This window comes from Ochotona princeps, chromosome 2 (genome assembly GCF_030435755.1).
Source record: "Ochotona princeps isolate mOchPri1 chromosome 2, mOchPri1.hap1, whole genome shotgun sequence".
NCBI lineage: Eukaryota > Metazoa > Chordata > Mammalia > Lagomorpha > Ochotonidae > Ochotona > Ochotona princeps.
The window spans coordinates 114,142,892-114,200,421 of record NC_080833.1 but is presented as its reverse complement, the minus strand read 5'-3'; the positions used below and the strand labels follow the sequence as shown (position 1 = coordinate 114,200,421).

General features: G+C 42.0%; 2 protein-coding genes across 2 annotated transcripts; one reads left to right on the top strand and one right to left on the bottom strand.

The window, feature by feature from the left end:
* Positions 1-812: 812 nt before the first annotated feature.
* SLAMF6 (SLAM family member 6) lies at positions 813-24,959 on the top strand. The gene is made up of 8 exons (XM_058660505.1): positions 813-953; positions 16,466-16,792; positions 19,190-19,453; positions 19,890-20,000; positions 20,330-20,368; positions 21,551-21,630; positions 23,206-23,280; positions 23,607-24,959. Exons 1-8 carry the CDS (start codon positions 860-862, stop codon positions 23,652-23,654), a joined length of 1,038 nt encoding a protein of 345 aa, XP_058516488.1. The 5' UTR covers positions 813-859; the 3' UTR covers positions 23,655-24,959.
* Positions 24,960-36,071: 11,112 nt separating this feature from the next.
* Positions 36,072-36,534, bottom strand: LOC101518152 (small ribosomal subunit protein eS17-like). The gene is given in 2 exon segments (XM_058656190.1): positions 36,072-36,378; positions 36,380-36,534. Coding segments are annotated over 2 exon segments (462 nt in total).
* Positions 36,535-57,530: the final 20,996 nt, after the last annotated feature.

The following is a 57,530-nucleotide window of genomic DNA, read 5'->3' as shown; positions in this document are numbered from 1 at the left end:
TGATTCCTAGGCTCAGCAGCAGCCCAGCTACTGGGCAAAAGACCGTTCCAGGGCAGAGCCTTGGAATGGTGGCTATGAAAACAATGATAAATCGTCCAAGGAAAATGAACAGTGTAGCTCATTTAAAGGAAAAAATATTTTTAGAATATTAACTTACTTATTTGAAAGGCAGAGTGACATAGAGAGGAAGAGAAAGACAGATATCCACCCACTAAGTCTGTCCCCAAACAGCCACAATGCCCAGAGCTAAGCCAAATTGAAGCAAAGAGCTGAGAACTCCCTGAGATCTCCCTCATGCACGTCAACCAGGCCAACAGTTTGGGCCAGCTTCCACTGCTTTCCCAGGCACAGCAGTAAGGAGCTGCATGAAATGAGACACCTGGGACTCTAACATTAGATGCCAGCTTGCCAGCAGCTTAACTCGCTGTACCACAGAGTTGGTCAGAAAAGAACAATATAAATGACAGAAACTATCTCTGGGGAAGCCCAGAAATGTAATTTCTCCAAGACTTTACAACTACTGTCTTAAATACAGAGAAACAAACAAACAAAAAAACTCAAAGAACTAATGAAAATTAGAAAAATCAGGACTTAAACAGCTCTGTAAAAAAATGGGATCTAATGGACAGATTCAGAATATTCTTCCCGACCACAGCTAAAAGCATGTTTTCTCAAGTGTATACGTTAGGCCATAAAGTAATCCCATATATTTTAAAGGAATGAAATTCTATAATGTCTGTTTAGGGCCATGTGTAATTCAGCTGAGAATCAGCAAGAGAGGGATGTTTGATGTGAGGAAGTTCTCACTCACCGCGCGGAGAGGAAGGGGAAGTCACTTCAGCTAACCGTGGTACCAGCGATGACTGTATTGAGGTCTCCAGCACCAGTCAGCCCCGCTGAGAGCATGTTCTGGTTGTTCCAGTCTCTCCCACTCGTCTTCTGCCTCGGCCCAGGTAAATGTCAATGCAAACCTCTCTAGCCAATGAGTGCCTTCTTGCTTTTGTGTTTCTTGATGGTCTAACTCACTTGTGTACAGCTGTCTGTCTGGCCAAGGGAGCAAGTGGGGCTCATGGTGGTACCTGATGAACTGCCGTCTTCTTCCCATTTTGAATGCCAAAAGCCTGAGAGAGCTCAGAGCTAACAACTTCAGGTGTGTGTGTGCATGGAAGAGAAGTAACTGCTGGGGTGTGGGGAACAAGCTTTTCTAAGAATCAGCATGCTGTGCTAGACAAAGTGCTAAATCAGAAAAAAAGAAAAAAACGAATCTCCATACGATCGGCTACTAGGTGCCTGTGCAACTCGGGTAGTTGTCCTGGGACTCATTGAGATCATCTAAAATATTGAAAATCTACCCATCAGTGTAGCCAAAATTTTCCGTATCCAACCAGAAATACTAGAAATAGTTTCCATGCTAAGCATTGCTTTTCTTTTCTTTAAATGCAAAAACAACAGGTCTCCAGATCTCTCTTCCTTGATGCAAATCAGGGGCTAGCTAGACTCAAGACAGTTTAAAGCGTCAGAGAGGTGGATTGCCTGATCTGATTGTTCCTGCTGTCAGTCGGACAGAGAGCGTGAAGATTCATCTGATGTTTGGGATCACAAGTGCTTTGTTGGGGGCAGCATGTAGAATTGATCATGGGAGAGTTGAAAGAAAGCTAGCCAAAAGCTAGCTCCAGGGAACATTAAAAATAACTAGCATTCTTGGAGCATTATATTCTAGTTCATATTTTGGGTAGGTGCATCGTATTTATAAGTCTTATGACAATTCTATGAGCCTCTACTGTAGTCCCAATTTAAATTGAAGAAAAGGCTAAGACAATTTAAATGATTTACCTAAATTTCATAAACCAGCATGGGGCAAGCTTTTTCTTGAGAACCAATAAGAGTTAAACAGACATGACAGTGGCACTGAGGAGAGAGAATGAATAAAAACAAGAAAAACAAGAAATGCCGCAGATGTGGGTTCATTCATGTGAGTACTGAATGACTGGTACTTTTCTCATATCTGGAATGTATCATTAGAAGAGCAGGCAAAAATTTCTGTTCTGTGGAGTGAACATTTCAGAAGCTATAAACAAGATGAATAAATAAAAGAGCATGTTGGACAGCTGTAAATAATAAAAGGGAAATAAAACAAACAGAGAAAGACTTATGAAATACGGTGGAGAGGCGGTCAAATATTGGATAGGACAGTCAAAGAACATGGCAAAGTTAAGAGGCGGGGAGCAGCCACTGGGAGGAAGATGAGTTCCCTTTTATACCAACTGATTTTAAGACGGTGTGATATCCATGAGGAGATTTCCTGAAAGCAGCTAGAAATAGAATGAGGGACATGACTGCGGCTGTGGAGACTTGAAAGCCAGCAGCTTGAACTTTGTAACAGAAGCCAAAGAGGAAAATAAAACGAAAACAGAACCTTAGAAAGGAGGTTTGAGACAGAGAAAGAGGGAGAATTCTTTGTTATTCAAGAGCCACTTCTTAGGGAACCAGAAACTTGAGTCTTTGCCTTGCAAAATCAAACCAGCCTCTACGCTTCACTGTGGCTTCACTGTGACGTGTGTCCTCCTGGTGAATCCCCGCATGTCTCTATTGCCAAGGATATTTCTTGCAACAGCTCTGTGAAATGGCACATTCCACTTCACAGATGAGGGAAGAAAGCAGAGCACACATGAGTAACCCACATACAGTCACAGAGTTATGTAGGGGAGAGGTGCAGAAAGAGAAACCTAAATGTCTATGCATACATTTTAAGTTTTTGAGCTAAAATGAACTTATCTCTTAATTCTATTTTTCCACAAACTTTTTAAACTATCCTCATATAATTGAAGTCACATATCATGATGCCCTAGAGAAAATGAATGTTGTTTGTTGCTCTATCCTATTGTTTCTAGATGGGTGCTTGCGAGACACTCACGCTCATATGAATGACTTGGGAATCTCATTGAAATGATGAGACTGGGGCTTAGATGGGAACTAAGATTCTGCACTCTATCAAGCTCTTGGGTGGCAGCAGTGTCCACACTTAGAATAATAGCAAAGCTCTAAATTCCCCTGGACTTCATTCAGCCATACTGGGGTTTGCAGGAGGAAGGGATAAAAACTAATCCTTCATATGTGTTTGCTAGGAGCAGGTACAGGTATTTCAAGGCCTAGGAAAAAATGATTTTTTTTCAAGAATTCTTTTCTTATATTTGAAGAAGTTACAGAGACAAAGAAGGAGAGAAAGAGATATCTTCCATCCACAGGTTCACTCCCCAGATGGCCACAAAGGCCAGTCTGTACTAGGCTGAAGCCAGAAACCAGGAGCTTCATTCGGATCTACTGCATGCATGGCAGGGTCCAAGCACTTGGGCCATCTTCCACAGTTTTTCCCAGTATGTTAGCAGGGCACTGGATACATGGCGCTGCAGCTGGGATGCTTAATGGCAAGCCAGTGTCGCAGGAGGCAGCTTCACTTTCAACTTCATGCAAGCTCCAGATTGATTCTTGAGTCAAACATGCTGAAGTCTTTTGTGCCGAGATTCTGCTGTGATAGCTCCTCTCTCCTGAGCTGCAGTATCTACCTGCAGATGCGCACTGTGGCTCATCGCAGGCCGGGAGCGTTTTACGTTTTGTCATCATCCTCAAAAACACAAGTGTCTTTCCGTCTGATTCTGCGCTCTGCCTTTCACGCCTCATTCCTGGTGCCTTATCCCAAATCTATCTGCAGTTGATTCTCTAGCCCACATGCAGACTCTTTAAAAGTTATTATTATTAAGGTAGAATTCACATACTATAAAATGATGATTATCAAGTGTACATCTCAGTGGCATTTAGTGACTCACAGAAGTGTGCAGCTATCACCTCTGCTCTGAAACATTTTCTTCTTCATCTCCTAAGACAACCCTGCACCCACTAAGCAGTCACTTCTCATTTGCCCCTCTCCTCAGCCTCTGGGCAACATAAGACTGCTTTCAATGGATTTACCTACTCTGGATACTTCATATAAACGTGTATTGGAAACACCTTCTGTGCAAACATTGCCAACAAGGTGGAGGAGGCCTAGAGATTGAAGAAAGAGGCAAAAACCTCAAGATTTCACAAAGTATAATTTATCAAGAGGATTTGCAGGCAGAAGTGTGGTCTTGGGAAGCCACAAGACCTTGGGCTGCCTGGCTCCAGGTCAGTAGTGAGGGAATTATAGGTTAAGTTAGACTCATAAAACCCCATAGCTAAACTAAGTGCATCTGAACTTTCTCAGCAATATTAATAATCCAGGCAACAGGTAAGAGATATTTCAGGGACACATTGGCAGGAAGAGCATTGTTTGCTTCATTTGAGTTCTTTAGTTTTAGTACTAAAATGCTGATTTACACATATCCAGCTAAATGTCTGCAAAATGAAATCATACCTTGCATGGCCTTTTATCATGACTTCTTCCACTTAGGATACTATTTTTAAGATTCATCTTCATTGCACCATGAATCAATACTTCATTCCTCTTTATAGCTGAGAAGCATTCCATTATATTATGAACCACACATTGTTTAATCATTAATCTCTTATTAGATGGATGAGTAATTTTAACCTTTTGGCTCTGTGACTAATACTGCTATGAAGATATGTATGCAACTATTTAAGTATCCATTTTCAATCCTCCTTGATATCTACTAGAAAAGAGACACCTGAACAATCTGATAATTTTATGCCTAAGTTTTTCATAAAATCCAAAATTGTTTCCCTTGTGCTGTACTATTTTAAAGTTCTGCTAGGCGTCTACCAGAGTTTTAATTTCTCCACATCTTTATCAACACTCCTTACTTTCTGTTTTTTCTTTTAAAAACACACAAGCCATAAAGGTAGAAGTGAAGTAATATCTCATTGTGGTTTTAATTTGCAAATTCCTATTGAAAAAAAAGATTTTGAACATCTTTTCATGTGCTTATTGAGTACAGATGTATCTTTTATGCAGAAATCTGTTCAGGTCCTTTGCCCATGTTAATTAGGTTAAGTGTCCCTGTTGAGTTAAAACGTTTCTTTATTTGTTCTTGATATGAGACATATGATTTGGAAATGCTCCACTCCTTCTGTAAACTGAATTTCAGTTTCTATACATGTCCCTTGATGCCCAGAAGAGTTTCATTTTCATGGGACACAACTCATGTATCTTCTTTCTTTTCTTTTAAAGATTTATTTTCTTATTTGTTTGTTAGTTTGTTTGTTTGAAAGGCAGATTTTACAGATAGAGGAGAGACAGAAAGATCTTCCATCCACCGTTTCACTCCCCAAATGGCTGCAACAATCAGAGCTAAGCCAATCTGAAGCCCAGAGCCAGGAGCTTCTTCTAGGTGTCCCAGGCAGGTGTGGGATTCCAAGGCTCTGCCACTTTCTCAGGCCACAAGCAGGGAGCTGAATCTTAATCAAAGATTTTGGTCTTTGGTTTTATTTCTGTGTTATACCTTTGGTTTGGTATCGAGTAATACTGGCCTCATAGAGTTTGGCAAAGTTTCATCCTCTTCAGTATTTAGGAAAAGTTTAAAAGTATTGAAGCTAGTTGCTCTTTAAATGTTTCGTAAGATCCAGGCATAAAACCATGAAGCCCTGCACTATTATTTCATAGAAAACTTATAAACACTGCTTCAATCTTGTTGTAGCTCCATTAAATTTTCTGTATTCTCTGGAGTTAATTTTGGTAGGTTTTGTGTATCCAGTACTTTTTTCATTCCTTCATGGTTTCCCAATTCGTTGGTATATAGTTATCCATCAGAGCTTCTTAGGACTATTGTATTTCTGTGGCACTTGTCTGTTTTTCATCTCTTATGTATTCGAGTTTTCTCTTTTATGTTCATCTGGTTACATGGTTATATTTTTATTTGCTTTTCATTTTGTTGCTCTTTTGCATTTTATTACAATTTCATTTATTTTGCATTCTTTGTATTGTTTCTCATCTCCTGCTAATTTCAGATTTTTTTGGTTTTTTCGAAGTCATTGAGATGTATCATTATATTATTTATTTGATATCTGTCTATTATTAAATGCAACTGTCTGTTGCTATAAGCTTTTCTATTAATACTGGCTGTTTTTGTATCTCACAGACTTGATACATTGTATTTTCTTTTTAGATTTATTTTTTATTACAAAGTCAGATATACAGAGAGGAGGAGAGACAGAGAGGAAGATCTTCCATCCGATGATTCACCCCCCAAGTGAGCTGCAACGGGCCGGTACGCGCCGATCTGAGGCCAGGAACCAGGAACCTGGAACCTCTTCCAGGTCTCCCACGCGGGTGCAGTGTCCCAATGCATTGGGCAGCTCCACTTCCCAGGCCACAAGCAGGGAGCTGGATGGGAAGTGGAGCTGCCGGGAATAGAACCAGCGCTCATATGGGACCCCGGGGCATTCAAGGCGAGGACGTTAGCCGCTAGGCCACGCTGCAGGGCCCTGATACATTGTATTTTCATTTTCAATTATCTCAAGAACTGCTTTTAGTTTCCTCTTTACTTTCTTCAATGAGTCATTGGTCATTCAGGAGAATGTTACTCAATTTCCGTCTATTTGTAAATTTTCTGTTGTTACTGTTGTTAGTTTTATTCCCCTTTGGAATGACATGACTATTTCATTTACTGAGTTTTTATTTGTGACCTAATATATGATCCAGCCTAGGAAATATTTTATGGGCTGATGAGAATTTCGTATTCTGTAGATGTTGGATGTCATTTATATATAACAGAAATTTATAATGTTTCGTTTCTATTTGCTCCGTAACATGGTTTAGCGTTGATCAATCTTTGTTGGTTTTCATGCTTGTTAATCTGTTTATCCATTGATGACAGTGAAAGGTTGATGTCTTCTCACTATTATTTTATTGGAGACTCGCTCTGTGTATCTTTAGCTGCAAAATTAGTTTCCCACAGGTTGCATATAGTCAGTCATGATTTTTTTATCTATTTAGCCAATCTGTATCTTTTTGACTGTCAAATTTAATTCATTAATATTCAAATTTAATAATGATAGCTAAAAGGAGTTGATGTTGTGGCATAATGGATAATGACACTGCCAATGATACTGGCATCCCATATGAGAGCTGGTGCAAGTCCCAGCTGCTCTACTTCTAATCCAGCTTCCTGATAATGCCCTTGGAAAACGGCCCAAGTGGTTGGATCCTTTCCACACACATTGGAGACCCAGAAAAAGCTCCTGATCCCTGGCTTCACTCCACCCTTTCCCATTCCAGGTCATAGCAGCCCCATGGGGAGTGAACCTTTGGATGTAAGACACCTCTGCTTGCTCGCTCACGCGCTCGCTCTTTCTCTCTCTCTTCCTCTCTTTCTCCATTCTACCCCGACTCATAACTCTGATTTTTCTAATAAATAAGTAAATCTTTTCTAAAATAATAGGTAAGAATTAACTGATTATTTTTTGATTGGTTAATGATTGAATTCGCTCTGTTAGTGAGTTAGGTACTGTCATGTATTCTCACGATGTATGCTCTTCATATAATTTCCATTATACAGTTTTACAGGCATAGGAGTCCCTCCCTCCCCATTTTCCTTTCCCACATGCGTCTTCCTTTAGGACCCCTTCAGAATTTCTTGTTAGGCTGGCCTATTGATGATGGGATTCTCTCAGTTTTTGCTTGTCTAGGAAATATTTTATTTCTCCTTCACTGCTAAAGGATAGCTTCACTGAATACAACACTCTTGGTTGGAAATTTGTTTCTTTCAAAACTTGAATATGTCATCCCACTCTCTTGTAGGGTGACTGTTCGAAAGTTTTCTGCCAGTCTTCCTTTTTATGTAACTTGATATTTTAATCTCACTGTCCTAAACTTTGTCAATTTGACTCTAATAGGCCTTGGAGATGGTTTTGTATTCTAATTGAGTATGGTTAGGATTCTTTGACCTTCCTGTATGTAGATATTCATATCTCTCTCAATATTTGGAAAATTTTCAATTATTATTTCATTCAGTAGGTTCCCAATGACTTTTTCCTTCCCTTTTCCTTCTAACTAGATTTCAATACCTTAAGTATTTGCTTGCTGAATTGTATTGTGTATGTGTCATTGGCTTTCTGCATTCTTTTTTTGTTTTTGTCTGAGTTATTTCAGAAAGTCTTATCCTCAAGATCGGAAATCCTTTTTTCTATTGGTCTATTTTGTTGTTGAAGCTCTCAAATGTATCTTTTATCTCACTGATCGAAGTTTCAGCTTCAAATTTACCTATTGGTTTTTTTAGTGACTTTTATGTCTTTGTTGAATTTCGCCTTGTATCATGCATGGTTTCCCTCGTTTCTTAAAGTTTTCTATGTGCATTCTCTTGCATCTCATTTAATTTCCTTAGGATAATTCTTTCTAATTCCTGTTCAAGTTTTTCATAGGTTTCTTTCAAACAGGGATGTATTTCCAGAGAACTACTGTGTCTTTGGGAGGTGCCATGCTTCTTGTCCTCTTTATTTTCCCTGTGTCCCAACACTGACTTCTGCACATCTGGCATAATTTTGTACGTATGTGTGGAGTAGATTTCATTCTAAGAGACTTTTGTTATTTATAAGAAATGTGAGTGTTACTTGAGTTGTTGCTTTGGCTTTGGTCCAAGGTGAGCCCAGAGTGTAACTTCTGAGTTATTTCCTCATCTGTATCAAGGACAGCAGGGTTTTGGAGTCCGAGATGTCTGATCTGCAGTAGTTCATGGAGTTGGTAGTGTGACTTAGAAGAGGCCACAAGCTTCCAAAGGTGTATGTTGTCACTCCCCAGATATCTGGGTGTCAATTGCAGTATGGGTTGCAATCATTGCATTCACACTTCTGGTACTGTGGGACACAGAGTGGGTTGTTCGGTCCTTTTAGACTAGCCTGAGTGATGCTGGTACTTACAGCACTAATAGCTATGGCTCTAGGGTTATGGGATGTGGATGGGACCTTTGCCAGTCCTTCTCAGTGGGAGTGATTCATTCTGGAGGCAATAGCACCAAAAGCCCTGGCCCAGGCCTTGGGAAACATTGCAGGAACATGTACCAGTCCTACAGGGTAAATACAGGTTAGATTAGGGGATATTCACCGGTAAGTGTGGGCTTGGAGCACAAAATACAAGTAGATTCTCAGAAGTCCTACAAGTTAGGTTCCTGTGACTCTGAGGAATAGTCACAGTCCTGGAGCTTCAGGATGTGGTGAGGTCTTCACCAGATCTCACAGAGCAAATGCCAGTTAAGCAGATCCCAGAGATCAGTAGGATTGCAACACCAAGAGCAACAGTACCATAGCTGCAGTGCACAATGACTATCCCTAGTTCCAACAGGTCATGCAGGGTGGTACTGGGGCATATACCCTACCACCCAGTGTCCTGAGCTCAGAGCTGCAGAAAGCTGTGGCCTCAGCTCAGATGAGCTGGGACTTGGGTAGACCAAACACCCAGAAGCGAGAGGGAAGGCGCTTAGAGAGTGAGAACAGCTCTGAAGGTTATGCCCCCCAAATCTTACAGCTGCAGAATTCGGAGAGACCTTTGTTCTCTGCTCAGGAAAGCACCCTCATTCTGGTTTGTGGGTTTCTGGTTGTGATGGGGTTGCCAACTCCCCCTTTTCCCAGTAAGATGGCCTCCTTCAGCCACAGAGCCAGGATAGTGCTGCAGTATGCTTTGTTGCCTTTCTCTGCTGAATATCTGGAGTTCCCATTACTTCCTTAGGAACATTTCCGTCCCAATCAATCTCCTGGAACTATGATCCTTCCATTATTGCTCTGGAAGTGTTGTGTGGCTGATGGGAGAGCAGGTTCCTCTCTGACTGACCGTTTTGCTCTCTCTCCCGGCTTCACCTTCAACACCATTTCTTTTTTAAATGAGTTACTCAGAAATTTAAAACAATAAAAATGAGTTACTCATTGCCCTTATAAGCTTTCATAAAGCATCAGTGACTTCACCATATATTTATGCTTATTCTTCCTTCAAGTTTAGCATAATTTCTGTTTTTCTGATCAGAAGCTCTTTTCAAACCAGGATCTTTATTTATCCCTCAAACTAGAACCCCCTCAGACAAGCTAAAACAAGGTCATAGAGCTCATTTTTGGTCCCCCCAAAATTTTGAAATCCAAGCATAGTTTTTTAACATCCATTTTCCTAAACTTTTTAAGAGTCCTTGTATAGTTTTGCCAAACAGAATTATTTTATATATTTTAAATTATTTTATTTATATAAGGTGAGCAATTTCATGTATTCCACACAACAGATTTAGCATAGTGGTATTTCCCACCCTACCCTCCCTCCTGCCCATGGTCCCCACCTACCCTCCTCCTTCCTCATTTCTGATTGACAGGGAATATTTTTACCTTTCAGCATCTTAATTATGCCATCCCATTGCCTTCTCACATCTATGATTCTTCTGAGAACAGAGGTGATCTGAGGCCATTGAGGCCTACTTCCACTGAAATTTGCTTTCTCTTGCTGCATTTTAGAGTTTCTTTTTTGTATTTATACATTGATTATAAAGTCTTTTCTTATAAATTTCTTTATGATTATGCTTGAAGTTCACTGACTTTCTTGTATCTATAGCTTCATCTCTTGTCAAATTTATGTTTTTAGCCATGATTTCTTCAATTTCTTTCTCTTCTTTTAATATTTATTTATTTTTATTAGAAAGGCAGATATACAGAGAGGAGAGACAGAGAGGAGGAGCTTCCATCCATTGATTCACTCCCCAAGTGGCAATAAAGGCCAGAGCTGGCCGATCTGAAGCCAGGAACCCTGAGCCTCCTCTGGGTCTCCCACACAGATGCAGGTCCCAAGGCTTTGGGTCGTCCCCCATTGCTTTCCCAGGCTACAGGCAGGGAGCTGGATGGGAAGTGAGGCTGCCAGGATTACAACTAGTGCCCATATGGGATCCTGGCATGTGCAAGCCAGGACTTTAGCCACTGGGCCACCACACCAGGCCTCTGCGCAGGGCCCTTTCTTCTTTTTCATATTATGGACTCTCATTATGCATATGTTAGTATGTTTGGTAGTGTCCTTCACATCTTTTACAACCTGTACATTTTTTTCTTTCTATTTCTCAGACTGGATAATACCAATTAGCTTAGTTTCAAATAGCTGGTTATTTCTTCTGCCTGCTCAAATCTACTAAAGAAGTAGTCTAGTGAAATTTTTGTTTCAGTTGGATTTTTCAACTCCAGTACTTCCATTTGTGCCCTTGATGTGATTTCTATTTCTAATAGTTTCATTTTGTTCGTGTATTTTTCTCTAGTTCTTTATTAATGATATCTTTCAGAATTTTGAGTCTATTGGAGTTTATTATTTAAAAGTTTTATCTACAAAATCTGTTTTCTGTGCTTCCTTAGGGATAATTTCTGTTATGAATGGATCAAGCCTTCTTATTTCTTCACATGATCTCTACTCCGTGTTGTTGTTGACATCCATATGTTTTGAATTTTTAATGTGTTTAACTCTGAAAACCAAATTTTCCATTCTCCTCAATTTTAGTTTTTATTGTTTGCTCTGGTTTGCAGTTCTTGTTTGCTTGGTGACCCTTCTAGACTACTTTTTTAGCTAGTATTCATTTTGTAACTTGTGTTCTTTGAAGTTTCCTCTCCTCTAGCTTATGATTAGCTGGTGTTCTGACAGATATAGTTCCTGGAATACTGGGAGCAAAAATAAAAATTTGGGGCCCAGTGCCAGGATCCCCTATACAGGCACTAGTTCATGTCTTGGCTGATCCACTTCCCATCCAGCTCCCTGCTTGTGGCCTGGAAAAGCAGCAGAAAATGACCCAAAGCCTTGGGCACCTGCACCTACCTGGGAGGCCCAGAAGAAGCTCCTGGCTCCTGGCTTCAGATCTGTTCAGCTCCAGCTGTTGCAGCCACTTGGGGTGTGAACCAGCAGATGGAATATCTTTCTCATTGTCTATCCTTCTCTCTGTGAATTTGCCCTTTCAATAAAAATAAACTAATCTTAAAAAATAATAATAATAATTTAAAATCTTGCCCCTTCTTTACCCACTGTGTGTGTGTATTTCTGTAGAGGAATGGACACAGAACTACTTATTGTACCATTTCCACTGATAAAACCCACCCTCAGGCTTTCAGCCAAGAATTCCACAGAGCAGTCAATGTTTCGATAAAATGTCATCCATTTGATGCCATATTTAGCCCATATCACGCCTATTGTTATTGTTAAGCCTACACATCTCCTTTCTCTGTTCTTAGGTTCCATTTGCTAGCAGAATCATGGAAATATACAACTTTTTAAAAAAGATTTCAGTTGAAAGGCAGAGTTGCAGAAAAAGAGAGAAACAGAAATATTTCAAATGTTGGTTCACTCTCAAAATGACCACAATAGTCAGAGCTAAACCAGTCCAAACCTGGGACTCAGGAGTTTCTTCACATGGGTATAGGAACCCAAGCACTTGAGCCATACTCCACTGCTTTTTCAGGCCATTAGCTGGCAGCTGGTTGGGAAATGAAGCAACACAAACTGGAACTTGTGTTGATATTGGATGCCAGCACTCTAGGTGGAGGCTTAACTTGCTACACCATAGCACCAGCCCAGGAAATGCACAGCTCTCTACAAATTCTGCAAATGAACCACAGCCACAGCCAAGTCCTCCTCAATACTTTCACACCTCACAGAAACTTAATCCCAGTCTGCTTGAGTTCCCTAAGCTGGATTCTGAGTATTTCAGTAACTTGTAACCCTCAGCTTTCCTGAGTATGTTGGTTCATATCTAGCTTTTTTTTTTTCATTCTTTTTACATCAGGGAACCACTCATCCATCTCGTGCTCTTTCGCCCTTCACGCTGATCCCTCTAACAATCCTCATAAACATAAGCCAAGGCAAACTGATACAATGGATAATTCTTGAAGGATAATAAACTTCTGATTTTTAATTGCTGGAACAAATTATCTGAGTGAAACGAACTACGGAGTAGACAGTTCCACTTTGCTTAGCTTTTGGAGGCAGAGATGACACATCTCTTGCAAGAGGCCCACTTGGCGGCTTCATGGCAGATGGGCACGGGGAAACGCATGTTAGAGCAATCACACCACCAACAGGGGAATCAGAAACCGGTGGGGGCAGGCCAACTTTTTGTCTCTTTTCATGAGTGCAATCTACAAGAGTAAGGAAATGTAAGGAGTATGCTTGGCAAGAGGAGTTCTCAGTGTGGTGTGCTCTGGATGCTGAATGTCTCATATTTTAAAGTCTTAGATCCCAGGTTGGCACTATTGACAGGTAGTGGAACTTTTAGGAAATGAGGCCTACAAGAGAGTTCCTTGGACCACTGGGGACACGGCCCTTGGAAGGTAGTTGTCACGTGTCTTCATCAGTTCTTGCAACAGGGTTGCTATAAAAACTTGAGTTTGGGCCCACTCACTCTGCTTCCTGGCTCATGCCCTTTTCTTGCTTCTGTTCCATCATCTGTTATGGGGACTTCACTAGATCCCGTGTCATGCTGTTCAGAACTTCAGTCTCCAAAGCTGTGAACTAAATCAACCCTTCTTTTCTCCTTACGTAGCTCCTCTCTGGTATTTCACTGTCATAATGGAAAGCTGAATGAGACACTTAGGAGTCCTTGGACCCCAGGGTATACTTAATTTCTTAAGAGGAATTGAGTCATAATACCCTGGACAGAAAACCTCCAAAAGAAAGGATGAAGATGTATCCGTTTACTCTATGCATCTTCATTGGATGCTTATCATGTCTGTACTGTTCAAAAGCATTCCTAACAGTGGGAAAAACAAACACAAAAACCCTTGCCTTTATAGAGTTAATGCTCCAGTGGAGAGGAGAGGGAATCAAAAACCCCAAGCATGGTAATTATGAAGTATGCTAAATGATTAGTCCTACAGTGCAAAATAAAGAGCAACTGATGTGCAAGTCTGAATGGGGTTGGCAGTGAGGAAGAGGGGTTCACAGAAGAAGGCCTGCCTAAGAGGGAACATTTGCATAAAAGGGCTGACAAGGCAGAAAAACTGAGCTACATGTACTCTGGGAAGAGGCACATTCTAGACCATTGGAACTGCAAGTGCAAACGCCCTGACTGTACAAGGAACAACCAGACAGCTCAGAACAAAGAGAACTAGAACAGCACTAAAGTCAAGATGAGAAAAGGAACCGGGTCATTATTAAAATAGGTCATTGCAAAGACTTCATTAGGTTTGGTTCTGTTGGTAGGTGCTTTGTTTTTGTTTTTTGGTTTTGGGGGTTTGGTTTGGTTTTGTTTTGTTTTGCTGGAATGCAAAGAGAAAGCTACATAGGTCGTAAGAGTCAGCTAATTGCATGATCATAAAATGAATAAATATGCATAGCCAGACATGGATCAAGGAACAAAATACTGTCTGCACCCCCAAAATTTCCCATTATGTGGCCCCAATTAGCTGCCCCTCCCTCCTTCTCAAAGGTAAACATGCTCTTGACTTCGAAAAAGTGTAGTTTATGTTACCTGGGTTTTAACTTTAAATAAATGAAAGCTTAACAATGTATTCCTATGTATCCAAATTTTTTGACTCAAGATTTTGCTCGTGGTATTCATGCATGTGATTCTGAGAAAGAGGAGTGGTCATAATGACAAACTGCCATGTGTTAAAATGCTGACAGGAAGATGAAGTCCAGAAGGGGAACTGGTGGGAGCAATGGACATGTGCCTGAAATTCCCGTGACAGTTCAGGAAAGAAAGAATAAGTGCACATTCCCCTAAGAGGTGTCAGGAACCCAGGAGACAACCCACTCCATGGCCCTTTCTATGCCCATCCACCTACTGAGTTCCTCTTCTGAGAAATAAGAGAGAAATAAGTTGAGGTTGTTATTTAAATATTGTTTTAAATGTGTTTGAAAGGCAGAGAGGGAGAAATAGAAAGAAATATTTTACTTTTTGGTTCACTCCCCAATCGCTGCAACAAAGCCAGGAACCAAGAGCTTCTTCCAGGTCTCCCACATGAATGACAGGGGTCCAAGGACTTGGTCCATCTTCCCTGTTTTTCCAGGTCATTAGCAAGGCTGTATCTAAAGTAGAACATCTGGGACTTGAACCATAGGATGCTGGTGTCATAGGCGATAGCTTTAACCAATTTATGTTACAATGCCATTCTGGTTAGTTATTCATATACTAATTCAAACATCTATGCAGATCCTACAATGTAGCAGACATGGTACTTAGCACTGAAATTTGACAAACGGTGGTCAACTGGACAAACAAATAGTGGGCTATAAAATGATGTGCTAAATATCAAGAACTTAACTAAGGACACTTAAATAAATCTTTTGTTTTAAAAAACACTGTGGTGGGGGTTAGTGTTATGGCAGCAGGTTAAGCTATCGCTTGGACACCAACATCATATTTGAGAATGCCAACTCTAGTTCTGGTTCCTCCAGTTCCCATCCAGCTCCCTGCTGATGTGCCTGGAAAGGCAGCAGATGATGGCCCAAGTGTTTGGGTCTGTGTCACCAATGTGAGAGACTCAGATGGAGCTTCTGGCTTCTGGCTTCAATCTGGACCAGAGCTGGCTGTTACAGGCATCTGAGAAGAGAAGCAGCAGAAAGATCTATGAGTGTATATATGTGCATATTTGTGTGTATGTGTGTGCCTCTGTGTGTGTGCCACTTTGCCTTTTAAATAAACAGATAGGTAAATAAATAAATAAATAAATAAATCTTTTTGAAAAGAATCATTGTGATAATTTTACAGTTTTTGCCTGAATGCTGATGATTATAAAACAGACTGACAAAAACACGGACATTATGGCTTATTTTGAAATTACATTTGTTGTTTTTACATTTATCAGTCTTTTCTCACCAGTTGCTAGATTTAATCTTTCTGAGAGTAGAAAAGACGTCTTCTAGTATCATGAAAAGTATGAAAGTAGTTGCAGTCAGAAGATTTGCCTATTGAGTCCTGACTCTCTTCTTCTTTAGCTATTTAACTCTTATTTTTTCTGTGCATTGGTTCCTTTTTCCATAAATGAAGATAATAAAATCCATCCTGTCTTCTTTCCAGAATTGTAGTCAGCATCCCACGAAATAATACATGAGAAGAACTTTACGTGCTGTAAATTCCTGTTATTAGTTCTCTAAATTGCATAAACCTACAGTGTGTGATTGAGAACACACACTGGGTAATCAGTATATTCCACGCTGTAATTGATTTCATGTGCAAAAGCATCTGGGTTTCAGACTCTGTGCCAGAGAGAAGAAGCAGTTTGTTGTCCTTCACCATCTGATGCCCAAGGACCCAGAGGCTGAGGACCTCACATGGTCATGGGCCAAGAGTGATTGACAATGAGGCACTGGACCAGGACTTCCCATTAGCCAAGAGTGCCAGAGCTTTGTTTGAAGGTGGAGCCACTGGGTGTTAATTTGCCCATTTGAACACTTGTAACCCTTTCTCTCAGCATCCTAGCTCTCCACTTCAGTTTCAGAGAGCTCTAACAATGTGCAGAACTGGAGAAGAGGGTATAAGAACGGGTGGAGTAGTTGTCAGCAGAGTCTTACAACCTTGACTTCTTGTTTTTACAGGGAATGTAGTTTCACAGAGCAGCTCAAGCCCATTGGTGATGAACGGGACTCTGCTGGAGTCAGTAACTCTGCCTCTAAACCTTCCTTTGGGAGAGACGGTCACATTCATCACTTGGCTCTACAATGGAGTATCCATTGCCTTCATACAGCCAGGTGGACAACCAACAGTCCTAATGACCAATCCAAAATGGCGAAAACAACTGGACTTCACCGAATCCTATTCCTTGTGTCTCAAAAACCTTACAGGGACAGAAGCAGGATCTTACAGTGCTCAGATAACCACAGAGACCTCTGTAATATTTTCTAATTATACACTTAGAATCTTTGGTAAGTAAAAAACAATGTGGGATTTAATCACATATGGGTTAAAACACACTCTCTCACACAGACACACACAGACAAAACCACATTTTTTTAACTGTTGTGATAGAAACTGTGTACTATAGCCCGGTCATAAAGAGTATGGCATTTGGAATCAGAATGAGGCACCTTGATAAAGCAACCCAAAGGCATCTTGGAGCCATTTAGTGACAGTACGTAAGAACAGAACCCAAATCTTGTAGCTTCTAGCTCAGAATTACTGCTTTTTCCCTTCACCCCACATAGCCGAAAATGAAGCAAAATTAATGAAAGCTGTATTTATGGTTCTGTTACTGAATCCATTGTGTGTCTGTTACAGATCCTCACAAGACTCCATCCAGCAGGCATCACAGTAGCACACTAATTGCTCACAGTAATTTGCATTCAGTCACAGAGACAACAAGTGGGAGTATTTCCCACATAACCACCCTGCACAATATCTCACCTCACACAAAAGTTAGGGCCAGCATGGTAGCCTAATGGTTAAAGTTCTTGCTTTGCACATGCCGGTACCCCATACGGGCACTGGTTCTAATCCCCGCTCCCAACCAGTCCCTGCCTGTGGCCTAACAAAGCCTAGGAAAGCAGTCAAGCACAGCCCCAAGCCTTGGGACCTTATACCCATGTATGAGACCCAGAAGAAGCTCCAGGCTCCTGGTTTGGCATTGCAGCTCAGCTCCGGCATTGCAGCCACTTGGGGAGTGAATCAGCAGATGGAAGATCTTCTGTATCTCTCTTCCTCTCTGTGTATCTGTATTTCCAATAAAAATAAATGTTTTTTTTAAAGTGGCTGAATTCTGGATATGCTTTGAAAGGATAAACCATCAGGATTCCCTGAAGTGAGAATATGAGAAAGATACCTAAGTGAGGATTTTCATCTTAGTTGCTAGAAGGATACAGTTGTCATGAAGTAAGGTGGTGAAGATTTCAGGTTGAGCAGATTTAAGAGAGAAAAGCAGCATTCATTTTAAGCATGTTGAGTACCAGATATACTTATATCCAAGTGCAAACATCAAGTAAGAAGCACACATTCATAATGTGGATAAAGAAAACAGGATAGACTTTTTGTACAGCCATGGGTATGGGAAAAGATGTGACACTCATATCAAATATTTTCCATCTCTGTGTTTCATTTAATTTTCCTAAGTGCCTGAAAAGGAAGTATGAGTGCCTACCTCCCCACATAGTGAAAATGAGGCTAGAAACGATTAATAATTTGCCCATGGTTCTATAACCAATAAACAACAAAGCCATAACCCTAACTTCCATTTTCTTGACTGTAAATTTAGCATTCCTCCAAACTCTACTCTGGCAAAATAGAATGTACAAGAGGTCTTTTAAAAGTTCATGAAAAATGCATATCATGAAAAAAGATACAGATGAAATGTCAAAAATAAATGTCTCGTTCAACTCCACTCTCCGTGAATATTCTTGCTTCTGCTCTGTGACACCTACTCAGTGATTCAAGCTTAGAGTATTCCTGCGTCTCTTCTAACAGACACTTGGGGTTATCCTGTTCTATGATAGGTCACCTTCTACTCAACCATCAGGTCAAGGCAAGATCATTTACTTTTTAAAGATTTCTTTTTATTGTAAAGTCAGATATACAGAGAGAAAGTGAGACTTAGAGAAAGATCTTCCAACCAATGATTCACTCCCCAGGTGGCCAAAATGGCCACAGCTAAGACAATCTGAACTCAGGGACCAGCAGCTTCTTCTGGGTCTCCCACACAGTTGCAGGGTCCCAAGACTTTGGACCGTCCTCAACTACTTTCCCAGGCCACAAGTACGGAGCTAGATGGGAAGAAGAGCTCCCGTGATTAGAACCAGTGCCCATATTGGATCCTGGTGCATGCAAGGTGAGGACTTCTCTGCTAGGCTTTCATGCCAGGTCCAAGCCAGTTACTTTTTACTGCCTTGCTTTCATATCTTCATTGGTTCACAACTGCTGAGTCAGTCTTGGCTCCCAGAAATGGTTGCATCACTTGGTGTCTCAAAGCCTGAGTCCATCACGCTGCTTTGTTTTCCAGAGCCTAACTGCTTATGCTGCAGGACACTCAGCTTGGGGTCCAAGTTGTCTTTATAAGAGGGAGTATACAAGGACAAGAAGAGGGCCCTGGGTAGACTGGGGCTAGAATGGTAAAATGGGTAATCCAAACAGCCTGAATATTTGGTGGTAAACCAGGTCCTTCTCATGTGGTCATTCCACACTGTGCTCCCAGCAAATAAGCAGCATTAAGTAATTTCCAAAGTAGTCAGACCATGATGTAGAGTGAAGGTGGCATACACAAACATCCACATGAAGACACTTACAGGAGGCTGAGCCTAACCAGTTATCCAGACCCTCCCCTTTTCTCTAAACAGGGCAACTGAAGAACTTGCAAGTTACCAATCACATTCAGCTGTCTGAGAATAGGACCTGTGAGATCCACCTGACCTGCTCTGTGGAGAATCCAGATGATAATGTCTCATTCAGGTGGCAGACACCAGGAAACATGTATCTAAGTGAACCAAACCTCACTATCTCCTGGGACCCCAGGAATGCCAGTGAACAGAGTTACACCTGCATAGCTGAAAACCCTGCCAACAACTTATCTCTCACTGTGTTTGCCCAGGAACTCTGTGAAGGTATCTACCTGACGGTTCTCTGAAAGCCTTCAGTTGTCATAGGGTACATCACCTCCTCATGCCCTAAATGATTGCCAAACAGTGGCCCAATGGGAAGCAGCCAAATGCTACTGGGAGGGGACAGGCAACTTGTGTAGCCCAGTGCTTCTTAGCACCCTCCAATGCTCTCTGTTTCTTCTGTCCCTACCCTGCCCAGTCCACTCACAGCCCAAAAGGAAAATGTCCTGATAAATCTTGTTTACCCTTCTCCCTTACTCTACTGTGCCCTGCCCTGCCCTGTATCACATGAAATTCTCAGTCCCCACTGCCCAACACCCAGCCTGCAGTGTGGATGAGGCCACCCAGTACCCAAAGCAACCTAGAAGGGACTCACTGGTGACCCCAAGTAAGACACTCTGGGCCTCCACCTATGTTTTAATCTTTCTTCTCTTTTCAGGTATTTTCGATAAGGAAAGTGGACGCTGGGGTATTCCATGGATTATACCTTTAGCTCTTTCGATAATTATAGTCATCGGTGTGGTGATGATTTTCTGTTGGAATAAAAGAGGCAGGTTTTCTTTCCTCATATTTGTCTCTTCTCCAAGGTCCCAGGGAGTAGGATCCAGGCCTGTGACTGCCCAGTGCATCTTGTGGGGGAGAGGTACAGAGGGGGAGGATGCACACATTGGCTGGGCCAGTCCCCTGGGATGCACTGACACTTGCTTTATCCTGAGCAAGGTGTGCTGCTCAGGAGAGGAGAGGCATTCCCAGGGCCAGCCTGTCTGCCCTGCTTTTGTGCCATTTCCTAGCACACTCTCTAGAGACACACACGTGAGGTACACCGGGGAATCACTCTCATTGCAGCCACGCATTTCACATGCTGGTTTTATTTTTCAGGTTCCCTTTATTTGTCTACTCAGCAAACCCAGAGTCCTGGTAAGTATCCAGATTTTTAACTAGGAAGAGCTGAATGAAAAAGGAATAGGGATGACCAATGCCTGGATAATATGGAAAGAGCAATTCAAGATATTCCTGGTCAGACCACAGGTTGCAAGGGAAAATGACTTGTAATCATGGAGCTAACAGAGTCCCCCACTAGCTTGAGATCCCATCTTCACTCAATCCCTCCTAAAAAGATCAGGTGACTTCCCACTCTGCTTAAGGAGGAACTGAAGTGCCATAGAAAGGACATAAAGGTTGTGCATTGATAGCAGTAAGGCAAGGAAGGGTTGAGATTTAAGAATCAAAGGCCTGGGTTCAGCTCCTTGGCGTGGTAGCTTAAGCCTCTGCCTGCAGTGCCGGCACCCCTATGTGGATGCCTGTTTGAGTCCCAGATGTCCCACTTCTAAGCCAATTCCCAGCTTATATTTCTGGGAAAACAGTAGATGGCTCAAGTCCTAGGTTCCCTGTTCCATGTTCAAGGCCCAGAAGAAGCTCTAGGCTCCAGGCTTTGGACCAGGCCACCTCTACCCATCACAGCCATTTGAAGAATGCACCAGCGGGTGGAAGATCTGTCTGTCTGTCCTCTTTCTGTAGATCTATCTGTCTTTTAAATATAAATGCATAAATTCCATATATATGTGGAATCAACCACCTGTCTGACGTTATCACTACTGCTCCCCAAGGCTTGGGCAGTGGATAAACACAGACAAAGGAGAAAATGTGACACAGATGTGGATGCAGGCTCCCGGCTCAGACTGACTGCGTATCCTTCCGTGGGTGGGAGATGCACGGCCTCTCGTGTGGAAGGAATGGACTTGGAGTCAGAAAATACGCACCTGAGTTCCTGTTCAGCCACTTCCTGTGTGACTAGGCATAAATCTTTATGAGCCTTCCATTCTTCATGTCTGAAACTGCCAAATCTCTATGGGATGCGTAAAACTTACTGTCTTGAGATTAACAAAAAATAATTTTAAGTAAATAACCAAATCCACCTCCAGGGCCTCTGAAACAGACTTTGTAACTGAGGGTTTTCTCAAAAAGAAGAACTCTCTGAGGAAGGGTAAAGTCTTGAACAATGGTCCCTTTGGGGACAGGAAGCACTCTAGGGAAGACAAAGTCCTGGGGAGAGCAATCGAGACACATGCTGCCACTGATGCTACCTCCTTATATCAACAGCAGAGTGCCCGTGGGACATAGGTGACACGTCAACATATCCAGGGAGCACTGTGTATGCACAGGTCACTCATCCGAACCAGGTAAGTCCTTACAGTTTTGTACTCCATAACTGCCACTGCTTTTCTAGTCATCCCTTACAAAGTCATTGCTACAATCGTCTGACTGCTCCAAGTGAAGGGGAAAGAAGGCAGGAAAGAGGCTGCAAAGTCAAGTTCAAGGTCATTCTGGTGTCAGCTGCACTTGCCCTTGAGAAAATGTTGCCCTTTCTGCTTTGACTCTGTTCCAACTGTTTAATCCATCAGTAATGCCATGTACCTTTAACACCATTGCAAGCTATCTGAAAGCGTGATTTATGTCTCTGTCTCTCTTCTCCTGTAGCACTGCACTCAGTAAGTGCTAGCTGAGGGCATCAAAAGTTGCATTGAAAATTTCCAAGGGAATCAATTCCATCACAGAGGGCTTTTAGCCCCTGATGCGGGGATATCAGGTCAGAGGTACTCTCTCAGGAGGGAAAGAAGGACGAGAATCTGCAACCCCTCCAATAGCAGCGGACACAATAACTATGGACAGCCCTCACTCTTCTTAAGCAGCATAACAGAGCAGCTTTGGTCAGGCATCAAGAACTGCTCTGTCATGCATCAGTCACCACCACCCCTAAATAAAGCAGGTGGCATGTTTCTGAATAACAGCTCACATCCGGAGAGGCCAGTTTTGGTGTCTTCTGAAAAATGGGTCAGGGAGACGTCTCCAAAGGGATGGAAGCCATGATCCAGATAGAAATCTGGGAGTTTCCGAAACAAAGCTTCCCTCATAGATATTTATAAAGTGGGCCTCTTGCAAAGAGACAACAAAAAAGGTACTATCACTTGCTCCCCGTTCTTTCAGTGTTCCTTTTGACAACAAGCTGAATCACACTCCAGCAATCCAAGGAGCTAAGCTCCGACACATTTGTTAGCTTCTTCCTTAGCAAAAAAATAAATAAATAAAAAAAATTAAAAAAAATTTAAAGAAGTCTAGCTTGGGGACTTTCCAAGATCTTTATAACTCTTTCAATATTCCTTAATTAATTTACAGTGTCAAATTTTATGAGCACATTCTTTGAGGGACCTGATGATTTCTGCTGTTACTCTTTTGCTGCATATTCCAAGGGCAGAGCCATTCGGAAGGGCAGGTGCTCCTCTTTTTGTGGCTTCCCATATTTGAGGTGACCCCAGGGATATGGTGAAAAGACAGCTAGGATCGCAAAGACAAATGCAGAAGGTCAAATGAACAGTTCCTGGTGTAGCAAGTGAAAAGCTGAGACAAAATGGAACAGACAGTGATGACTGGTTAGTTCTCAAAAGCGGAGGAAGCGGCCAGATTCAGATGCAGGCCAAGCATGCTTCCTTCTCTTCACACCGTGAGTCTACCTTTCCAGCTTGCTCTGGATCTGGAGCTGCTGATTTACTGGGGTGCTGCTCTTCTGTTTGGGGCTCAGGAAAGGCCACTCAACTGTCCTGGTTCTGAGCTGTGGCACTTGGTCTCCAGCTCCTTTTACTAATCACTGCTTGGCCTTCTTTTGGAACAATTGGACAGCCTCTCTCATCACACCTTGTTTCCCAAGAACATATCTGTGTGTGAATCTCTGAGCCAAATGTGTGTGAATCTTTTCACAGGAAAAAGGAAATTCAACACCTGTGAAAAACAATGACTCTGTCACAATTTACTCCACAGTTAACCATTCCAAAGAGGTAAGGCTGGAATCGCCCATATTCTTATATTCTTACTTCCCTCCCCAGACCTGGAACTTTGCAAACAAAAGAGAGAGCTATGTGATGCATGCATATATAAGCAGTCTATGGAATGTCTCAGGATCATCACCAAAATGTACCCAAGAAGCTACCTTGTACAAACAACTGAGTTTTCAACTCACTTGGCTTTGAACTTAGTTTTAACTTAATTCAGCCTTATAATATCCATTCCCTATCCCTACTCTCTCTGCTTGTCAGTGCTCTCCCATCCTCTCTCTGAGTTTCTGCTCCCCACTAAGTGGTTTCACTTTCCTCTTTTCCCACAGAGTAAATACATTGCTTCCAGGAAAACTGCCCTTGACAATGTCATCTGAGTTTCTGACAGGCTTCAGATACTCAGGAATGATGGGTCTCCTGATCCCACAGGACAGAAATGCATCAGGAAGCTTGGTATCCTGCCTGGCTACAGAATCTGAATTCCTACATTTATTGCTTCCAGATCTCCTGGCTTGGACCTGCTTAGCTAGGTTCAATACGTAAGGAGTAACATCATTTCCAGTACAGGATCCAAACAGTATTTCTCCATCTACTCTAGGACGAAGCATGCTTCAGTTAACATATCTGCAATTTGACTCCCTCATTGGTAACTAAACAAGCAGAGCTGCATTTGACAGAGATGCTGTAATTCAGAAGGCAATCACTTCTACCTTTATAAAGCATCAGAAGTTAATTCCTTGGGATAGCGCACTATGTTCTGACAGTGTCGGGAGTTGGGTGGAATCACACTCATAGACTGGTGTATTCTTTACTAGACTGACCTTGGGGCAGGTTAATGATCTCATAAGCTTTGGACCCCAGACTGAACTGGAGGAGGACAACAATGTTTCAATTTCAGTGCCACAGTTAAGAATCCAAGGCATCCAGGGCCCTTGAACTCTACCTCCAGGACAGTTTGAACCTCTTCACTTCTCTCAGTTCCTCACACTGTCCCTGATCAGGAACACCATAATAACCTCCTCCAGGAGCTCACCTCACATTCTCCCTTCTGCCTCTTCAATGCATTCTGCACACGGCAACCAGCTTCATGTTTTCGATAAAACTCAGATCCTGCACCTGCCTACTTAAGCTCCAGCATGGAGACCAGTCTCCATGACCCTGGAGGATGTGCACCTCCAGTCTCAGCTGCCATCTGTCTCCACACTGGCCCAAGTCAGCCTCCTTCCCTCATCTTCTTGCAGCTCCTCCAGTAACAGAAAATGCTAAGAGAAAGAGTGATTAGCATCTGCCTCAAGGTCCTTCTCCTCAGTCCTTAGATTTCAGCTCCAATGGCCATCCCTGGAAGAGGCCTACCGAGAACTCCCCGCAGAAAGCTGGTCCCCTTATCACTCTGTTGCACTTTTCACGTCATTTATCGTGTGTCATTCAGATATTTATTTTCATCTGCCCATATTTTATCTGCACACAGCCACTATTCTATTCATTCCTATAACCTTAACATCTAGCACATTCCAGGTGGTCACGAAATATTTTTGATAACTAAAAGGACATGTGATGTGGTTTGTGAAATGAAATAAAACAATGCAGTCAGACCTCTGTATGTGTGGATTCTGCACCCGTGGATTCTTCACTGTGGACTGAAAATACTTTTAGTAAAATGTTATCTGTTCCAAACACACACAGACCTTTTGTCTTGTCATTGTTCCCTAAATAATACAGCGTACCAACTATTTGCAAAGCATTTACATTGTGTTAGGTATTACAAGTAACCTAGAAATGATTTAATAAATAGGAAAGTTACATCCATAGCCAGACACAAATGCTATATGATTTTATGCAAGGGATTGGCCCAGGGTCTTGGAACAAATCTTACACGGATGCTAACGGTTGACTTCACACCAGAAGCCCTGGCATAGTGCCCAGCACTCAGAAGAGTTCAGCACATGTTGGCCAGGGTCATTGCTGTTGTTGCTCCTGATGTTCTTGGTATTAGATTACATCCTCCTGGACTCATAGAACCTTCTTGCAAACCTCCAGCACAGTATGAAAGCAGGATGTTGCTTATTCTGCTTCTACGTCATGCCTTGTCCTCTCACTGCTCATCTTTTCTGAGTCTTATACTCCAGAAGAAAACTAACCCTCCTCTGAGGCTGGGAAGAGTCTCTAGTTTTTTGTGGATTTGAGGTAGTTTTTAATGTTTCATTTCTAACTGCACAAATACTATGTGTTCAATGTAAACAATTCCAAAATTATGCAAAAATCCTCTAAAATTCTTAGGAAAATTATCATAAGTGGTTTCATAGTAAAGTCATAACTTTTTACCAAGATGAAAAGGTGAATTTTTTTTCTTTTTTTCCTTTTTATTCTTTCTCTTTTTTTCCGTTTCTTCTTTCTTTTACTTTTTTTTTTGATAACTCTCTAAAGCCAGAATATTTAGTTCTACTATTCTTTTTTTGATTTTGATTATTTTTGTTTGCATTACCTGCAAATAGTTGAGTCAAAATAGTATTTTCAAATGTATACAGCAAGTAAATACAGTCTCCCTTTTTTATATACCCACTCTCACACTCCTACTTACACACACACAAACACACACATTATCTATTGAAATGCTGTTGTGTTTGCTTAGTCACATTGTTACTTGCCCCATCTTCCTCACATAAATACATCCCAATTGTGGCTAACATATATCCAACAATTTTATGTTGACTGTTATTGTTTACTGAGCCAAGCTGTGACTGTGGTTACATTTCCTTTGTTGCGGAACTTTTGCTTAGAGCTCATCCTTGTCTTTTTCCCTTTGTCTTGTTTTCAGTGAACATCTGATTATCTTCCCATTAACACCCAAAAAAATGATTCTCAATATAGTTTTCCCCTGATTAAGTCTGTAAAACAAGCTACCAGATTTATACTCTTCTAATTCTTCTATAGCTATCCCTGCCAAAGCATCTAACCTTCTGGTCCATCCTGAGGCTGAAAGACAGCAACTATATTAGGGCTTCCCTTTGCCATCATTTTAGACAATCCCTTACCTAACTCCTCTGTGAGATAATCTAATTCATGTAAACAAATATTCCCCTTCATATCTATGAATTGTTTAAATGGTTATAGTCGTAATGCATGGCTTGTGATTTTTGAAACTACCAACTTCTCTTAAAATGTTTAATCAATTTTAAATTAAGCACATAATTCAAAGAACTATCAGAGAGAGTCCGTGAATTGGAATCTGCATGGTAGAGGTAAGTTCTCAATACCTCCAGGTTCAAAGGAGAAAGGGAAGCACAATTAAAGTGTGTAGAAGCTAAAACAGCAGCAAGTAATTGAAGAGAAAACAAAATGCACCAAAGGTAAGTAAATCTCCAATACAAACCTTTAATTACATTATCAGTCAATGGAATCGGGCAAAGCCTGAGAAAAATCAACAAGAAAGAAGAAAGGATGGCCAGGAAAGGAGTCATGGAGGCTTCAGAAAAAAGAGAAGACATAGAGTTCCCTCTATGACCCTGGGAGATGGGAGCAATTTCTGTGGGGCTGGGAGAGAGAGCCTTTCCTACCAGGGACACCAAGAAAAAAATGAGTAAAAATTCTAAGATGCTACAAAGGAGGAGACAGGATAATCTTGAAGTCAGCTGAATTGGAGAAATACTGTCTCAAACCAGGGTCTCCAAAAGTACCATGAAATGAGAGGCTGTGTTTTGGAAGGTACTACAAACCCATCTAGAATAGGAAATCTACCAGAACGTATGTGGCTCTGGGATGCAGAAATAACAGCTGAAATAAAAGCTAGGAACAGATTTATGAATGTCTAAGAGGCAAGTAAATAAGAAGTTTATATGAAACACTAAGCCTGTGCTTCACTACAGACCCCCATAATAAAATACAGAAAATATAAATGCTTATATTTTCTGCAATCTTTTTTTTTCAAGATTGTTTTATTTGAAAAGCAGAGTTGCATAGAGAGAGGGAGATACAAAAAGATTCCTTTTGGAATTATTTGCATTGAACACATATTATTTGTGCAATTAGAGAGGAACACATTAGAAATGAAACATTAAAAACTACCTCAAATCCATAAAAAACTAGAGATTCTTCCCAGCCTCAGAGGAGGGTTAGTTTTCTTACAGAGGTCTTTTATCCACTGATTCACTCTCCAAGTGATCATCACCACTACGACCAGTGCTGGGCAGGACAGAAGCTAGGAGTTTCTTCCAGGATTCCCATCTGGTGCCCAAGCCCTTGGGCCATCTTCTGCTGCTTTCCCAGGCCATTAACCAGGGGCTGATTCAGAACTGAAGCAGCCGTTATCACTGATTGACGCCCTCATGGGATGCCAGTGTTACAAGCAGCAGCCTTACATGCTATACCACAGAGCTGGCCAACCCTGCTATTTTTTTAAACCTCCTTATCTCTTGGTTTCTGGCACTCATTGCCCCCTGGCTTTCCTCTTTCCTTGGTCCCCTTCCTAAGCCCCTTTCTCCTCTACAGGACCAGGACAGGCTGCAGCTACGGCACAGATGTGGATTCCTTTCTCTTCTCCATCTAAGCATTCTTCTTTTCTGTCATCACTCATTCCTGTCACACTAACATCGTTTGTATGCTAATGATTTCCAAATCCCTAACTTTCACCCTCTTTTCCTGGCTTAAGTCACCAACTGCCTCTTTGTCATTATCATGGAAAACATGTCAGTTTTAAAAAAAAATAATAACAGAACTGTTGATTTTGTATCCAAGACTTTTCTTCCACCATTTTCCTTCAGATCTGTAAATGGCACCATTGTTAAGGGACACTCTTCCCTGGAGCTCCTTTGCAAGCCTGAAGACCACCAAATCCTCACCACATAATTAATCATATTTCCTTTCTTGTAGGAAACAAATGGACTTAACCAGCTGTAACTAATCCATTGTTCTGAAAGTGAATACATTAAGACTTGGGTGACTCATTTCCAAAAATCACATTCACACTTTGCAAGCAGGGAAACAGTCAATAATTACAAAGTTCCTACAAAACAAAACAGAAAGTCCCTTGTCCAAAAAGTAAGCTTGTTTATTAATATCTTTATGGTAAAATGAAGGAAGCAGTAATCCCATTAAATGGCTTTGATTGAGGTAAGAGGCTGTGATTGGCTCTCTCCCTCGGAAGCAGCCCCCAGTAATACTTACCAGGAAGTCACAAACCTTTGTTAAAACCTACAAGACCCCTATACAAATCTGTATCCCTTCCCAGCACCCAACCATGCTGGCTTTCACACAGCTCCTAGATTAACCCAAACTCTCCTTCCTGCTCCCGTGCCTTGCTTCAGCCCTGACCGTGTTTAACGCCTTCCTCATAGATCGATAAAACTGTTACTAACGTTCTATGCATGCAACCTCTTTCTTAGCTTTCTACTCTGCTGGGCCAACATCCCATCCAAAGGATTCCCTATCTCTATCCTGTTTTCCCAATGACCATATCCAACTTGTAAAGCTTGTAAGAAAACAAAAATCATGAAACCGAGCAGCACACTACAAATTCATTCCATTTTTCATTTGATGTTTGTTTCCTTTAAAGATTCATGAGCTCCCCAAGGATTCTCCAGGTATTTCACACTATTTGTTTTTTTCAGGCATTGCACCTTCTCACCTATCCAGTGAAACTTGAATCCTCAGCAGCTCATTAGAATCAGCCAAGGAGCATTTAAAACAACTATTTTGGGGTTATCATTTGGCCTAATGATTAAGAAGTTTATGTCCCATTTGAAATATTCGGGTTTAATAACTGCCTTTGTCCCTGATTCCAGATTCCCACTAAAGAAGACCCTGGGAGGTACTGGTAATGGCTCAAGTTCTGGGGTCTCTGCTACCTGCAAAAGAGATCTGGATTCAGATCTCTGGCTTTAGCCACAGCCAGAGACACTTGAAAATGAGCCAGCAGGAAGAAGGTCTCTTTAACTCCAGCTCCAGCTGTAGCTCCCTCTCTGCCTCTTAACTAAATCAAATAAGAAAATAAAATCAACAAAATATTACAACCAGGGCCAAACTACCATAGACACTGATTAGGCTGAGACTCAGGCAAGAGCATTCCAATGTACTCAACAAGAGAAGCATTTGTTTTTGCATATGGAATACATTGATTGGATAGTATTCAAAAAAATTAGCCCTTTCAGCAGCTTTTGTGTTTAACATCAGGTACCTTAAAGGAAGACTAATGGCAACCTTGTGGAGCTTTTAAAACTGACCTGAAACTGAAGTGTGTCTCCTCTTGGCCCTATCACAGTTACTGGGCATGGTCCTTCTATCTGCTCCCCTCAGTCAGCAGAGAAGGAGCAAGGAGAAAATCATCCAAGCCTTGTGCAGGAAGAAGGATAGGGACACCAAGAAGGGAGAGTTGTGGGGATGAGGAGTGGTGAGTCATGAACAAGCAATGAGGAGGGAAAATCCCTTGGCATAATTCAATCCTAACCAGAGATCACAAACTGGCAACTGCAAACCAGAGTCCTATCTACAGTGCCTTTTTTTAACACAAAAAGCTGGAATAATTCACCTAGAGATGCTGATTTCCTATTCTCTTCAGCTCACTGAACCACTTTCCTACAGGGCAACAATTAGCTGTGCTGAGTACTGTTATGTCTTACTTGCGTTCCCCATTTTATCCTTGGCCTGCCATCCACTGCACCTTGCTTGTGATGTATGCCTGGTCCCCCAAAATACTTTAATTTCCCAATTTCTAGCCCAAGCCATGAAACATGCCCCATCTTATGTTGCTCAAGAAGCACAGTAGCAATGCCTGGTCTCTATTTTCCATTCCCCAATTCACCCCAAAGCAACAAGTGGACCCTGTGTGACTTTGGGACACTTAGCTGAAGCTTTTAGTGAAAATCCACATAACCTTCTTATGAATCAGTAGTGCACAGTGTGAGGAATATCACCACAGCTGGGCACAGAACAGACATGGTAACCCTGCCGCAGGGTCCTTGGACAGACTTCATGCCGGGGTCTTAAGGTGGTAAGAAGAATCTGCAGAGATGTGACTTCTGAGAGAAGGGGCAGGTCTGACCCTGTGACTTTCCTTTTCTCTGAGGTGAACCTACAGGAAGGAAGCAGGGGAGCATGCTCACCAGCCTTTAACTTTCACACCTCCAGAGCGAATAGCAAATGTCTAAAGCTTTGCGTTCCTCGCACTTCACCTCGCCACCTTCGGTATCTGCATTCCTGTAAGGTACCGAGGTCTCTCCACCACCTCCCCCAGTACTCTCCACAGCAGGAGGAGGCATCACAGAGTTCACCCGCCCTTGAAGTTGCCCTCACTTAGCTCTCCTTCAGTCACACTCTCCTGGTTTTCTCCTCTGCTCTTCTGCCGCCCCTTGACCTCTCTCTGGCCCATGCTTCCTGTCTCATAAATAAGTTTACTCCCCTAGATACAGTAGGCTGGAAATCTGCAGGACATCCAATTGTCACCCTAAATTCTTCTTGTCTGTCTGCCTTGGTTGACTCCTAGCAAACCAAAGGAAAGACAACACCCGTTCAAAGTCCCTCTTAGGGTCTGGTTAACAATCCAGGTCCTAAGGAGACTCCATGATGAGCTATGACAACAGAGAAAGGAGCTCGAAAACCAAGCTTAGAGCAGAGATCTTTCAAGGAAGAAAGAGGACACTGTGAGAAAGGCGAAAATGTGTAATTTAAAAAGTTATAATAAATAGCAAGCTTTATATTTAGAAAACAGAAAGTACCTATTACACAAATAATCCTATAAATAATCGTGTGTAAAAAAGAATGGTTGGTGTGGGCCCAGCACGATGACTCAATGGCTAAATCCTCAACTTGAGAGCACCAGGATCCCATACAGATGCCAGTTCATGTCCCAGCTGCTCCACTTCCTATCCACTCCCTGCTTATGGCCTGGGAAAGCAGAGCAGAATGGCCTCTAGGACCCTGCACTTGCATGGGAGACCAGGATTAAGTTTCTGGCTCCTGGTTTCAGATACACTCAGCTCCAGTCAGCCAGCAGTTGCGGCCATTCGGGGAGTGAACCAACAGATGGAATCTCTCTCTGTCTCTTCTCTGATAATCTGCCTTTCAAACAGAAATAAAATAGAATAAGATAAAATAAAATAATGTAACAAGCATGCCCTAGGTCCAATGAGAATAAAACCTAAGTAAACTTACCCAGCCTTGTGCTTAGTCCCCTGGTCTCCAAGGCATTGCATGCAAGCTGAAGTTAGATGTCTTTGTGTTTTCTATAGGTTGTACCAAAACATCTACTTTGGTTCTAAAATATGTACCACCCTTTCAAATAGAGAAGTGTGATGCCCCCTCCTCCCAAATATTTCTTTATTGGGCCTGAATACACAAAAACAAAGCGGGATTTAACCTGGAACATGCCCTCTCATCAGTAGCCATATAACTGAATCCTATGACAAGTCTGTCAATACTGTGGACTGACGTGCTATCCCAGCTGCCTTCCACGTGCCTTCTGCGCTGCAGAAATAAACATCTAATAACCTACACTTCCTGGACTTTCACGGAATTAGGGTAATGCCTCTCTTCTGTTCTTCAACTCTGTTGTACAGACCCAAGTTTGAAGGAGGCGAACACTGGATCTAATGAGCATTGACATTTCAGAAATAGAATTCGTACTTCAGAAATAGAATTTACAGGAACTTGTGACTTGAGTGTTTTTGGGAGATAAGGAAGACTGAGTGACTAAGATAAGTCCGTTGTATCTTAACAATTGACTAAAATTCAGAAATGAAGAGAAGGAAGTTGGAGAAAACGAAGTTTCGTGATTTGAGTCAATTTAGGCTGATGGAGGCCATCAAGAAGCTAATTAGTGGGCAGTCAGAAACACACATTGGGAGTGAAAGAGCACAGCTTCCGTCAGCGATGTGTAACTCATATGTGTTTGTGAAGAAATTGGTGAAAACACTCAGCAATTGTGTGTCCGGTGAAAACAGAGGACAACTAGGGAGTCCTTGGTCACACCACTCAATGAAATTCACAAGATGGAAAGTAAAGTAAATAAGAGAGGTAGAATTAATACGTCTCAGGATCAAAATTTCAAGATAAAAAAAATGATCCATGAAGGTAGAAGTGTTGACAAATTCTGCTAAAAAAATTAAGAGTAAAATTTTGTTAAGTGGGCAAACATGACAGCAAGATAAGCAGTTATGGCTTTGAACCTCATGTCAGAAAACCCCATTGTGTGTATTTGCCATCCTCAGATCGCTACACCCTATTGTCTGAGGAGTTAAGCTCCTGGACTACTGCTTCATTTTTCCAAATCTCTGCTTCATGATTCTGTCCACACAGATGTTCCCTCTGCAGCTCTTAAACTCTCCTCCACTGTTCTTGTCTCCACTCCTTTCACTCCCCTATGCTTTTATCCTTTCATCCTTGAGTTACACCCTGTACCAAAAGCACAACTCTTCTATAATCTCGATTTCAAGCATTTCACCATCTCTCATCATAACCCTATATATATAACCCTATATATATATATTTTGCCTTTCCTTCTGTCTGGTATTCTGATTCCAACAATCCTTCAACCTTCATCACCTGACCAAAAACCCGTTGATCCAACAAGTTTCACTGTCACTCATATCCCACATGCCATCATTTTCCTCTGAACTCAGCTTAAATTTCAGAGCAAGTCATTATCACAACTTCCCATAAACCCTCAGCTTCTTTGTTTTACTTTCAATTGTACTTGACACACACACACACATCAACATTTCTATACTTCTTTTTTTATTATTAGTTGATACAAGTTAGTTGGTACAGTTTAGTTGGTACTGGAGTCTCCCTTCCCTCTCCCCAAGTTCCCTGCCCTTCCCTCCAGTCTTACAATGGGTGTAATTCATGAATTTTCACAAATCTTTCATGCTGCCCCTGGGATGTCTCCTAACAATTAGGAGACTGTCAGTCATTTTGATGTGAGTCCATCCTTGTAGAGTGCATGCATGAGGACTTATTTATCTCTGTTCCCACCTTTGAATATATCACTTTCCCGTTCATTTCCATGATGTATCCCCTTGAGTACAGTCCTCCATGAGGAGAAGAAAAAGAAAAAAGATATTGAGCCTTCATCCACAGGAGGTTAATGAACATTTAACAAAGGTATCAACATTTCTATACTTCTTATATCTAATTCTTTGACCCTTTCATATATAAATTTACACAATTAAAGGAGGCCAGAGAAAGATGTACAACAATGCTGACTAGTCTGACTTAAATTTGTAACCCCAATCTCAACACTATCAGCCAATGATACTTTATTTCCCTATGTCATTCTCCCATTATCCTAGTCTACTAGGAGATAAAGGAAAAGAAGTAGGAATCGGGAGAACTAGCTTTCAATAGTTATTTGCCCATCCTCACTCTCAGTTTTATCATTAGTATATGTTAATCGAACTTAAGATATATGAAGAGTAATGCCACACCCTCCCACCATAACATTTACCTTCCTATACCTATATGTACTCCACTCCATTTTCTGTTACTATAGTTGAACAAACTGTGCTTCTAGTAAGAAAAAATTCTCTACTTACCTACGCAATCTGGTTTCAACATGGAGTGATCCCCTGTAAAATTTCTGTCAGAACATACTAATGCTCCAGTGGATTTCCATCTAATCCTCAGTAGAAGTTACAGTCATGAAAATGGCCTGTAAGGCCTTATGCAATTTGAACTTCACCTCTCACCGTCACACCATTTTTCCTGGTGATTTTTCTCATGCTCTCTCAGCTCCAGACATTCAGCCTTCGTTGTTATTCCTTGAATCTGCCAGACATTCTCAGGGTATTTGTAGTTGCTGTTTCACACCCTGGAATTTAAAATCCATTCCTTTCACCTCTTCCAGATCTTAACCAAAAAGTGTGGTTGGAGCCAGGAACCATTTTCGTTTGAGTAGGCACTGAAGTCATGGTACTGGTAAGATCACCCAAGGACTGTGTGTTTAGCGAAGAGAAGATGATTAGACAGGCGGCCCTGGATAACACCACTGAGCAGAAGAATCCTAACAGGAGAAGGACAATAGAATCAGAAGAGAAACAAAGAGACCAGAAAATATGACTGCCTCAAAATTTCAAAAAGGAGATATTCCCAAGGAATAGGAAGTATGTAAGTAAATTCTGAAGAAAACTTAAGCAGGGTAAGCAAGAAGCGGGAGATCTTCCACTGATATGATAAAGTTGAAGTTGATAAAGAATGAATCAAGAAATGACTTGAAGAGATGAAGACTGAAATTGGAGATTATTCTTTTTGAGAAATTTGGTTTAATGGACAAGGAAAAAAATCTAAGTGTTAGCTAGGGAGCGGTTGCATAGGAATTGTCATGTTGGTCTTCTAAACTAAAAATAAATAAATAAAACAAGATTTAGGAGAGAAAAGTGACCAATATATACTGTATAGCAAGTTTCTGGGGAAAAAAAATTCAACCCAACCCCACAAATATTTATCGCACTGCTACTGTATTATGTCAAGTGTAGAGGTAATACAAGTGGAATAAATGTGTAGCTTACAGCATGAGTGCGTGAGGTTGAGACAAATGTAGGTTCTTGCCATTAACGGGGTCCCTCGTCCAGCGAGTGAAGCTCCGACACAGGTGCTTGCTCTTATGAGGATTTATTGAAGGACAAACTAATTACATAACATAACAAAACAAGAAATCCAAGTATAATACAGAAGGGCAGTAACTACAGCATATTTACAGGCTTCCTCTTCTACTACTACTACTACTCTACCACTACTCCTCTTTGTTCTTCTTCTCTTTGTTCTCTCTCAAACTTAGGTTAAAACCCTATCAACAGCCAATTGCAACAGGGCTGCTTGGCCACGCATCAAACACACCAATCACAGCCTTGATCACGCACACACACACATCAGTCACAGCTCTGATCACGCGCACACCATGCAGACTGCATGAGACCTTGAACCAATCCTCTACAACTTCCTAAAACTTGTTTACTGCCTTTGTGCCTTGAGAAGACAATAACAAGCGCCATCTTGGGGCAAAGCCCCGCTCTCCACATGCCATAAATCTGAAGAGAAGGGAAAACACCATGGCATAATGGGAATAGTCATTGTCTGCAATACCAGCATTCCCTATGGAAGCCAGTCCATGTGCTGACTGTGCCATTCCAGCCCAGCTCCCTTCTAATGGCCTGAGAAAAACAATGAAAGATGGCACAAATATTTGGGACCCTGTCATCCATGCAGGATACCTTGAAGAAGCTCCTGGATCCTGGCTTTGTTGCAGTCATCCGGGGTGTGAACCAATAAATGAGTAATCTCTCTCTCTCTCTCTCTCTCTCTCTCTCTCTCTCTCTCCCCTCCCCTCCTCCATAGCTCTGACTTTCAATAAATAAATCTTTTTTGTAAAATAAAACAAAAATGAGGGAAATATTAATGACAGAAAATGAAGGAACTTTATATATGATGTCCTCAATCTTCTCAGCAAAAGGCTACCATCTATTTAGAGCTAGGAAAATATGAGAAATGGGCTTAAAGGAAAGTTATGTGAGTTACAGATTTGCAATGATAATTAAAGAGGGTAATCACAAATGAGCTAAAGATGCAAGATGAATAGTTGTCAAACGGTCCTGAATGTCTGAAGATATTAAATGTCATTAGTTTGAAGAGGTTTCATCATCTATGGTTTTGTGGGATTTTTTTTTAACCTGATAATACGCAATATTCAAATGTAGAATGATTTGTAAAACCCACAGATGGTTGATGATCTGTAGGCTAAGCCAAATGGTAAGATATAGAGCTGGCATCGAGAGAAAAATCCAACTTTTTTTTTGTAGTCCTGAGTTTATTCAAAATCTGACAGTGAAGCGAAAAGTTCCGCTGGCTCCCTGGGGCATTTTGAAGTTTATCCCAACACTGGGCTGAGTGACTTGCAGGTTGGACAGGCTGCTGAAGTCCAAAAGCTTCAGCATCAACTTGGTGTTGGCGTCCACTTTGATCTCCTGATCCAGGGTCAAGACTTCAAGGGTATAAGTGGTTCCCCTTTCCTCCTCCTCCTCCTCCTCCTCCTCCTCCTCCTTCTTTTCCTCCTCCTGGGGCTTGATGGAAATGCCTCTCACAGGGCCTCACTGGATGCGCTTCATCAGGTACGTGACAGCCTACCATCTTGCTGCAGAGCTTCTTGCTGGGGATGACGGTGATTTGCTTGCACACGCACTTGCTGGTGTGGAAGTCATTGCCCAGTTGGGTATAATACTTCTCAATAATAACCTGGGCCACCTTCTTCATGGTTTTGGTGCAAACGCAGCCCATGTTGGCAGATCATGAGTAAAAAAAAAAAAAATGTGCCCAGGAAGCAGTGGATGATGGCTCAGGATAGGAGACCCATTTGACCCTGACCTTCATCCTGGCATAGGCCAAACTTTTGCAATCATTTGAAGAATGAACAAGTCGGGCCCGGCGGCGTGGCCTACCAGCTAAAGTCCTCGCCTTGAAAGCGCCGGGATCCCATATGGGCGCCGGTTCTAATCCTGGCAGCTCCACTTCCCATCCAACTCCCTGCTTGTGGCCTGGGAAAGCAGTTGAGGACGGCCCAATGCATTGGGCCCCTGCACCCGCATGGGAGACCCGGAAGAGGTTCCAGGTTCCCGGCTTCAGATCGGCGCGCATCGGCCCGTTGCGGCTCACTTGGGGAGTGAATCATCGGATGGAAGATCTTCCTCTCTGTCTCTCCTCCTCTGTGTATATCTGGCTGTAATAAACTGAATAAATCTTTAAAAAAAAAAAAAAAAGAATGAACAAGTCATCAGAAGGTCTTTATCTATAGTCTGTCTATCCCCCTCTCTACCTATCTCTACCTCTGTATCTGTCTCTCACTCTGCCTTCAAATATGTAGATAAATGCTTAGGAAAGAATATTAAATAGGGCCTTGAGATCTTACAAGCAGAAGACATGAAGAAAACAACTACCAACAAGGTTGGCTCTGGCCAATGACTGCACTGACAGAATAGAAGGAAATTCATTTCCCTGAACTGGGAAGCGATTGTGAAACTTGTGTGTGTGAGTTCTGAGTGGAGGAAACAAAACTGCCTCCATCTCCTACTAGGAGTGGCATTCAAATTTACATTTTCCACATAATTTTGGAATCTTCAAATCAGGAAATTGACACCAAACTTGACCTTGATTTGTGAGGTCCCTCTGGAGCTCATTCACACATGCTCAGAACAGATGGTCCCAGAACGCAGACAACCAAGGATTCTCAAAGGAAAACTAAAACTAATACCTGTGAAGCCACAGCATATTTTTAACATTCCACATCACAGAAGGAAATAGTTTGCTATGAGTGAAAACATATTATTATGTGTAATCTGTTATCTTTTCTATTTTCCATGATACAGTTTTGTAGGTATAGGGGTTCTGCCCACCTCCCTCCCCATTTCCCCCTATTGCCATTTTCCCCTAAATTATCACAATAACATAGTCCCTTAGTAACTGTCATAAATTTAACTTTCTGCTATTTAAATGTATGAAGGCATGGTAGGTATAGGCAACGGTAGAAGTCTAGTATCATACTATAAACATACAGTTCAAAGTAGAGACATGTACTGCAACATATCTTTACTTCCTGGTATGTTAGTCTCCATTATACAATTCATCCATGAGAATATATGTGTATATTTGTCAATCTTTATCTTGTATTTTTGCATAAAGACTGCCTTATATCAGAGAGAGCACATGATACTTGTCCTTTGGGGACTGGCTTACTTTACTAAGCTTAATGAGCACCAGTTGCAACAATTTGGTTGCAGATGATAGGATCCGTTCTTTTTTATGGCTAAGTAGTATTCCATAGTGTAGATGTACCACAATTTCTTTATCCATTCCTCTTTTGACAGGCATTTGGGTTGGTTCCATGTCTTCACTATTGTGGGTTGTTCTGCAATAAGTATAAGACTGCAGATCACTTTCTCATATGCAGATTTTACTTCCTTTGGATATATTCCCAGGAATAGAATAGCACGGTCATATAGTACATGAATTTTCAGTTCCCTGAGCAGCCTGCATACTGACGTCAATAGTGGCTACACTAATTTACACTCCCATCAACAATGTAGTAGGGTATCTTTTCCCCCACATTCTCACCAGCAGGTATTGTTTGTTGACTTCTGTTGGTAGGCCATCCTCACTGAAACAAAATTTGGTAGTGTTCATAAAAGTTAATCTGGAAGAATTCGAATCTGATTGTAAATCAGTTGAAAGAACATTAAGCAAAAAGTGTAGACAAAGATATAGTTTAAACTTCCTCCTAATATTCAAATAGATCTGACAACTGAAGGAAATGGTTCCAAATGTTGCTAAGAACTCAAATACAAATATATATAGATAGTGGTTGGCACTGTGCCATAGTAGATTAAGCTTTGGCCTAAGGACCCAGCATCTCATATAGTTTGAATGTTGGCTGCTTCACTTCCAATCCAGCTTCCTATTAATGCACCTGGGAAAACAGTAGAGGATGGTTCAAGTCCTTGAGCTCCTGCACCCATGTAAGAGACCCAAGAAAAGCTCCCAGTTCCTGGTTCCTAGCTTTGGATCATCCCAGCTCCAGCCATTAAGGCCAAGTGAACTGACAAATGCAAAATCTCTCTATGTTTCCTTTTTCTCTTTAAATCTGCATGTCAAATAAAAAATAAATAGGAAATACAAAAATTGGATAGTAAATCTGCATTTGTCCAGCATTCTGAACAAATGAAAGACAGCACAATGGAATTTATAGCTTCAAACAATGACTCCAGCCATTGTGGTCACTTGGGGAGTGAATCATCGGGCAGAAGATCTTCCTCTCTGTGTCTCCTCCTCTATGTATATCTGACTTTCCAATAGACATATTTTAAAAAATTATTAAAAAAAAAAAAAAACAAAAGAAAGACAGTGATATTCCACCCTCCGGTTCACTCCTCAAATGCAGCGGCTGGGACTGGACCAAACCAAAAGCCAGGAGCCTAGGGTTCAGTCTGAGTGTCTCATGCAGGCAGCAATGATCTAGGTTCTTAGGCCACTGCCTGCAGCCTCCCAGAGTATGCATTAGACAGAAACCAGAATCAAGCGCAGAGCTAGAACTCAAACCCAAGCACATGTAGGATGTGGAATGCAGATGCCACCAGCAACATCTGCAATGCTACCCCACACACCAACCCCTCAAGCCATTTTTAATTTAAAATATGTCTTAATTCTTTAAAATAAAAGTTGTTAGGTCTTCTAGACTTCTGAGGTCACCCTTTTCTTCAGTAACTCAAAATTCTCAAAAACTCTCCTACAAAACTAGGGCATTACTGGATAGGTGGGAAGGGCTTTTATTCATCTGGTGAACTCTCACTCCACGCTGCTGCAGCCACAGGACTGCCAGTCATTGCCCCATCTCACCTTCTACAGCTCCGTTCTCACCAGGACACATCACTATGAGCACAGACCTTTCCCCTCAAACCTAAGTATGTGTTTCTGTCCCAGGTTCACCTAAAGGAATTTTTTGTTTATTTATTCATTTTATTTGAAAGGCAGAAAGACACAGAGAAAGCAGTTTCCTATGCTTGGATTCACTCCCCTAATGGCTCTGACCGTCAGATTTGAGCCAGGTAAAACCCGGGGTCCAGAACTCAGTCTAGGCCTCCTATTTGAGTAGTAGAGACCCAAGGACTTGAGCCAGATACTGTTGCTTTCTGATGCCTTGCATGAGCAGGAAACTAGACTGGAAGTGGAGTAGTGAGGAGTGTGGATTTGAACCACACACTCAATATGGGATACCGGAGTTCCAAGCAGCAATGAACTGCTGTGCCACAGGCCCATCCCTCACATAAAGATTTGAGGATAGGGCCAGGCGCGATGACCTAGTGGCTAAATCCTTGCCTTGCATGTAGCAGGATCCCATATTGGCACCAGTTCATGTCCCCTGCTCCACTTCCCATCCAGCTCTCTGCTTGTGTCCTAGGAAAGCAATAGAGCATGACCTAACCTTGAAACCCTGCACCCATTGGGAGCTTCCAAAGAAGCTCCTGGCTCCTACACCAAATGTTCTCTCTCTCTCTCTCTCTCTCTCTCTCTCTCTCTCTCTCTCTCAATCTGACTTGCCAGGAAAAATAATTATTTTTTTAAAAAGATTTCAGGAGGATAAAATCAACAGCCTCAAGTACAGCACCAAATAGGAACTACATTAACAATGAGTTTTTTGGAGCTCTGTCCTCAAAGTCCCTTGGCTGGCAGCAAACATGATGGCACCGTGGATCACATCAGAGTGCTGGTTTAAGTCCTGGCTGCTCTGCCCCCAATCTAGCTTCCTGATGATGTGCCTGAAAAGACAGAGGAAGATGACCCAGGCAATTCGGACCCTGTCACCCCCTGAGAGTCCAAACTGAACTTGCTAGTTTCTGTCTTTTGCCTGGCCCAGGCTTGGCTGTTGTAGCCATTTGGGTAGTATGCCAACAAATGGAAGATTGCTGTCTCCCATCCTTGCCATTTAAAATCCCTTGGTCATCCCTGTACAGGAACTTTCTCACCAGGTGTTATTTTGCTTGGACCTGGCATGCAACCTTCCTGGGAGCCTGCTCACCTTCTTCTCCAAGCTCCAGGCCCCCAGAACTAGTAAGTACTCAAGGAGCCTACTGATGCAGGTCCACAAGTTGCTCAAACTACAGGACTCCTACCAAGCATTTGTTAAATACAGCATTATTAAGATCTGAATCAACAGGCTTACATTTAAGTCCATAATATATTTTTAAAGTCAATCAATACTTACATGCATCGCTTCCTAATTACTTTACTGCACTTTGCTTAAGGTTATTTATAGCTGTGTGCCTGCTTAGTGGAAGTCCTCTATGAAGGGGTACATCCTTCCCAAACCTGATGAAAATGCCACCACAAAAATGAGCAAGTGCTGCAAGCCAGTTTTATGGTTTTGTGTGTATCTGCTGCTGTTTCTATTGGAGAAGTGGTTGTTGAACATTTGCCAGCTCTCCAGTCTTGTGCCCTGGAGGGAACCAACACACAACCTGTTATGCTATCACAAACCAATTTAAACCCTTCTTGGAAACAGCAGTTTCCTTTACAGAACAGGCTCTGGGGCCTAGAGCTGAACAAAAGGCTTTTCCAAACATGGGAGCCTGGTGCTGAGAGATGGATTATACACTAAAATTAGTAAGGGCCACCAGAGTTTTTAAAACCACTGTTTGCTTCAATAGCAAATATCGAGCACAAGATATTCAGTGTCAAGACGGCTCATGAGAAGTCAGGGTGACAGATGAGGGCACAGCAACTGGTTGTGACTTCGGAAAAACTTAGTTTCCCCCTTCAAAGAAAGGAATCAGGCGGGCTGGAGTGCTGTTGAAGGAAAACTCCTGAAAGTAAGGTCACGGAAACTCCTATCTGAGGACACAGCAGAGGGGAGGGACACACCCCCTCCCTGGTTTATGAGTCATTACCTAATTCAGGTCTTCCTGTTTGTCCTTGGTTTTTCCATAAGTAATTGTTGAGACTCTAGCCTTCACCTATACCTCCTCTCTCAGGTCGTGATTGTCATAGCCTGGGTCCTGGATGAGTATGCTGGGGGTTCTGTGGTTCTTTGATGTTGAAAGCTGTTAGGGAGCCTGAGATGAATTCTTAAGGTGTAAATTTTCCAGTCACTGTGAGCCTCTCTGATTAAAACCTAGATGAAATCTCCAAGCCCAACCCCAGTCTGAACCCTTGGGCCTGTGCGCGAGAGCGTTGTCTCTTCTTCCTCTCTTTGTCTTCCCCCATCCTTTCTTTCCCTTTCTTCAGGGCAGCTTTCGGTCCTTGAAATATATGTTAATAAGGAGTGCTGTCACAAGGACAGGAAGCCACATTTTAAGAAAAAGATTCTGAGACTCATAACTGAACTAGCATGAATCCACCAGAGGCATGAGAAAGACACACAGATAAGAGAACGGAGCAAAACAGAGTTCCTTTGAAAGGGAACCACAGAAATGAAACTTCTTAGCCTGAGCTACCTTGTCTGAGTAACACTCGAGTACCTGCCTCTGAGGACAGGCCTTCTGTGGCTACTTCCTTCTGAAGTGCTCAAGTAGTAGAAAAGGGTAAGAATTTGGGGTGCAACAATCCTCACCTTGCATCCTGTGCCCCGGCTGCCTGGCTTTCTGCCCCACCTCCTACGCGTTGATTCTCACTAACACAGCTTGGCTCTTACTGGTCAGGAGCCCCTGGCAAATCAGTATTGTGCTGCGCTAACTGCTAACTGTTGTTTAATCCACCTTGAATACATTTAACTGTGCGTGTTCATTTAGACAGTCTGCCACAGAATGCCACCTGGCACAAAGCAGTGGATGTGCAATAAGTGCTGCTTCCATCATTTTTTTTCCTATCCACCCACTCCTAAACCTCATCGCCAACACAGACTACTGGAAAACAGTTTTTTTTTAAAAAAGGTGACTATTTTCCACAGCTTACATAGAGGAAAACATAGGCACACAAGCGAATTAAAAGCACGATAGTGAATCAGAGGTGCCAACACTGACACCTAATTTCTCAAGAGGACTCAGAATCACAAGAATCCAGGCCTCCCTGTGGTTAATTCACAATGCTTAAATGGAAAGAGCGCAAACTTTGCCTGCAGGAAGTTCTGGATTCAGATTCTGTTCCTATAGTTATAACCTACGTGATCTTGAACATGCCATTCAATCTTTCCAAGTCTTAGTGTCCTCATGTGTAAATTGGCACAAATTTACTTAAATGAGATAATACACTACAAAAGGAATTCAAATTTGGATTCTTTCTTGCTTAGTTTGGGCTGTAATTCCAAAAACTAGAACAAAACGATAGATGTTAAGCTCCTCCTACATTGCAAAGCTTATTTCACATGTTCAGAGATTTACAAAGGAGATAATCAATGTCTCACACTGCTGCTCTTGATACAGGAGCTGAAGTGAAACAGAGGGAGATTTCTTTGGAAAGATTTGTTGGAAGGCTGTGTTCCTCTCTTCCCTCCAAAGGGGAACAGAAATGACCCCCTTACCTCAAGCCAGTTGGACAGTTCAACAGGGTCATAAGTGGTTGAGAATTAAAAATGTCCAAGGACAGAAGAGGAAGAAAAACCTGAAACATATGCCCCACTCACCTTCCACCATACCTGATCGTCCCCACCCTACCCTCTCAACTATGCAAACACTATTAAAAAGATGATTAACACTGAGAAAAGAGAGTGTGTCACATGTCCTCTGGAGTTTGGGGTACCAAGAGTGTGAGGAGGCGCTATGGAGACTGAAGGCGTGTCGGCCAGCCCCTGGAGGTAGGATGGGAATGCAGCAATGTTTCTTTGACCAGGTAACTGGAGTTGGCCTGGAGCCTGCTGGAAGGCTCACAGCTCCACAGAGGCCCTCTCTGCCGACTGTGGGAAGCTCTGTCCTGAGAACTGAAGCTCAAATCAGCCAGTCAGATAAGAAACTCACCCACATCACAGGAGCTACTGTTAAAGGTTCCCAGCAGAGAGACCTTTTTTGTAAGAATTATATATATGTGAATTATACAAGAATTATATATATAAGAATATATAAGAATGTATTATATATAAGAATATATATCATTCTTATATATAATATATAATTCTAATATATATATTCTTATTTATATATATATATATATTAATTGAGAGAGAAATCGATAAAGGAGAAAGAGAGCTCTTCTATCCACTGGCTTATTTACCACATGCCCACAACAACCATGGCTAAGCCAGGTCGAAGCCAGGAACCAGGAGTTCAATCTGGATCTCCCATGTGGATTATTGAGACTCAGAGTCTTCACCATCTTCACCATCTGTTGCCTCCCAGGATGCGCGTTAGCAGGAAGCTGAATCAGAAGTGAAGCCGAGGCACTGGGATTCAAATCACTCATTCTGTTATGGGTTGTGGGCTTTCCAAATTGCGTCTTTTTTAACACTTATTTTTATTGAAAAGGCAGATTTTCAGAAAGAAAGAGAGACAAAGATCTTGCATTCACTGGTTCACTCCCCATGTGGCCACAATGGCTGGAGCTAAGCTGATCTGAAGCCAGAAGCCAGGAGCCTCCTCCAGGCCTCCCACAAGGGTGCAAGCCCTCTACTCCTTTCCCAGGCCAGAAGCAGGGAACCAGAAGGCAAGTGGAGCAGACAGAAGTCTAACTGGTGCCCACATGAGACCCTGGTGCCCATATGGGATCCCAGCCCATCACAACAGGCCCCCCAAATAGCATATTAGTGGCTGCGACAAACACTTGCCCCAGCAGAGGACTCTGAAGAACTAACAGTATACCTCACATGAAAAGAAATAGTCATAAATTACATAGCTGGTGTATTTGAGATCATAAGATACACAGAATGTATTCCTCCTCCATTCTACAGCCTGTGGCATTCCAATCTCCTCTTGCCCGTCAAGCCTGTCATAATCACCTCCTGCTTTAAATGCCTGGTTCTGTTCAGTTGCTTCACTTTTCAAAGTGTGTTAATCATTCCTGACAACTTTAATCTGTCCAAGATCTTTTTTTTTAACAGAAAGACAAATAAAAAGAGAGAAAGAAATCATATCTACTGGTTCACTCCCCAAATGGCTGCAACACCTTGGGCTGGGCTAGGCTGAAACCAGGAGCCAGGAACTTCTTACTGGGTGCAGAGGCCCAAGCACTTGGGCCATCTTCCACAGCTTCCTTAGATGCATCACTGAGAAGCCGAACTTAAACTGAACCAGTCAGGACTTAAGCCAGCAGCTATTCAAGATGTCAACATTGCAGGAGGCAGCTTAACCCTCTACGTCATAACGCTGGCCCCCAGGATCCTTTTTATGATTTCCACTTGAAGAGTTCTGTTTACACCAGCCGATCAAAGGGATGGAATAATTCTGGTTACACTGAAACTTTTCAGAAAAGTGTTGCTTTAAAGTGTCAATTGATTTTTTTATTTTCCCAGAAAGTATTTCCACCCCCATTCTTCTTGTAATAAACCGTTCACCTCTAGGCAAAAATGGAGACACATAACCTGTATCAGGCAGTCGTAGTGTCACATTTTCATGGCAATGATGGTTGACCCAGAAATGAACATGTAATCCAAACAAGGCCAATTAGAATTGGTCCCCAGTATTGTTCTATGGGTACTGGAGCCACAGAAAACTTACTTTCTGATTGCTGAGCTGAGTCTAACAGCAACCAGCTTTGCTGCCACATGGCTAGGGCCTACCTGTAGTGGGAAAGAATGAAACCAACATGGAAAGAGCAACAAAATCACGCAGTGATGAGAAAGATAGGTAAACAAAAGAGGAAGATGGAGAAGGACAATGTTAATTCAAGTTTGTGGTTCCAGGTTCTGCAGCGTTGGTTTCTATAATTCTGCCTCTCATGCTGCAAGCCACATTAGCATCCTTCTAAGTTTCATGAGTCACTAAAATGCAAGGTCCCTGTACTAAGTTGCCACCTACACATTAACAGGAAGCTGAAACCAGGAGTACATCTGGGACTCAAATCCTGACACCCTCCCTAAGGGATGCAGTCATCCCAACAGACATCCAGACCACCAGACTAACTGCCCACCCAGAACACTTGATGTAAATAAATCCTATACTGACTGGACAGAACAAAGAAAATAATGATAGTTAATGTGAGCACAGTTCATTCAAAAGCCAATGCTCGAGATTTGTTGGAGGAGATAGCGATAGAGAAGAGGAGAAGCTGGAGAAGGTAGAGGATGCTTCAAGCCCTGGTGCAACTCTGACTCCCAAGAAAGAAGAAAACTGAAGTTAGAAAGATTAGGTAAGTGGAGTCTCAGGCTGCTGCACCACTACAGTTTGATGGGCGAATCCTTAGGCTAAAACATCCATCAGAGGTGTCCAGGTGTCACAGGGGCAGGCCTGTGTTAGCATGCACATGGCTTTCAAGCCTTGTCGAGGACTGGCCTATCAAACACATCGTGTTGGTGCAAACACAGTGGTGAGTTCAGGGAACAGCTGCTGAGGTGATCAATCAATTAAGCTTCATGCAACAAGGATCTTTAAGCAGTGTCCTCTCATAGCTGCCAAAAAAAATGACTCTTTTTTAAAGAATTCATATTTTGTCCTTTTTCATGTCTTCTATTTCTCTCCTCATTACATTCATGCCGAAAGGCACAGAAGATACAGAAGAGAACTAAGTCGAAGCTGTAGAAGGGAAACATATCATGTCTGACAGAATGCCTAGCAGGCTTCACAGTTCCATCCGGGAGAGTGAATCAGTGGACTTGGTGATGCTCAAATAGCAACCGAAGGACCAAGCCTCAATGAAGTGTGGCACTGCTGAGCACTGTAACGTGAGTGAAATCAGAGACCCAAGAAGGAGAGAGCAGGAAACAGTTGAAACAAGATAGCTAAAAACATTTCAAATATACAATCCAAGAGACCCATTAAATAAAAAAAGATGAACATTTAAAAACACACATACCAGAGATGCCCACCTGGCCCATCAGAGTTGTACTTTCTTCATTAGTTCTCCTCAATACACTTTGCTACCTCACTTACAACTAAAAAAAAAAACAAAAAAGGAGCATCAAAATCAAAGTGCTGAAAACCAGAGACAAAGAAGAAAATCTTGAAAGCAGCAAAAGGAAAGAAGAAACCTTGCATTACACAGCAGTGAATTAAAATAAGAAGTGAATAAAAATAGCCTGGGCAGGTGTTTGGCATAGCAGTTAAGGTGCCACTAGGGATGCTTACCTACCATAATGTAGTGCCTGTGTGTACTCTGGTTTCATTCCTTTCTGAACCCCATGTCTTTTTCTCTGGAAAGCAGCACATGATGGCTCAAGTCTTTGGCTCCTTACCCCCATAAAATACACCCAGGTTAAGTTCAAGGCTCCTGGCTTCAGCCTGACTAAACTATTAAATAAATACATAATTTAAAGAAATCATTACAGAAGTCTAGTAAAAAAAAAAAAATGTCCAAGCCAGAAGAAGGGCATCTTTAAATTGTTAAAGAAAGGGCTGGAGGACCCAGCATGATAGCCTATCAGCTAAAGCCCTAACCTTGAACACGCTACGGTTCCATATTAGGCGCCGATTCTAATCCCAGCAACCCCACTTCCCATCCAGCTTCCTGCTTGTGGCCTGGGAAAGCAGTCAAGGATGGCCCAAAACATTGGGACCCCTCACCTGTGTGGGAGACCCAAAAGAAACTCCAGGCTTCTGGCTTCTGATTGGCATAGCTCTGGCCGTTGCAGCTGCTTGGGGAGTGAATCATCGAATGGAAGATCTTCCTCTCTGTCTCTTCTCCTCTCTGTATATCTGCATTTCCAATTAAAAAAAGAAATAAATATTTAAAAAAAAAAAAGAAAGAAAGGGTTGGAGGTGTGGCACATAAGGCTAAGCCTCCACCTGCAACACAGCATGTCACTTGGATGACAGAATTCCAACTTCTACACCAGGGATCTGTTCAGTGTGCACTAGGCTAGACTTCTGCCCTGTGGTGCTGGCATCCTGTATGATCATCACTTCCTGTCCCAGCTATTCCACTTCCAATGCAGCTCTCTACTTATGGCCTTGGAAAGCAACAGAGGATAATCCAGAACCTTGGGCCTCTACACCCACATGGGCGACTCATAGAGAGCTCCTGGCTCCCGGCTTTGGATCAGCTCAGATCTGGACATTGCAGCCATTTGGGGAATAAGCCAGCAGACAGAAAGGCTTCTCTCTCTCTCTCTCTCTCTCTCTCTCTCTCTTTCTCCATCTGTCTCTCTCTCTCTGTAAATCTGCCTTTCAAATGAAAATAAATAAACCTATTTAAAAATAATAAAGTTCTTAGAGTTGGAATAAAAAGATTCCAACAGCTAGCATTTAGTCTTGTGCCAAAACACTTGGTTAATATGTCCATGTAGCACGTTCAAGTATTTGAGAGCTTAACAGCTCACTCCATAGCCTTAGTCTAGCTTCCTGCTAGAGTCAACAGTGTTGGAGCAGTAGCTGGCTTCCTCCCACCTGCATTTATTTATTTTAAGAAGATTTATTTATTTATTTATCTATTTATTTATTTCAAAGTCAGATATACATAGAGGAGGAGAGACAGAGAGGAAGATCCTCCGTCAGATGATTTGCTCTTCAAGCAGCTGCAACAGCTGGAGCTGTGCCAAGGAGCCAGGTGCCTCTTCCGGATCTCCCACGTGGGTGCAGGATCCCAAGACTTTGGCCCGTCCTCTACTGCTTTCCCAGGCCACAAGAGGGAGTTGGATGAGAAGTGAGGCCTCAGGGACTAGAACTGGTGCCCATAAGGGATCCCGCCATATTCAAAGCAAGGACTACTACCACTAGGCTACCACACCTGGCCTAAAATAAACTTTTTTTTTAAAGATTTATTTATTTTTACTACAAAGTAAGATATACAGAGAGGACGAGAGACAGAGAGGAAGATCTTCCGTCCGATGATTCACTCCCCAAGTGACCGCAACAGCTGGTGCTTAGCCAATCTGAAGCCAGGAGCCAGGAACGTCTTTCTGGGTCTCCCACGTGAGTGCAGAGTCCCAAGGCTTTGGGCCGTCCTTGACTGCTTTCCCAGGACACAAGCAGGGAGCTGGATGGGAAGTGGGGCTGCTGGGGTTAGAACTGGTGCCCATATGGGATCCCAGGGCGCATTCAACGGGAGGACCTTAACCGCTACGCTATCGCACCAGGCCCCAAAATAAACTTTTTAAAAAGTGATTCTAGGTGAACATCTACATAAAACAAAGGAATTAGGAGCTCTGGCTCTAATCTCACTCTGCAAAGCTGGAAAGTGAACCTTAAAATGCTGAGCAGTGAGCCCAGTGCTGTGGGATAAAACAGCAATTCCATTATGGGTGCCTGTTTGAGTCCCAGCTGCCTGCTTTGTTGCCATTTGAGAAATGAACTAGTAGATGGAAGAGTTGTATCTCTCCTTTTCTCTCTCTGTAATCTTGTCTTTCCAATAAATAAATAAACACACAGATGTATTTATATATAAAGGGATGTCCAAGTAAATTAACTATAAAATTTGAAACAATTTAGCTAAACACAGAAATTCTAATGATCTAAACTTCACAGTATTTGTCACTCATTTTAAAAAAAGACTTGCAGGGATGATACTCTGCCGGCTCTTCCTTCAGACCAGAGATGGTCTCCCCAAGAAACCATTGAACTTATCTGGACAATAAGATGCTGCGCTTTATGCTTGGTAAATGCTTGCAATGAAAGAATCTCAATTGAATTTGAACTGTGGTAATGCAACAAGGTGGAGGAATCCACTATGAGGGGAGGGCTTGGGGAGGGATGGGGGGAATCTCAGTACCTATAAAACTGTGTCACATAATGCAATGTAATTAATTTTTAAAAAAGAAGAAAAAATGTGAGTACCTTTCTCCTCACATCCACGCCAGCAGGTGTTTTCAGTGGAGTTCTGAATGGGCCAGTCTCACTGGAGTCAGGTGGTACCTCAACGTGGTTTTCATTTGTATCAGGCTAGTTAGCCTGAACATCTTTTCATATGTCTGTTAGCCATTTGAACCTGTTCTTTTGAAAAATGTCTGTTCATTTCCTTTGCCCATTTGTTGTTGTTGTTGTTTTATTGTCCCTGGATTTTTGAAGCTCTTTGTAAATCCAGGATATTAGACCCCTATCATTTCTGTAGTGTGCAAAAATTTTCTCCTGTTCTGTTGGTTGCTTCTTCACTTTGTTAATTGTTTCCTTTGCTGTAGAGAAGCATTTTAGTTTGATATAGTTCCATTTGTTCATTTTGGCTTTGACTGCCTGTGCTTTTGGCGTCTTTTCTAAGTCTTTCCCTGTTCCTACATCTTGGAGAGTGCCTCCTATGTTTTCCTTTAATTGTTTGATGATTTCTGGCTTTAGATATAGGTTCTTGATCCATTTAGGGCTGATTTTTGTATAAAGTGACAGGTGTGGGTCTTGCTTCTTAATTCCGCAAGCTGCTATCCAGTTGTCCCAACAGCATTTGTTGAACAGATCAGGATTTTTACCAGGATTGTTTTCCGTTTTCTTGTCAAAGATTGGTTGACTATACATGTGTGGGCTTCCTTCTGATGTTTGTATTCTGTTCCACTGATCCTCCTTCACTGCTGATGGGAATGTAGGCTAGTACAACCACTGTGGAATTCAATATGGAGAGCGCTTGGAGAATTGCAAATAAATCTGCCATATGATCCAGCTATTCTGCTCCTACGAATAGAAATGAAATCTGCACATGAGAAGAGGATCTGTAATCCTATATTTGCAGCAGCACAATCTACAATAGCAAAGACATGGAAACAATACAGATGTGCGTCCAAAGAAGAGTCTTTAAAGAAATTGAATATTACTCAACTATTAAGAAGAATGAACTTGGGCACAGCTCAATGGCCCGGCGGCGAAAGTCCTCACCTTGAATGCGCTGGGATCCCATATGGGCGCCGGTTCTAATCCCAGCAGCTCCACTTCCCATCCAGCTCCCTGCTTGTGTCCTGGGAAAGCAGTTGAGGTCAGCCCAAAGCCTTGGGACTCTGCACCCATGTGGGAGACCTGGAAGAGCTCCTGGCTCCCAGCTTCAGATCAGTGCAGCACCAGCCGTTGCAGTCACTTGGGGAGTGAATCATCACACAGAAGATCTTTCTGTCTCTCCTCCTCTCTGTATATCTGCCTTTATGATAAAAAAAATAAAAAATAAATCTTAAAAAATAATAATAATAAAAAGAAGAATGAACTTATACCATTTACAACTAGGTGGTCCCAACTAGAGACAATTATGTTCAGTGAAATGAGTCAGTCACAAAAGAACAAATACCATATGTTCTCTCTAATATAAGGAAACCATTCTGGAAAGTGTAATTTCAATAACCCAATCCAAACTGCTTTTTCTGGCTGCATCCCATGTATTTTAATGTTTTTTTAATTTCAGTTTCATTTATTCCAAATACTTTCTTTTCTCTTGTTGAATTCATTGCTGGCTCATGGATTACACAGTGGCATCATTTTTCCCAAGAGACTTTTGTGTTTCCTTTTTGTCACCCATGTGTTGGTTACTCAGTGGCATGTTTTTACACAGTGCTATAATTTATTGTTGTTGTTGTTGCTGTCATTGTTGTTGAGACTGTTGTTCTAACTCATACCAGTTGTTGACCTTGTTTCATGGCTTCTCATTTATGGAAATGTATAGTGATGGAGTACTGGGGTCTACCATATCCAGATGTGGGGGTACAATACAACATGTATCCCTGCTTCCAGACAAAGGATGGACTCCCAAAGAAACTGTTGGAAATGTGTAAACAATCAGACACTGGACTGTCTGACATTGTCTGTACCAACAATGTCAGGCACATCTAAATAGGAGACTGATGAAATTATGACTCCTTATGAAGAACTACACTATTGTAGCAACATGGGAAAAATCTGTTGGGGGTGGCAGTTTGGGAGGAATTCCAGTTTATACAAAATTGTACCACAAAATTCAAAAATTGAAAATAAGAATATAATAAAAAATGTGAGATGATGACTTTTTCAGTCATGCAAAAGCTGAAAGATGCCGGGCTCCATGCAGGGGGTGTGGAAGACACAAAGGTGTAAAGAAAACTGTTCCATTGCAGGCAAGGCCGCAAAGAATTTCCCGCTGCATGGCAGGGCCTGGCGGGTGTCTCTGCATCCACCTAAATGCAGTTCCACCTCCCTTTGCATGGACACCAGACAGTCCCACTGGGATTTCTGTAATCTCTTTAGACATTGTCTGCCTCTGCAGAGTTGGTCTTTACTATCAATGTGAGCTTGGAAGCTGATGTTGCTGCTGATAACATCTTAGCTAAAGGGCCTTTTACTATTCATGTTGTCTCGGCTGCCCCCATTGACCATATGTTAATCAAGGGTGTTGAGTCCCTATGTGTAGTGGGAATCTGTTCTTCCCTCGCTTGTTGATCTTTAGGTCCCTCCTTTTGTGATACACTTCCTCCCTTAACTGATTCAAGACTAAGTTGTAGAATGAGGATTTTAATAGGAATGTGTTGCTGATTGGTATGTGTTGTCTATTGAGACCTTGCTGACCACAGGATTAAGACGGCTGATATCCTGCCTAAAGGTGAAACAATTAGCAGAATTATCCTTAGGAATGCCCACTTGACCAGGTGTGAAAAGTCTTTCCCAGCCTTTGTGATGACTTCTGTATAAATAAAGCAAACAGCTTTCTTGCATTGTCCATTATGATCCTGAAATTGTAGTGGTCTGTTTCTCTTCCACGCCTACTCCATGCACCCTTCTCTAGCTCTAAACTCGGCCGGAGCAGGACTCCGGGAGAAAGACTTCCTCACCAGTGTATTAACACTACTAACATGTTAAAGAGAGCCCTTTAGGGAGAAGTGAAATAGTACCAGTGTCTCAATCAGAGCATGTAATACAGCCATCACTCACCCCTTGCTTTCCCTTCTACTCAGATGCGCCAGTAGTGATTTGGAGGACACGTGAAAATGCCTCAGAATCTCTTCAAATGAGTCCTAGAGGCCTTTCCAATTCTTGCTTTTGGAATGACTTGCAAGTTCTCTTTAGCAATTTGCCCACAAGCAGAATAAGTAGCCATTGAATAAATAATGGTGGGGCCAGGGCGGTAGCCTAGTGGCTAAAGTCCTCATCCTGCATGCACCAGGATTCCATATTGGAACCGATTCCTGTCCTGGCTGCTTCCTTCCCATCCAGCTCCCTGCCTGTGGCCTGGGAAAGCAGTAGAGGACGGTCCAAAGCCTTGAGACCCTGCACCCATGTAGAAGACCCAGAAGAAGCTCCTGGTTCCTGGCTTTCGATCTGCTCAGCTCCAAGCCATTGTGGTCACCTGGGGAGTGAACCAACAGACAGATCTTTCTCTCTCTCCTTCTCTCTGTATATCTGCCTTTCCGATAAAAACAAATAAACCTTAAAAATAAATAAGTAAATAACTAATGGTGAACCAGTTGTGGTTTCATGATAGAAAGAGTCAGGAATAACAAGTGCCATAGTTTGCATATCTTTTGAGTATATCCTCCCAAAGGTACAGGTGCGGAAGGCTTGGTCTCCGGTAGGGCAGTAACAAGACGTGTTAGGACCTTGAAGAGATAGGCACTACAGGAAGTTGATTAGGCCCCACTGGGGACACTGCCCTCGGCAGGAACTCTTGTAGTTCTCAAGGGACCCCCGTTAACTCCCATGAGAATGGGTTGTTACAGGGCAACGTGGCACCTGTCTGAATCTCACGGCTTCCTATCCTAGCACAGATATTTTTCTGCATGTGTTCTTGACATCAAGTTGCCATCCACATGCTCTGATGTCACCAGAAGGTCCACACCAGAGATGAGGCAATATTGGATTGATGCTCTTGAGCCTCCAGAACTGTGAGCTAAAATAAATCTCTTTTCTTGAGAAAGTGCCTGGTCTCAAGTATTTTGTTTTAGTGACAGAAAGCAGACTCAGATCATAACTTAATAAAGTATTAATCCAAAAGCATCTTTCAGGTGGAAGTGATATATACCAAGTATTGGCATTTATCAGGAATGTGGCAGAATACTTACGAAGAAGCTGAAATTGTGCCGGAACTCAGGGTCAGACCCAACAAACAGTGAAAATCTTGGTACAAGGTAGATGAAAGCACACAGAAGCAGACAGGGAACTAAGCTAGCTCTGACATAACTGATCTTTCTTTTCTGCATCTCAATATTTATATATTTGTAGTTCAGATATTGGCTCAATGGCTCTAAAAGCCATCCCAGTTGTAACCTCCCATGAATTCATACCAACCTCCCTCTGCCTCAGACCATTTTGCCCTTCTCAGTCTGACTGGCTGCCAGCAGGGAAATCCCCATGACCCAAAATAGTTGTTACTTTCATAATTCAAAATTTGAAATTGATAACAGCTAAAGTCTGAGAATCTTTTCGAACTGAAGAAAAAAGGGTTAGGGGATGCCATGTCACCCACAGCCTTTTCTTTCCCCAGGGCCTAGTCCCCATAGGCACATTTTGGTTCAAAGTTTCTTTACTTTTTCTGGGCCAGGATACTGGCATACCAGGTAAAGCTACTACCTGCAATGCTGGCAGCCCATATGAACACGGGTTGGTGTCCCAGTTGCTTCACTTCTGATCCAGGTTTCTGTTAATGACCTGGGGAAAGAAGTAGAAGAAAACCCACGTACTTTAGGCCCCTGACAGCCACGTAAGAGAACCAAATGGAGATTCTGGCTTCTGATTTCACCCTGGTCCATTCCTACTCTTTGAGGCCATTTGGGGAGTGAACCAACAAATAGAAGCTCTCTCTATTCCCCCACCCATCCTCTCCCATTTTGTATCACATTGCCTTTCAGGTAAATAAATAAATTTTAAATAAATAAATCCCTTTTTTAAAAAGAAAGAAAAATAAAGAGAAACAGAAAACTGACCAGTAGTTGCTAATGTTCACAGCGGAGGATCTGGCAGCTTTGAGAATTTTTTAGGATTATAGATATGCTCTGTATGTTGACTGTGAATGGTGGTTACCTGACCATGTATTTTGTGAAAAGATTTAGCATTACAGACCACAAAGAATGAATTCCACTTTATTTAAATTGAGCTGACTAAATATTTTACCAAGAAGAGAGCAGTACCTTCAGTGGTGATTTGCATCCCATTTTTTGAAGAAATTTGCAAGGTTGGCACTGTAGTGTAACAGGTAAAGCTTCTGCCTGCAATGCCAACATCCTAATTGGGCACTGGCTCATGTTGCAGCTGCTTTGCTTCCAATCCACCTCCCTGCTAAAGTACAAGGAAAAACAGCAGAGACTGGCCCAAGGACTTAGGCCCCTACTACCCATTGAGGAGACCTGGAGGAAGCTTCAGGCTCCTGACTTTAGACAGACCCCACCTAGGCTATTGAGGCCATTAGAGAGTAAACAAGAGATTGGAGATCTCTATCTATCTGTCTGTCTCTCCCTCTTACTCTGTCTGTAATTCGGCCTTTTAAATAAGTGAAATAACCCCTTTAGAGTAAAAAGAAATGTGTGTCATTTTAACATAGCCTAGAAATTTGTTCAAACATTACATTTACTTTACTATCTAGTCTCTCTAAAATATCTCTTAGCATGCCCTTTAAACAGACTATGGGGGAAGGCATTTGGTGAAGGAATTAAGATGCCACTTGGAACCCCTGCATCCCATAACAGAGAGCCTGGATTGCAGTCTTGGCTCTTCTTCCTATTCCAGTTTCTAGTTAATGCACTCTCCAGGAGGCAGCATGCAATGGATTTACTACAGGGTTCCCTGCCAACCAAGTGGGAAACATGCTAACTTATGAACTCTCCTTCAACTGGGCCAACCAATAGCATTTGGGGCCATCTGGGGAGTAAATCAGCAGATGGAAGATCTTTGACACTTTCTCTGTCTCCCAACCTTTCAAATAAATTAATAAAATGCATAACACAAAATAAATGTATTCTTAATATAATAGCTGTGCTCTTAAGGGACTTCCTGAAAGTAGATTCATTTAAGTATAATTTACATACCATAAAATTCATTCATGTTCAGTACACAGTTCAACGATTTTCAGCAAATTTACAGAATTGTGCAACCATTACCACAAGCTAATTTTAGGACATCTTTTCATACCCAAAAGACCCCTTGTGACCATTTCTGGTTTAAGAAACTTTCAGAAAAGTAAAACATAAGCAGACAACCCAATGATAAACTTATTAACACAGAGCCACTACATTTTGAGCACTGGAAAGTTCTTACAATCATCTAAGTCTAATGAATTTTAGCTACATGTTCAAACACTTCTGTAACACATGTGATGAGTAGTTAGACGGCCTGGTTAGACAACACTCAGTGACAAATAAGTAACTGTCTTATTTAACATTTCATTTCATCCTTGGTCAGGTCTCTTTATCACACAGCTGCTCCTCACTTAAAGGCTTACATCAGCAATCCCCTACATGGCCTCATCCTCAACTCAGTAACATCACTAAGTCTCAACTCCAGCAGTCTTAAGGTTTTGTAAAACTCAAAATCAGCCCTGGCAATTTCTAGAACCAACAATGACATTAGTATGCAATAAAAGTGGCAGCAGAGGTTTAAGAGGAATTATTCTTAATCCCTTGTGGTTCAAGCAAAGGGATGAAGTAAACAACAGAAAACTAAAGTTTTACAGCAGGAGACTAAGGAAACTGAACACAGTGTTGGAAAATGGGCAGCAGCTGATGGAGGCTGCTAAGACTCTCTGGCAAGATGACAAGGGGCAGTCCATGAGGCGACACTGATGGAAAAGTCCGAGAGACTGCTTACACACCTTCAAGGCAGAAGCTGTATGTCAAGAGTAGTTAGTCTCCCTGTGCCTATGGAATTGTATCACAAAATTAAAAATAAAATAGAAGGGAAAGAAAGAGTAGTTAGTCTATCAATCATGTAAACTAAAGCACCTACCATGAAATTAAAAATGAACCTAAAACTAAGATTATTTACATCTTGGCATATTTACCCATCCAGTGAATCACCTCACTTTATTCTAAGCAAGTATTAAATTTCACAACTAGTCCTGTGTATTGCATTGCAAGGATGAAAGGATTGGGATAATTTTCATAACCTTGTGCACTAGCAAAGGACTCCAGAGGATCAGATATGCTGGATGCCTGGGAGATTACAATCTAGAAACAAAATCACTGGGGCTGGCTAAATGTGCAGGCTTGTGACCTGCGCAACCACTAAGAGTCTCTCTCTTGACTTAGTGATCTGCTATTTATATCCCAAGATTCTTATTTATGTTTTGATGCAGGACCCTGTTTTCATCTTGCAAAAGGCTCACACCAATTGTGAAGCTCATTCAGACCTGGAGAGGGGAGACGAAGTTCATTGTAAGAACTGTACATCCCTGTGCATAGCCCCTTGAGGTTTCAGAATTCTTTCACATGCTTCTCACATAACCCTTATTGTCTACTACAGACACAAAAACAAATAAAAAATTACAAATGAGGAGCAGTTGTGGTTGGTGCAAAGACACAGAATCAGAGGATTTAGAAGAGATGTTACCACACTCCTGTTGGTCTTTCTCACTCTGCATTTTACAAATCAAAATAAGTTTAGGCTCAAGGAAGTTACAAGGTTCATGCAAGGTCATATGCAAGCGGGAGAGGCCTTCAGAAAGTTCGTGGAAATGCAAGTTGTAGGGGAAAAAAACTATGCACAGATTACAGTAGTTTTTGCACCAAAACAAACTTGTACTGACTCATTCCAGTATGTCTGAACAGGATCTAGCATGAGGCACCAAGGCTGATGAGAGCAGTTTGAAAAGAATCCCAATTGAAGCAACATGAAGTCACTGTTGGTTTATGG

Bases quoted from the DNA above. Each gene is read 5' to 3' on its own strand.
- SLAMF6 (XM_058660505.1), top strand. From the start codon at position 860: ATGACTGTATTGAGGTCTCCAGCACCAGTCAGCCCCGCTGAGAGCATG. The intron at 20,001-20,329 runs GCAGGTTTTCTT...TTTATTTTTCAG, and splicing joins TTTCTGTTGGAATAAAAGAG to GTTCCCTTTATTTGTCTACT. The intron at 23,281-23,606 runs GTAAGGCTGGAA...CTTTTCCCACAG, and splicing joins CAGTTAACCATTCCAAAGAG to AGTAAATACATTGCTTCCAG.